At 40.6% G+C, this 72,089-nt stretch overlaps 1 protein-coding gene across 1 annotated transcript; it reads left to right on the top strand.

The window, feature by feature from the left end:
- The first annotated feature begins 29,485 nt into the window (after positions 1 to 29,485).
- Positions 29,486 to 71,097, top strand: LOC128356296 (A disintegrin and metalloproteinase with thrombospondin motifs 9-like). Its single transcript, XM_053316791.1, has 40 exons — positions 29,486 to 29,582; positions 29,906 to 30,306; positions 32,002 to 32,164; positions 34,147 to 34,484; positions 35,153 to 35,236; positions 35,366 to 35,490; positions 35,731 to 35,771; positions 35,887 to 35,992; positions 37,136 to 37,282; positions 38,002 to 38,143; positions 38,805 to 38,909; positions 39,859 to 40,004; positions 40,400 to 40,581; positions 40,712 to 40,848; positions 42,402 to 42,519; positions 42,712 to 42,807; positions 43,960 to 44,126; positions 44,326 to 44,455; positions 45,436 to 45,562; positions 45,671 to 45,881; positions 45,989 to 46,153; positions 46,948 to 47,109; positions 48,426 to 48,545; positions 50,217 to 50,324; positions 50,406 to 50,573; positions 52,909 to 53,157; positions 54,211 to 54,372; positions 54,665 to 54,841; positions 60,032 to 60,202; positions 62,235 to 62,411; positions 65,586 to 65,756; positions 65,988 to 66,182; positions 66,531 to 66,660; positions 67,081 to 67,175; positions 67,707 to 67,801; positions 67,954 to 68,087; positions 68,581 to 68,672; positions 69,550 to 69,654; positions 70,767 to 70,875; positions 70,999 to 71,097. The coding sequence occupies exons 1-39, from the start codon at positions 29,486 to 29,488 to the stop codon at positions 70,854 to 70,856; spliced, it is 5,829 nt and encodes a 1,942-aa protein (XP_053172766.1). The 3' UTR covers positions 70,857 to 70,875; positions 70,999 to 71,097.
- The last annotated feature ends 992 nt before the right edge of the window (positions 71,098 to 72,089 follow it).

Here is a 72,089-nt window from a genome sequence, read left to right as displayed (position 1 = left end):
TGATTCCACCAAATTGCCCCTTCAACCACTCTGAATGGAATTAGTGAGTCTGTTTTGTAATTTCTGGTTTTCTGTAATTTCATGTCCATGTCAGAATGTACCCTCAAATATGTATTTTAATGAATTGTTACCAGAGCTGTAGAATATGAAATGTGTGATATTACCAAGAAACATCCATGCATGGGGGAGTTGTGGGATGATAAATGGGGGCAGATGCAGTGGTGAATATTGGGATGTGGTCTGATCATCCACCTGGCCATGAGGTCAATGACCAGACATATCAAATGGAAGGGAAACAGGAAAAGAACAAACAGTGTATATCAAACAGAACTAGACTATTTAGTCTATTCCATAACTTCCCAAGGACTTATTGATAACATTGAGCACTGCTGCAGAAACCACAGGATTACTGGCAACGCAGGCTAGGAGTTTGGCTGTGTGTGTATGTTTATGTGCAGTACATGCAGACATGTTAATATTCTATCTCTGCATATGTCTGTATTACAAATACTATTTACTACTAGTTTACTATTTTGACAAATAGAATAACTTTTCTGTAATGGCTCAATTCAAAGGAGGTACTACTGCAGGTCTCATCAGCATAATAAACTAAAATTCAGTGTTGTGATAGAGCCAAAGCAGATTATAAGAGGAAAGCCTATGGTTTAGATAAAAGCAAAATTGCTTAATGAAGAAGCAATGAAGAAAAACCAATAAGGAACTTTGCCTTCCAAGACATTTTCAGATCTCGTGCCCACATACAGAGGTTGAAATAGTTTGCCAGTATGAACCAAAATGCATTTATTGCTACAAAACAATGTATTTAGACAACTAAAAATACTTGGCCGAGGTTAGGGAAAGATCAAGGTCATGGTTAAAAGAATGATGGTGAGACATAGGATGTGAGCCTTGTTTATGACTGTGAAAGTATTGCAAAGTACAATTTTGTGCTACACATAAGCCACATTTTGAAAATTGGTCTTAACCTTTATTGCTGTAAAATCGTGCTGATTTTAGACCTCAAAATCTGTTTTCTAATTGTGTGGAAAACACAAAAGTTTTATAACGCATTCATCCAAGGCCATCAATAACAACAGAGTGTTTTGGTAACCTCAAGCTTTTTTTATATGGCTTGAAAGCCATATTTTCTTGCACTTATAGTGTGTAATTATCGGTTTTAGTGGAAAAGTAACACAACACATAATTTGACATGAATCTGACACAAATCAGAGTGTTCCTGACACAACTCAAGACTATCCACAGCTTGATGTTAAGCCACAAAATGCTTTACAAAAAACATGTCCTTGTTGACAAGTATGTGAATACTCCCAAACCCACCACTGGCTGTGTGAGTTAACGTGTGTGGCGTCGTGGTGTAGAGGCTTCAGATCTTTATATATCTTTTTATTGAACACTGGGTATGGCTCTATGTACAGAATGATAAACTGCAAACAGAAAAATGGCATTTCTCAACCAATATCGGATCTTTGCTTCTTAATACAATGGACATTCAATGTTGACATATCACACAACAACTAAAACGAGTGAGTGTTTTTTTTTAGGTACAGAGGCCAAGTTGCCTTGAAATAGATGGATTTAAACAAAATTGAAATAGGCCAAGCTTCTAAATATCAATTTATGACCTGTTCTTTCACCAACATTTTGTAGAAATGTGACTGAATCGACTAAGGAAATAAAATGTTATTCTCTCCATCAACTTAAGGTTTGTTGTCGTCCTAAAAATAATAGTTTGCACTCCTGTGCTTCACAGCTTACAACAGGAATCTGACATAGCTCTATGCAGCAAATGTCACCAATCTATCAACATTTAAGATACCAATTGCTCAAAGTCCATTCTTTTTTTTCTTTTTACTATAACACAAATGAAACCTCATTTGCTTTGTTGGTAGAACATAAGCCAATAACTCAACTGTAATATCCCATATATTAATATCCAGCACTATAGCCTCTACAGGCAGAGGTAGGATACAAATAACTGCAAAGAGTCAAGTATTGTACTCAAGTACAAACTCAGAGCAAAATATATTGAAAATAATATTTTCTTTAGCACATTTCTGCTATATCTGGTGGCTGCAGTTACTTGTAGATTCAGATTTTACACTCAACATGACACACAACACAATACACTCATCAGATATTGCTATTATCATCTGTATTTCCTTCTCATTCCCATCCTACTTACTATCCCTACTGTCTTTCCTTCCTACCTTACTCCATCACTCCATTATATATTATTATTCATTATATACGTAACCCTAACTAAGGGGCACATTAATTATACTGATATCCAAAACAGTAGGAGACAAGACAGCTGCATGTAAACAGTTTCAGATAAATAAGTGGTATTCCATCCTAATTCATCATTCTCAAAATACATATAGAGTAGGAGCGCCCTGGTGGTCAAGTGGTTAGAGCACATGCCTAACCCTAACCCTTACTCAGTGACCCTGGTCCAATCCGGGCAGGGACCTATGCTGCAGGTCATTCCCCTCTCTCTCCCTGTTTCCTGACGGCCAGAATTGCACAAACTTTCATCTTTTTTGCAAATTCTCTTTCTAATAGATCTTCCCCAGAATGTCATAAGAGTCAAAGCAGAATAATGTGAGGAAAACACTGTTTACAAAGAGATGATGGGTCCCATGTAAGTATCCCATTGTTATACCTAGAAGACTTTGAAAAAGTAAAGCACAGATAGAGCTGTTAAATACCATAATGTCACAGGTGTGTGTATGGAGCAAATGTGAGGAGGACCAAAATGCAGACACCAAAGACAAAAGGAGAGGTTGGGAAAAAGGGACTTAAGTAATCAGAAGCTCATAAAACAGCCACAGGTCACAAACCAACAGAATGTCTAAACCACAGGAATGACGGGGACAGCATAAATAGAATATAGAATGACTGGAACACAAGAATACATTGAAGCAACATAGCTGAACTGGCAGGGAATGGATGGCAGAGGACTGGTAATTATAGTACCTGGACTGATGGGGTAATGAGCAGCAAGCGAAGGTGTGTGACCCAGGCAGGAAAGTCCAGGGGCATCTGATGGACATGTGGAAAATGGTAAAGCCAAGAGAAGAGCGTGTGGGGCTATTCTGTGACAAATAGATTATACAGTAAATATGGATGTAGCAAGGTGTGGCATCACCTGTTGGTTTGCTTTGGAGCCAGTTAAAAGCCCTGAGTTTGCTGCTCATAATCGGTTCCACCAGGACCTTCCAAATGAGGAATGTAGGTTTGCTAGAAGCCAAAGCTAGTTTACCAACAAAACCAAGCGGTATCATTTCTGCTAACATTTCCTTTTTTAGCTTAGTTATGCTTACAGGACTAGTATTCACCTAATATTAATCTAACCAAAATACATATAATATTCTTCTAAGGGTCTTCTTAGTGTAATTCTTTAACTGTAACTACAAAAAAAAAATCAGTACTCAGTCTTTCAACAAAAGCTCTGAAAGACCAAGACAGTGCAAAAGAATTTAGTTCAGTTCAGTTTAAAATTAAAAACTTTCTAGAGAAAAGCTGACATTTTTCGAATGTGCAGGGATTTTTTGGAGCCAGCATCTAGCATCCGTGGTAATGCACATTAAGGCACTGGCTTCAACCTCAAGTCGTAGTATAGTAGTAATGTGTCTCTAGACTGGTTTACCACCCGCCAATAAACACTGGTCAACCGCCAATATGCTGGTGTTTTGGCTAATCACCGAGTGAAACCAAGTGGAAAGAAAAAACATCTGGCAGGCTAACATTACCTTTCAAGAAAACTGCTGTACTAAAGGAATATAACCGTGAACGCTCAACTAAACATACAGAGAAAGAGAAAGGACTATCAATGCTACAAAATCTCTTCCAGTGAGCAAGCAAAGAAGTCAATGCAGCATTTGAAGCAAGTTATGTGGTGAATGAGATGATAGCCAAAGTGTGAAAACCATTTACTGAAGGCCAGTTTCTAAAAGACTGCAGGCTGCAGGTTGGTATAAATAATAATGCTTACCTTGCCATTTTTGTCTGTGGTATTAATCACCATTTCAAAGTGACAGAAGAGTTACATAGTGTGAACCCGATGCAAGGTCATACAACAGCCAAGGATATATTTCAGCAACAGTGTGATGCAGTTGAGCATGCTGGTCTGTCATGGAAGTCGCTCAAATGACAAGGAGAAGAAATGGACTTGTAGTGCTTGTTCAAAGAAAACTGGAGGAGGAAGGTGCAGATTCGACGATTGCTCTGCACTGCATTATTCATCACGGGCCCTTTTTGACAAGTGCTTGAAGCATAGGTATCACCTGACCTAGGAATTTGGGACTCTAAGGATTTTTTTCTTTTTCTTTTTTTTCTCATCTTTAGCACTAAATACATCTCTACATTGAATGGTCTGTCACTAAAGAAGACAGCAGAGTTGTGATTTTGTATCTTCAATGAGTGGAAAGACAAATAGGAACAGGACAATACATGGAAGAAGTTGTGTGTTATTGGCTATCCATTTTTCTATTGATTTAATCTACTATGCTATACTAGTTCACACAATCAGTTAGTGTATTGAAAAAATGGATATACAGAGAATGTTCTTTAACTAGTAAAGGGGGTTTCCACTAAAGCAGTGGCACAAACATCATTTCATACTAAGTCAGGAAAACAAGGTGTGTAAATGTCTATAAGTTCCAAGTTACCTGAATGTGATATGAGCAGAGCGTAAGTTCAATCAGGAGAGACAAGTGAATGAGAACAGAATCATGTTTATTATATGAATAGGAATGATAATTATAAAGTCTTTAGAGATATGACTTCACAAAGACGTCACCCCCCCCCCCCCCCCCCTCCGGCTGGCAAGACAACAGTTGTCCTCGTTTCCTTCATTCTTCACAACACAATACAGAGAGAGATCTTTAGCCAGTGTCAGGACAGACCGGACCGGACACAGAAAAAATAATTATACACTGATATTATTAGAGCTGTGTTTAAAAAGAAAATGTGGATATTAATTGATCGATTATATTGGGCTGTAATAATGTTCCTATTTTCTGTGACTTGAGTTCAGATTTGAGTGGGTGTGGGTGTGGGTGTGGGTGGTTGGTGGGAGTGGTGCTCTATAGATATGTGCTTGTGAAGGATCTGGGCTCAGCCCTTGATTGTCCAGCCAATGCCCCTGGCTTTAAGTTTGACAATGGGATTGGGATAGGTTGCCGTTGTAAAATACATCAATTACATAAGATCCAGGGGCTTACAGCACTGCCATGACTTTATAGAGGAAATTGACTCAGCATATGCTGATACAGAGGGACTCTGGCTCAGCCGGTCCTGAAAAGTTTTTTTGAGTTGAGAAAAGAAGTAAATACCTTCATGAAGGAGGACAGGGTGGCCCTTTATGATCTTCCCAAATCCCAAATGGCTGATGGACCTAGCTTTTTCTCTGAGAAAGACTGCCATTTCCCAGCATGCAGGTCTCTTGTAGAGGGGGGCATAGCATTCAGCGGTGACAAATATGTTGATGTCATTGAGAAGCTAGAGTAGGAATTTAACCAGTGGTTTGCAGACTTAAAGACACACAGTCCCCCTTTCCAAATTTTTGTAGACCCCTTCTCCTTCAATGTGCACAAATTCCTCCAGTGTGCTACAAATGGAGCTCATTGACCTGCAGTGCAATTCTGAGCTCAAAGCCAAGTTCAGAGAGGCAAATAGAAAAGCATGCTTGGACAATTTCTGAGAGAATTACCCCCATCCTTCCCAAAGCGTTCCAGAATGTTCAAGAGGACCATGTGCCCTTTGGAAGCAGATATCTTCGTGAAAAACTATTCTCCACTATGAACTTCAATAATGTGGCTCAGGTGTCTGAGAAGAAGCACTGCCAAGTGTCTAGCAGTACGCATTAGGCAAGAAAAGCCAAGAATGACTGAAAATGGTTAATATTGAGATGGATTTTTTTTTGAGTACTTGAAGTGGCCCCTTGTGGCAAGACTGGCCCTTAGGTTATTTAAGTTTGAGGCCCCTGGTTTAAACCAATGCAGCCAGTGATTGTAAGAAGTGTCCATAACAGCTCGCAGTGCAGAGCTATACTATACTATATTTCTAATCAAAAAAGCAATAAAAAGGTTTTTGTAGCTGTGAGAGTAGTATATATATATTTGTAAAATGTCTTATCAGAAAGTGTGTGTGTGTGTGTGTGTGTGTGTGTGTGTGTGTGTGTGTGTGTGTGTGTGTGTGTGTGTGTATGTGTGTGTGTGCGTGCGTGCGCATATTCTCTATGAGGGCTGTGTGCAGTGCTATTGCCTGTTGTATTCTCTTGGGTTCTCTCACTGCTGATTCCATAATATCTTATTTTAGTGACACACCATATGGCTCAGCTGTTCTCCACTTATGAGTTAATCTTAGGTGCATTCACAGTTTTCCTAACACTTCAAGGGAAGGGAACGCTTATATTTTGGTGTCTCTGTCACACACGCACACACACACACACACACACACACACACACACACACACACACACACACACACACACACACACACACACACACACACACACACACACTCCAGCCAAAAACACGAAGACACCCTATTGCCATGAGAATGAAAACATAGTGAACCTTATTATTTATGGAGATTAGCATTCTAGCTCTTTGACTTAAGTTAAACTTTATAATTATGAGCCATGTTAGGAGACAGACAACTGGTTTATTTTTGACAAAATGACTTTTGTTTTTCTATTGAGCTTCTTGGAAAAGTTCCACAGTACTTGAAATAGGCATGTAAGTTTATTTAAGGGTATCACTCGTTAACTCAATAAAGTTCAGTGATAAAACAGTGCGTCGCCCTCTGGTAAAACTGCTATGTCACATGTTTGCACATTTTGTGTTTTGTTCAGTTGTACATGTTTCATTGGGGTTAGTTCTTTTCTGTGTTATTATACATTATAGGTGTTCATAATCAACAAATCAGCCAATAAAATTTCTATTGGTTTTGATATTTTGCATACTCCCTTACTTCTCAAACATAAAAAGACATTGCATCTGTAAGATTCTCCCAAGAAAATCATGATACTCATAAACAAAAGAGGCGGCGTCGGCTTGTGAGTTTGTTTTTTTTAGGGTTTTTTTTGCGGAGCACATCTGGACTTCTCTCAGATTAAACATCCCGAATGTGACCTGAGCTGGAAACGATTTGTTCACCGGCAGTGCCGTCACTCCTGCCAAAAGGCATGGGGGTGGGGTGGGGATGGTGGTGCTGGGGCGGGGGACAGTGGGTGATGATTCCTGTGAAAGGATATGGTGAGTATACAGAGTTCCTGGCTTAAAGATTTAGTTGTGTAGTAGTATGATACTTGGTTGTGTTTGAAGATGTAATCTCCCATTTGATTTCCATTCAGCGGGCAGGATGGGAGGTTGCCAGTCTCTATTCCCCTGGGCTACCACATCCAACCCATATCAGGGTCATGCAGACTCTCCTATAAACACTGATTAAAACTCTGGGAATGGCTTTCTGAAATGTCTTTCCACACTGTGGAGAACATGACTAAAAAGTTCAATCAAACTCCATAATTTAAATGAGTTTATGAATCTCTTTGCAGCTTTATTTGATCTGAAATATTTGTTCATTTCTTAATTTTCCATTTTGGTTAAACAGTTTCGTCTGTAAACGGAAATAAAGCAGTTATTTTATAGTTAATTCTATCCGTCTTTAGCCAAGCTCCTGTTTATTTAATGGTGCTTTAACGGCAAAAGAGAAATACGTGTCAGGTATTGTAAACGTCATCAGAGCATGCAGTGCATGACTGTGCTTATCTCAGCATCTAAAACAGATGCCACAAGTTCAGAGGGCACTGCTGAGTTGATTTCAGCAGTTATTATTACAACCAGATAGACAAAGAAAGAGAGCTTGACGAAAGCCCCACATGGAGCCTGTATGGAAAATAGTTGGTCTGCTTCACTGATTGCATTACAGCGCACAATAACACAAGTATTAGATTTGTGGTTTCATCTGGCATCATTCGTAATTTCCTGTTTAAACATCATGATTGACTTTCATACTTGCAATCTTAGATCTCTAAAAAAAATCACAATTATTATGCTGTTACAGGCTGTGATGTTGTTAATAGAATGATTGCAGGATTTAAAAATATGAAAATACACTTTAGTTATTGTTTCTGTACGATAACCACAGTCAAATCATTCTAACAGAGACAGACTTAAAAACACATGGCCATTCGATGAATTCATGGTTTTGTTTAAAGCACACACAGAGAACCTTTTTCCCAGAGAACCTCCATTAAAAAAGAGCCCATAAATTAAGATTTGAAAACTGTAATTAGACCATTATTTGGTACAACACCATGCGTCCGGTTGTTTGCCACGTTTTCCTCTTGACAAACTTGACATGAAAACATTAGAATAAATCCATTAAACTGACTCTTAGTTTTGGATTAGCATTGCCAGATGGGAGATACTTACGTATTGTACTAGAAGAGGAAAATTATAGTATATGAGTCATAACCAAGAGAACAAATAGGTATAAACATGTAATTTTCAGGAAACATGTATTTATTAAAACAAACAGCTTTGTGACACCGCCTATAAATCTAGCCACATTGTTTAAAATAAAAACATATTTTTAAAAAATGGTGATGGAGTTATATGATGCATGGAAGGGAGTAGTCTGATTGGCTGGAAAGACATCACATGAGAAGAGATGCATAAACACAGATGTAGGATATATATATATTAATATATATTATGTGTTCCGAAATTAATCAAAATGAGAATAGCCTAGACTGATTACATCTTACTCATAAAATTACATTACACTATGGGACTTTTGGCATTATTGATCATACATAGTACAGAGGGCAAAATTATCGTACAAATACAATAATTATTGTACATCTGGCAACGCTGTTTTGGATGCCTTAACGTCTGAGGGAAGCCTGCCAAGATGGGTTGATCTTTGGGGGGACTGTGGACTTGCTCATGACTGCCCTTTACCCTGCAGGGCACTTAGTGGCTGCTTTATCAGATAAAAACAAAACTAAAGGAATCATCAGGTTAAAAGGTTTAAAGTAATGAGATGGAAATGATTTAAATAGGTTCATCTGTTATTCATTTAATGGCCCAGTCCTCGTGTAGCCACTTGGGCTCTGTGGGGTATACTTAGTAGAGTTTGCAAACAGTGGTGAAGGAAAATGTTGCAACAAACTGTGCTAAAGCGCTGGATGTGACCTTAAGTTCTGAACCACTCTGATACTGATGCAGAACAGCGGCGTCTCCCTGTGCAGCAGAAGCCTCTTTCAGACCCCCCTGACTTGGCAAGCAAAACAGAAATAATAAAAGAATATAGGACTTTTTTTATGAAAGTGGCCTTTTGTAAAGCCAGCTGTGGAGCAAGGGATGACATTATGGGCTTCTGCCCTTTTAATATGATACAATCGAAAGCTGGTTTGAACAGACTTGAAACTACCCCAGACTTCTTCAAACCTGACCCACAACTTGGACCTAAATACGTCAAAATGTCTGAACCTCTCAAAACCTGTCAGCCAAGGAATGTGACATTTTTACTAAAGCACACAAGACAAGCTCACCAAGTGAAAAGACAATGTCATTGGAGGAGAACATCGCGGCTAACAACATGGCTAATAGAGCAGAAGTGGTAACTGAGCTAAAAGTGTTCTGCTCTGAGTTTGGATTGCAGCTGGATGGAATAGATAGTCATCCAGGGGAAATGGCAAACTCTACTTAAACACTAAAGAGCAACCTGGTTGATATCAAATGTGAAGTCACAGCCAACAAAAAATGCTTTGATGCAGCTGAGGCCCATATAGCTGCAACAGAGGAGAAGCGCTACACAACTGAGTTGGCATTAGCCTTGGCTACAAAACATATAGCATATGTGGAAATGCAGAAGGATGATCCATACAACTGCGGGGAGGAATATTCTGACATTTGGTCTCAGGGGTAGAGATCCCCTCCTGGACTTTGTGCATGACATGGTGCCCCACAGACTGGGCTTAAGACCCAACAAATCCTTAACACTGGAAAGAATCCATCATAGGCTGGCACAAGCCGTGTCATTTTTTCCTGCCTCTGTGACAATAAAACCAGTATATGCCTGCCAGCCTGCATATGCTAGACTAGTGCTCATTCTGCCCATCAGGCTTGGTTGAGCCGCCCCCACCAATCATGACTTCTGTTTTTCTTCCTCTTCTCATTTCTTTTACTTGCATATTTCTTTTACCTCAGGCCCATCTCTCCCCTGTAATTTCTTGTAGTATAGGACCTATTCTTATACAGACCATTAACCAGTTTAACTTCAACTATCCCTTTCTGAATATACACACTAAATCAAGTACTGGAGATTTAACTCCTCACTTCTTACAAACACAATGGCTGGAATATAGACAGATCAATGCAGCTTCCTCCATTCCTCCTGCAGTAATATAGGACGCAGCTGAAGCTGTGATTAGAGGACAGCTGGTCTCATACACATCTGCAAGGAAAAAGGCTGTTACCACACAAACTGAGCAACTTGAAAAGAAGCTTATCAATCTGGAGCAATCTCACAAACATTTGCCCACAGAGGAAAATAAGGGGAAGTTAAATGCTCTTGGAACTAGTCTTAATCTCATTCAAATACAACATGTCAAAAACGTTTGCTTTTCACCAGACAACATTATCCTGAATAGGGCAATACGCCCTGCAGGCTCTTAGTCTATCAACTAATAAAAGAGCAGGTTGCAGATCGTAGGATAAAATGTAAATGTAACATGACAGACCAACTACAATATGACATCCAGTTAATACAGTCTTCATTCCTTGGGTTTAACCCACATCTGTACACATCAGAAAACCCCTCTGAATCAGCTATCTGCATATTCTCAGAAAAGTTATTTTTGCCTTCAATCTCTGAAGATGATAAGGAACAGTTGAACTATGCATACAATTCAGATGAGGTGCTGTAAGCAATTAAGTTACTGACTTCCGGGAAAAACTCCAGGTTTGGGTGGATACTCTGTAGAACTTTATAAGGCCTTCTGGCCTCAAATTGAGCCCCCTTTTTATGACCATGCTTACAGATTTTTTAGAGAATGAATCCTTCCTGAATTAGTGAAGACAGCATTAATACACTGAAACATAAGAAGGATAAAGCTACAGTGTAATGTACCTCATTCTATCCAATTTCAGTACTCCTAGTTTTTTAAATGAATTGCACATAGATTAGATGATTTATTGCACCAGTTTATTCATCCTTGTCTGTCTAGTATGTTTCTAGTCACATTCAGAGGCAACTAAATGTAATTGATCACTCAACCCTATATAATAGACCTGCATTAATAGTATCACTTCATGCAGAAAAACTATTTGATAGGATAGAGTGGTCATATTTACTTTCTGTCTTGGAGAAAGTTAACTTTAGTGACAGAGGTATTGGGTGTATCAGGTACCACAATCCACAAACTCAAGTATGTGTGAATGACACTCTTTCTGAAAAGTTTGGGCTTTTGGTAGGGGTGCCCATTATTCCTGTTCTTATATAATTTGGTGATTGAACCCCTTGCAGAGGCCATACAGGATAATAGAGAGATTTCTAGAACTGACATTGGAAAAATAGTGAATAGAATTTAATTGTATGCTGATGATCTTATTTTGTACCTAACAGACCCAGACAGATCGATCTCAGCAGCGCTAGATCTCATCAGCACATTTGGAAGGATATCAGGCTTCTTATTGAACTCCATCAATTTCCAGTAAACTCAAGATCATTTCAACCTTCACCTGGGCACAGAGTGGATTTTAGTATCTGGCAGTGAATGTGTCTCTCAGAATCATTTCACATAAACTATGCCCCACTGCTCAAAAAGATCAAGGAAGAATTGGAACTCAGGAATCTGCTCCCCATCTCATTGCTAAGACAAATTAATGTACAACTATCCCTGGGGTTGTCAAGTATAGAAAAGACTCTGGAGAGCTCTACATCACTGAAAAGGAAAATCTCTTTGATTAGTGCTCTGTTAGACCATCATAGTTCTTTCCTGACCCCAGGGTACCAAGAATGGTATTGTGATTTCAGCAATGACCAGTGGGACATTATGTGTCAGAATGTCTTTACTTCATTGTCCTGTAACAAAATAATTTGACAGAATCATACATTTAGGCACACAATGTACCTTACCCCACTCCATCTAAGTAAGATGTATCCTAACTTGTCTTCTAGATGTCATTATTGTAAAACATGTACAGGGTCATTTTTCCATAAGTTCTGTGAATGTAGGAAATGAAAACACTTGTATGGCAGTATACAACCTGACTTTCAAGGTTTTGGAAATCTTGTTGGACATTACACCAATATGGTACCTCTTTTGTTACAGAACTGGACCCCGTATCTGCAAGAGGACTGGCATCTGGTCAACTGGAACAAACAAATTTTGAATGAAACATTACACTGGGAACAGCACACGTTAAAAAAAAAATAAGGGGGGATATCTCTCTTATGGACCTCTGGCCATCTGCCCAGCTCAGAGATTAGATTTGCTGTGACTCTATGTTGGAATGACCATAGTTTATTTTTTTTATTAACTCTTTTTTTAAAAATCAAAATAGTTTGTAAATGTAAGAAGCATAGTAAAAAAAAAAGCATGGAGCTTCTATTAAAGTTAATCAAACACCTGGATGTTAGGTACAGCTTGCCTTGACTTTTATCTGCTCTCCACCAATACAGCTGATTGCTTTTAATATGGAATTTACACACACAAATTCTATTACTTTTGAAATCATCAGAGAGAAATGGCTCCCCCCCCCTCCCTTTACTCTCCCACTCTCTCTTCTTCCCCCTTTCAATCTGTCTTTTGTGATCTCCAACCGAAAATTACCAGAGCACACTCAGTATCTGTAGTGAAGATTAGGAACACCCTCATTGGTTATTGTTCTGCAGTTCCTCAGAAACATTTGATAGTACTTAATAGCTTGGGGCTTTTTCCTTTGGCTTTTATCAACTTCCTTGAGGTTACGCACTAATCAACTCCACCTAACACCATCCACAAGTACTATGACTTCTCAACATGTAGATACTAAAGCTGACTCATTAGGTCAAGTTGACAAAAATCATGAAAGCAAAGGGGAAGAAAAGAAAAATGAAAACTGAGAGTTGACCTTGATCACCCATGCGTCTCAGATTTTAACAAAGAAGACTGTGATTTTGAGCGAAAGGACTTTTTTAAACATCAAAAAGAGATGTTAATTGTCATGAGTGGAACTCATAAAAAGGTTTTATGGGTAATTCTGTACACAGCAGGATGAAAAAATGAATGAATTCTTTGTTGAGGTCCATACAGTATATGAATCCACTTTATTTGTGCCTCTTTCCTCAGGCCATGTAGAGAGTGGAGCAGTTGCAGATGGCTTGTTTCAGGAAACCACGGGCCCAAAAGGGATCCCTCTCTGCTGTGCATTTAGTACACAAACTACAAAGGCAGGCTGTGGTCAGCACACCCTTGTGAAAGGGGCTAAAATAGTGTCAGCAGGATGTCCAACAGACTGCAAGCAAGCAGAGGAGAGAGACATGACAGACATGACAAGGAGAGGGGAACACACACCACTGGGTCACGCTATTTTATGATAAATGAGAACAACAGGAAATAGAATATGTATTTATATTTATTCTTATTGACAAACACCTTTGCAGAAACTGAACAATGTTTAATTTCTCATCACGCTGAGCTGGTCAGTGTTCATGGGGCTAAGTAAGAGAGAGATATTGGGTGTACATAGTAGATATGATTTTTCAGTCTTTCCAAAACCAAAAACACAAGAGCAAAAGCTTACTACAACAGTTATACTGTACATTACTTTCGAGACAAAGAGTTAGCATATTGGTTTTACAGGTTATGTTAACAGTTAGAACTGGAACAAACACTGTGCGGGAGCCTGTCCCGAACTAAACTATACCAAACTTTAGGCTAATGTCAGGGGCTCCGTAATGCTCTTTATTGGATTTGATTAGTGCTACAGCAACCTCAGCCAAACTCATCAATCGTAATTGTATTATGTCTTAAATGATTTCTTGTAAAAGTGAAAAATGTTGCTAAATAATAACGTATAAATCTAATGTCTGTGTTGCCTGTTCACGTATGTTTTTCTATTTTAAGCATAAAAACAATGTTAGACATTTATATTTATAATACTGTACTACAGTAGTAGGACTTATAGGGTTTGTTCTGCAATACAGCAACAATGCTACTCTTTTTATTTCAGTTAGTTCTATTTTGAAACTCATAAGCTGGAAACATTCAACAAATTCACAAATTAAGCATCAAGCTTAAGTTGATAAAAAAATTGTCACAGCTGTCAGTTCAGCCAACAAAACTTGACAGCTAAGAATGAGCTAACAACTGAAAAGGAGAATTTGTCTTCATCCACTTCTGTCTAGGGTAGGCTTCCTAATAAGAGCTGGCCAGAGGACAGATACCAGGAGACACAAAGAGAGTAGAGGAAGATGAGAGCAGAGTTGAATGCTGCTGTTTTAATAAGATCATGACAAAAAAATTAAGTATTTTGTTTAATGTCTGTGTTTTGTCTATTTTCTAAAGGGGCTATAATCAATATTTTCTATAAGTGAGAAGCGTTGCTCATTGTGATGAACCTGACTCAACTGCAGCTTCCCTCCACTTTATGCAACTCAAAGTTTGATTGCACACCATTGTTTACTCTCACTGATAGTAACTAGCTGGTGAACATAGTGGAACACTTAGCGGCTTAAGAGCTACTAAAATACATAGCTAAAAGAGAATAAATATTGGACTTTTGCCAGGTGGCCAGAAAGTACGACTTCAAATTATTGCAAATGTTGCTTCTTAACTTCTAGATGTGAAAATAAGCATCTGTTTGTTATATCAACTTAAAAGGTGACAATATATCAGTGTTGTGTTCACAACTTGTTTCCGCTGCCCCCAAGTGGCTAAAAAAATCTGTTATAGCAGCTTTGACTAAATGAATTGGCCCTAAATGAACTGAAATCAACACTGGGCTCAGTGCAAGGCTGGCAACTTGATGAGGGCCAAAGACGTCAAGGCATCAACCATGCAGTGAATATGAGTGAGTATAGGGGATAAGTTGAGCAACTGTTGATGTAGCCCATTAGTGCCTGCTTTAGTTTAGTACTAATGAAATCTCCTAGACATAACAACATATCATTTTATCAGTGCTACCGATGCCATACCTGTATCTGCCACCATTATCACTGTAAATTATATATTTGAAGTGTTGCAATGGACAATATGCTGCTCAGTGTTGCTGGTGAACAGCCTCAGTGGGATAAGTGGAGTATAGGGCCACAAGAGTATTTTGACAGAGGCTTTTGAAGGACAGTAGGGCAATAATTTTTCACTTGCCAAATGTGAAATTACACAATAGCTTCTGTCAACACCTTCATTCTTCCAATTCATGGCTTTATGGAAGTCTTATGGTTTGAAATGCCTTCATTTTCAGGGGTTTTCACATTCAACATATAGTCTAAATTGGCTCATAGTTCATGAAATCCATTTTACAAATTCACCGTTCATGTATTGCCAACAACCAAATCCAGTTGTTTCTCTCTCTGAGCTAGACATTGCGAGCCCAGCCCAGCTGTGCAGAGACCTAATTTGTTATTCCACACTGATTAGAGGTCAGCCTATGTTTGACCAGTATTTAGCTGATTGTAGTTTGTCTTTCTAGCCTGGTCTAAACTTTGCTCATCATACCGTAGTGACATTTTAAGATGAGGTTTGAATAGGGTTACTCTAAATGTCAAAAACAGAGCCCTTCTCCTCCTACACAGGCAATAACAGTGCACTTTTCCGCCTCTCCGAACTTGGTAGAATCACATGCTGCTTCTCACTTTTAGCATTGTGTTTTGTGTCAAAGTTTGCATTCCTGTAATATTAAAACATTCTTGTAACGCTATTTTGCAGCCTGGACCTGAGAGGATATGATTAACAATGAGGTGCCACAAGAGAGGGATGTGAAGAATTTTCCTAGTCACTCCATGCCTCCAAAACACCAGGTGTTACGCTCTACTTGTTTGTCAGACTTTTTTAATGTATATTTCAACTTTTTTTAAACTTTACATTTTTGTTTGAAGCTAGATAAGGATGTTTTACTTATGTCAAAGGCCAACTGTTCTTATCACAGGTGTATCACATATGATACACCTGTGATATAGCTATAAGAGTGAACAAATAAATCACCCTATTTCAGAGCGTCTGGATTTGATTATACCCTTAGAGGATCACCGACCCCTCTCACTCAGCTCCAACTATAAAAACAAGAGATATTTTATAACAATACTTTAACTCAGGTTAAATTACCATCTTAACATTTGACCAGAGGTGTGACTAAGAATTCAAGTCCCATGGGAAAATCAAATGAGGTGAGAAAAAAACCCTAAGTTAATATGTGATGATGTGACTTCAGCTATGGGACGCCGACGCTTAGACTGGATTGAAACTGAACCTCAGGGTGTCCCATGTGGGAGTAAATGTGAAAAACATGGCAGCAAAACAGAGTAGAGCAAGTGTGAGCAAAGAAAATCTCTTTTGCTTTGGTTTACCTCCTGTATATGCAGGCGTGTGTAATAAGCTTGAAATTGCAGTGCTATTGTTTAGAGAGTCTGGACATTTTTCTCAAAGTGCATGAGCAGCTGAGCTACACAGATCATCATGGAATATCAGAAATGATCCAAACGTCTCTGTGATGGCATTAGATGGACATTATTCTTAATTCTAGTCTAATAACATCTGTCTGTTGGCATGGAAATACATTGTGAAAATGTTCAACGCAAAGGCTTCACAATATTAGTCTGCAATATATACATATGACTGTTATTTTAGATTATCAATAACTTCTTATATTTCTCCCCTACAAACTTTCAATTGAGCAATCCTGTCTACCTTACCCAATTTCCTCTATAGACTGTTGCCCTCACTTTTGTATCTGACGGAGGAATAACTATTTCCTGGGGATGTAATCTAAAGGAATCCTAGCCATCTGACATGGGATATTTCCTGTACCTCTGAAACCAACCATTCCTAAACAGAAATGTATACACAAGAATAGCCACAGTATGGTTTCAATGGCCAAAGCCCCACAAATACATTCCTCTTATGACAGTATTTTCATCACAAATCTTCATCAATTAGAATAGTATGAAGAGGAAAGACGAAGGGACCTTGGTTAGAACATAAAGGTAGAAAATGATGAGGGGATTTAGCTCCTACTTATAGGTTTTCAGTGTCGAACTTTTCAATGAGCACATGAATGCAGCATAAAAAGCTATAAATCCAGGTAACCATGAATCAAATCAACCCATCCAATTCTTCACCAGCTACGTTCAACATTACCACACAGTGAGGAATTACTCTTCAAATGTAACAGTTTAGTTTTTATAGTTTTTACTGACAATGTTACAAAATGACATCCCTGCTGGAGCTTGTCTTTGAAAAATAAGTAGCAAAATAGATTAAAAAGCATATGAAACCCCAAACAGGCTTTTCTAATAATGTTATTGCTAATAGATAATTAAAAAAAAATTCAAACAGCTGACTTTGTTGATACCTTTAGTTTCTTTTGCACTGTAACCACTATAACACAGACAGAATAGAAAACCATATACAAACCATACAAGCCATACATTTGCTGCAATATACACTAGTTCATATAAGAAATAAACCCTTGGAATGATGACACAGTTTGTTACTTGAAAGTCTGCCACTAATGACCAGTTTAAAGGCCAAAAAATAGTAGTGACATGATGAACATGAATGCAAGCCTAATCAAGCATGGATATACTGGTTGTTCAAAGAATATGCTGTGCTTTACCATCTGGAACAGCATCAAGAAAACCTGAAATGATTATAGAAGTGACTCACCAGCATCTGCTTATGGAGTCAATAAGATGAGGCCAGACAAAGCGATCATCAAATTGCTTATGTCTTATTTTCCTTTATATCTAAACACAAGTCTACATTTGAAAGGCTGCATTGCTGGATTGTTGTATACACATGCTTTCTGCATTTTGTTATGTTCAGTTTCATAATTATAGCATAGTGTACTATAGACCATATTGTATAGTCGAGCTTCAAATAAGGTTCCTATGTTTCCTCCATATCATGAGAAACAGCCCATCTGTTCCTAAGGTTTGGGGATTGAGACTTTCTCATTTTCAATCAAAATAATTTGAACAACAAATTAAACTACCTTTTAAATTGTCTTTTAGCTGTGTAATTCCTCACTTTGTTTTGTGATTAGAATAGGGGACAATTTCAAAGACTCTAGATCATTTTTAAATTTGAATTCATTTCATTCACTTCATTCTATAATGCAACCCTGAGAGTGTGTAATCATATTTTGGGCACTCGACAACACATACTGTACGCTGTCAGCCAAAGCCGTCACAGTCATTACTTGGTGCTATTCACCCTGCTGTGTTAAAACCATAATACGATTATTGATTCATAAAATCAGATTTGGTGAAAAATAATTTCTTAATTAAGTAATAATCCTAAGTGGCTCCTAAAAGATTAGATTAAAACAGATAATGAACTCTAACCAGTGAAACAGACCCTCTGTTTGGCTTCTCTGACAACTGATGGAAATAATTCAGGAGGCATGTACTGTATGATGTGATTTTTAAGTTGTTGGATTTTTAAAGCATGTGTAACCTCAATACTAGTTTAAGTATAGTATATGTCTCAATTATATGACAGATCACCTGATCATAACAGATTTCTGTCTGGAACTGAAGACAGTCAGTATTATTAAAGTATAAAGAGAATTGTGATTGTGATTTAAACCGTCTTTGAGTAATTGCAGGCCTTCACTATGGTAAAGATTTCCCCCTCACATCCAGCTGGGGTCCTGGTGCACACTGCTGTGCGCCTGTCAGCTATAGTGAGTTTACTGGCTCCTCTTGGTCCCAGATGACCCATTTACACAGTGGCCCTGCCAGCAGGACCTGGGTCAGCCTATTCTACAAGCCCTGACAGCCAAAAAATAGAGTCCTTGACCCAGAACACCAAATCATATATCCAATATGACAAAGGGGCAGATGAAGCAGGAGAAACAGATCTTACAGTGCAGTGACGTGTGAGTTGAAGATGTAAAGATATCAGCTCTGCTAGTAAAACTGTGATGTAGTGCTTAGAGTTTTAAGCTCATGTGGGGAAAAGAATGTCATCAATACCGCCACTTTTTTTCATACGTGAGGACTTAAACTGATGTGCAAAGAGACGATGTCACTTCCACATGCATAGGAAATTTCACATGTTCACACTCAAAAAACCAACACGTGGTGAAAAAAGCACATGTGCTTTGGATTAACATGTGAGTTCTCATATATGAGTAAGCCTATACTGTCCTTACTCTTTTCAAACATGTCAGCTTAGTACGGCATGAAACAGATGGGGAAGGAGAACCAGAGGATCATGCCTCTCGTATTCAATGAGGAATTTTAAATAAATGTGTTTTCAATGGACGAAAACTGATAATCACTCCAGCTGTTCTGTGTCTGTACAGAACGTCAGGTGGTTAAAGAGTGTCACGATATCTTTTTTTTCCCCCTCCTCTCCTGCAGCTGAGAGTGATTAGGTCATCATGCCGTCCTTTTGTTAAGTGCGGGATACCAAGTGAGCTAAAGAGGTAACATGGGGCCTTGATAAGACTTCAAACTGTTGACATCAGGACTTGGAGAAACACGATCACTCCTACACAATGTCATTATCACAGAGGCAGACTTGGAGAGTTGAGCTATACACCGTTATGCTACATCTAGCACTGCCGCCAACAGTGTCAGTGACACCCTCTAACTCCACCAGACCCTGCCCTTCACTCAACATAATCATGTTATGAAGAAATACATGCAAGGAATACTATAAGGCTCTAGTGAACGGAGAATGACTCACTGAGATTTATTCTACTATAAACAAAGGAGTTCGTGGAAGGACTGAGGACTTTTTGGAACTCAGAGAGCCACAGAGTTAGTGTGTGGCATACATTTCGACACATTGGTGTAAAGGCTCCACCACATTACATCGTTGATAACCTTTTCATCATCTGTTCAATCTGGAGTCTGATTAGTTGGTCTCTGGCATTAAGTCTATTGTTGCCATTCCGCATAGAGCCTGAGAATCTGGGAAGCATTCTGATTTTGGAGGGACCTGCAGACAGCTGCTCTACTACTTGGGCAGAGTCCAGACCCCTATCTTGTGGTCTGTGAAAGCTCCTCCAAAGCCCTAATTGCACTTCAGATGTTGAGCGTTGTTTTTGCTCAGCTCTTAACCAACATAAACTTGCCCAGGACAATCCTAAAAGCCCATTTACAGAATCACCTCCCTCCCTGGAAAAGTTCTCAGTGCCTGCTGTCTGCTTTGCCAATTAAAAGAGTGAAGGCATGTGACATAGCTTGATGTTCGAACACGTGTGTCTATCTGTATGCACTGTTTAAATGTATGTGTATGCCTGCAGTTCTAGATGAGCCATGTGTCTCTGGATGTTTATCCAATTACTGCTGGAAGTCCAATGGGTCCCATGCTGAAAGATGTAGTGTGCGACCACAGAAATCATACTTTGTCTCCAAGGGAAACATTTGCTTCAGGACTCATTTGTTACAATGACAAGTATTATGCATGGTGCACACACACACAGTCCTGTTTCCATCACTTATGACAACATTGCACTGACTTACATTCATTTCCAAGAGACTTACTTTACCTTAACTTACCTTAACTTCAAACCAAGTTTTCACCCTAATATTAATGATTTACATTAAGCTATATTTACATTCAACTTTTTGTGCCCATAATGGCTGAAAGTCCCCACAACATGACTGTGTGAACAGAGTTACGTCCCCACAATGTGAGCCATACCTGGTCACACACACAAACACACACTAGCTAAAATGGCTTGCAGCAAATAAGAAAACTTCCTATCAGCACTCTGACTGAGAATTTTGTTACAAAAATAATCTTGAACCAGTGTATTATTAAAATGTGAACAGCTCAACTGCTCAGCTAATAGAAAAATGAGAAAGACCTTTAGATGATATGGAATTTGGGCTGCTTTCCCACAAAACTGTAAAACATAGTGTGCCTTTTTTTTAGTGTAATATTGCCACCAGGGAGGATATGCCCATTGTCCATTGTTAGTATGAAATCAAATAAGGGTTATTAATATTCTTTTCTTGTGAAATGGTTTGTGAATGTTTGGCACGGGTTCTCCCATGACACTGGTAGGTTTATTTGTACATGAGGATGCTGTTAGCAAATATGGTAAACATATAACGTGTTGTGTATTTAGCTTGCACTTAGTTCACTGTTACTGTAAGGCAACACAATTGTCCAAATGCATATTTTCAAGTTCAGGAAGGCTACTGTATGTGCCCAGAATAGAGCAGTAATGTGGCTTGTTAGCACATGTCTGCCAGTGTTAGCAAAGTAGCAGCATCAACACTGACATGGAACTTTTCAAGCTGAAGGCAAACCAACTATTTGGCTGTATTACATACTGTTGCTCTGCTTTAGCATTATATTTAATTATGTAAGCATTGCTAGGCTAACCGTTAAAACATGCTTCTAAGGAAAAAAAAGCCCTGAGTAAGCTATTGTATCCCCAGATGAATCAGCAGTTGACGTTATTGTATGACTATAATGCTTTATTTCTAAGGTCTTTCTATAAAGAGTAATATCCCGTCTTCCCTTGTGTCAATAAGTAAATAATTCACTTTGTGTGTAGTTGTTAAATACATCTGTGAGAAGCAGTGGTGGATAAGTGGACATACTGTATGTGCAGCTTTGTGTGACCTGATAATAACATCCATTTGTTAGCAGAGATTTAATTCTCATATTTCAGATACTGACGGAGGCCAAAGACTACAGCTACATCCCAAAAATTCACTGGGCCATGGTAATGACATGAGTGTTATCAGGGCCTAGGATGCCACAACTTTGATTCAGACACTTACAGTAAGTCATACGTGCAAAATCTGAATATTGTTCATCTAGTTAATCTATTTGGCATGAGTATCAGTTCAGGTCAAACTGTCAATGCTGCTTTCTGAAAACAGAAAAGTAATAAAGTATTTGAAAACTGTACAGGCCACATCTGTGTATTATTAATGTTTCCAAGCACTAACTTGTTTTCCTCTTGGCATGTAGAGATTCAATATGTGGATTGTTTGAGATTCTTAATTGTATTTTTTCCAGATGGCACAGAGGCAGAGGCTTGCCCCTACATCAGATGAAGACCTCCTGTGAAGTATCCACAGTCACTCGCCACATCAAACTACATATTTGCTATATTAAATTGCCCTCTACATAGCGGTTCATTTATATGTGTGATTTGTAATCCAACCCTCTTAAGCCAAATAAATTCTTACACTTCTAAAAAGACCTAATTCATTTTAACTTCTTAAAGACTGTATGTGAATATAGTTAACTTTTAGTGGATGTGTCCTTGCATTTCTCTAAATGAAGGTCTAGATGAGTGTATAGAAAAACAAAGTTAATGGTACAATGGTGTAACACACATATAGTTGTTCAGGAACATTTCACTGTAGTCATTTTATTACAAATGAAACAACAAGAAATATTACATATAAAATAAAATGTACATAAGTAACTCATTTACAGTACAAACCATTTCAGACTATTGAAATGTGACACTCTGGATATCAGATTCTCCAATAAACAGCCATTTGGGATGACAACTGTGTGACTTGGACCAAGAGTTCAACACTGCCATGCAAATACTGTCTGTTATCCTCCGCTGTGTCTGGCAGGTCAGTTCTTACCTTGGTGTCAACCCTGATCCTCTGTGCAACACTCCCTTCTGGAATATGTGTGCCTCCCTATGCAGTAGCATTGGAAATGTCGTTGGTTGTAGCATTTACTCTGCACAGCTGTCGGTATGTCCCTGCATCTCTGACCACTCACACACTAAGCAGGATAACTCAGTGGCAGGGACACCCTCTGCTCCATTTTCCACAGCCTGTGCTATCCTCTTCTCCTTTGCTCACACTTACACTGGACTGTCGGCTCATGGAGGCGCCTACAGGGATAAATTTAACATCAACTCTACCTCTGCCAAGAAAAAGAATAAGATTAAAATGAAACCCAATCACAGCAAAGATAATATAATCAACTCTCTCCTAATTTACTGGCTTACCCCTACCATCAACCTTACCTAATCTAATAGCTTACTCTAACTTTAGTTTAGAAAGCAAGTCAATATGAACCTGATAGCTGGACCGCTGTGCCAAAGAGATGCTGAATGAGGTTACTCTGAGTGAAAAGCATGTTTTACAATACACAAGGTTTGTGTATACTTCTCACTTTCTCTCTCTGCTGCTGAGATTTTGTGCCCTGTCTTGTCTGTTTGTGTGCTTCCAAGTGTCCACTTTTCGTGCTGCAACATTATGAGTTATGAATTTGTTTTTCACAGCATGAGAAAATAGAAATGTGGCGTGAGAGCATGTGAAAAGTGTCAAATGCATGAGTCTCACGGTCAATGCATTTGAGATGGCAGCTCTGACCTGATACTATCTTCAAATTTACAGTGATTTACAGTCTAGCTGCTGTGATCAGCAGCTAGACTGTCCTAAATCCACAAAATTGTAAATACAAAGAACTGGGCTAATGTTCATGTCTAACTATGTGTAATTACTGTACTTACAGTTTCTTGCCAATTTTGATGTTTCTAGTTTGGTAACACCAGTGGACATTTGCATCCTAAAGCTACTTTACCATTCTGTTCTGGGTAGGTAAAGCAGCCTTCCTGAACTTGAAAATATACATTTGGACAACTGCATTGTCTCACAATAACAGCAAACTAACTGCAAGCGAAATACACAACCCATTAAATGTTTACTGACTTTCAGGGACATGTACACAACAGAACCAGCTGCCCTCTTATTCAACAGATTGACTCTACATTTGACTAATTGGATTCAGATGTAAAAACAGGGTCAAAATTCATACTTGTAACATGTAATTTGTAGTCAAGCCCCCAGGAAGTCCACTGTGCTTTGAAGCCAATTTGACATGGTGGCGAAACTATGGAATTACAACTTCTGGGTCTGACAGGGGCCCAAAACAACACACAAATGCCCCACACCTCAGGGTATGTACGCCGTTCGGCCCTGAAAAGTTCCAGGGTGGGGCTTGAAGTTTACTCTGTGCTGATTGGGTATACTCAAAGCTTGATGTGGCGTCAACAGAAAGCGCCAAAACAAGCAGCATTTTTAAAAACCCAGCAGAAGAAGAACAGTAGTAGAAAGCGTCTACACTGCCGGGAAAAAGTGTATAACGTCCACCGTCATGAACACGATCACACAAACCAGAAACGCGGCAACCAGCTCATCTCCTTCCATGTCTACCTCCTCATTGTCGTTTTTTTTGTTATGTTATCGGCGAGTCACCTCTGTGACGTCACGGTCAGAGTCCGGTGGGTCCTATCCGGGTCTTGCTCTGCTATGGAAACACAATAGCTGAGAGGACCGAGTGATAGCACGTTCCAGTTCCTGCAGTGGAAACGGGGCTAATCATGGGAAAAGGAGCAGCTGTGAATTGGTAGATATATTTTTTGACCATCACTATGCCCACTATCGGAATTTGATCCATTCAGTCCAATACCATTTGGAAAGTCTAGAAGAGCAGCATGATTGAACTTTCATGTTGGAATGGGTCTTCAGCCCTTCAACCCTGTATCCAGTTCTTTGTCTCAGTCTCTTTGTGAAACCTCACTGTTGGAAATACTCCTGCACACATTTATATTACACACAAGTATTTCTACAGCGTAAAAACTTTATTACACATTCCAAATGATTTCACAAGCGCCAAATAGTATTGACTCTTATTTGATTCCATATGTCAGTGCTCAGTTTTCTACTCGTTGTGTTGTCATTTGTATAACACTGAAACACAACTGGTTTCATATGGCTGAATAGTCTATGCATTATAAAATACTTGCTCGCTTTCCAAGTCAGTGCACATGGAGATTGCCTTGTAATGAAGACAAGTTCACTGGGCCAAGAAAGTCTGCTGGGGTGGGGGGGGGCTGAGGGAAAGACGAGAGTAAAATGAGATTTTGAAAGTTCCACAATTAAAGTGCATCTCTTTGAAATCCCAGGCCAGGCTTGGCTACTTCATTCAAGCTTTCCGCTCCCTAACGGCCTATTATCTGATCTGGAGGGGAAGTGAAGTTTACACTGCTCTGAATGATGCTGCCTGCGCACAACTGAGGGTGGGTGACTCTGATGACCTCAGTGACCATTGAGAACACACACACATGCACACGCCCACAGCTGTAGTGACTGCTCCATTGAGAAACATGGAGAAAAGGTTAGTTCACTAGAAATGGTGGCACACGCAACAGTTTAAGGTGGAAGAGTCGCTTTGTCATGCATGCCCGTTTCCACGTGTTGCCCCTGACTTGAAGTCAAATGGCCATTCACCATTCAGAAACGGTTGAAATGGTCATTTTTAGTTAGAAATGAACGGTGTCTGTACAAACTATTCAGTGACTGTGACAGCACATTAAAAAGTTAACGGCTCACTTAAAGTTATAGTCCATGCACATCAAAACACAGCCTATAGGGCGATTTCTGCCAACTGTTTTTACTTACCTGTGACCCCTGCACTATAAAAATGTTTTACAAGGAGTTCTGGGAAAAGGGACTAATTGTAAGAGAAAGGTTGTATTTAAAGGGGTTTGTGACCTACAGCTGCCCATGTTGATGTTTTAGGCTGTACCCTAAGGAAGAATTTCCAAATAACAAGAGGAGCATAGGAAGAAAACCAGCTCCCGTGCAAATGTAAGCAGATTTGGGAGTTCATAAAGGTGATGGTAAATAATCTCTGGTGTGTGTAGTAATTCATTATAACCAGTGATCTCAAATGCTGACATTTCAGTGACCCCTGAGATCATACCTAATTAGTTCCATTATACTGGAAAATAAGTGCTACATGGTGCAAAACGCTGGGTGGCCCATGGTTGTTTAGAAGTTTTGTTACTTTAGATCATACATAGCATAAATCATGATTATATAAGTTTGTTGTGACATTTATTGAAATGTTCCCACTAAAAAATTATCATAACTCTTAGTATCACCGCAGGCCTGTGCATGTAATGACCATAATGACAGAGGCGAGATAGCTTTTTGGCACAGACTGCTCAGTAAGCATCCTGCAGACAAATATCATCATCTTTTTATTTGTTCAGATACTAGACATTTCATGTGAGTCTTTAGTTTGAGGTATACACCTGCAAATGCAAGTTAGCCTCCTTAATGATGGTGCTCAACAAATGAGCTGTAAAAGTCTTGTGCCAGCTGCTAGCATTTATCACCACATAATGTCTTGTTGGGCGGGAAACATCCACAAATGCCTGCAGTGATGTGGCTCTGAGTGGCGTGATGACATGGCAGCCAGTTGAGTACAACTCAGGTCAGAGTCCCTGGTGATGTTTATGCATTTGTAATAAAATATCTAAAATATGTTCCAATTTTTGCACCCAGTTTTACTATTTCAGGAATCTCTCTTTTTTAAGGGTCACTGACAAAGATTTAGACATAATTTTAATAATCTGATGTATAATAATGATAATGTATTAAGATTGATGTTCTTACGTTATTGTCTCTCTGTACTCAGTGTTCTTTATGTAGTATAAAATCTGTTTTGGCTTTGTGTTATCTTTAAGAACAAGACTACCCAAAGTGAGCAACGTTTTCTTCATTTTTCAGATTGTGAGTTTGGGAACAGCCCCAACCTTATCTTCAAGATAATACTTGTAATGCGTTTTCACCGTGATATGCTCTTGTGTTTACTGATATGAATTCATATTTTGACACCCACTTATTGCAAGCTATCCCAGCACAGTTGGTCAGATGTTGGGCAAGCAGATTGAAACCCATTAGTGTGTGGTTGCCATTAACCACTTAGCCACCTGCTGCCCTGTACCATTTTAGTGTTACACAATAGATTTGGCTGTGTAGGTCCATCTCAGTAATTGGTCCAGTAATTGGTGATAAGTACCTTATTCAAGTGATGGAAACTAAATAACAGGGCTGAAAAACTGCCCCTGTCTATGTAGTTGCAGATGTAGGAATAAAATCTGGCCACTAATATGCTGCCATCATTTTATCTTCCCTTCTTTTTTAATGCTTTATTAGTATAGGGACATTACAATAGCAAAAAGACTGCCTACTGTTGCCTTGCTAGCAACTCTGTTTGTTTTTTATTTCAGTTACAGTGTGTTTGACTACAATGTAAGATGTTCCTAAAAATGTCCAGTGAGCCCAGTTTAATCTAATTACAGGAGTTTTCTGTTGGCTTACACTCAGTCATATTGTTTTCTAAGTTTAAAGCTTGTGGTGTGGAAAGCTTTCCTGCTGTCTTTTGTAGAATGGCAGAAATGAACCTGGCAGAGTCAAGTGTGAAATGTTATGGTAGAAGATGCCAAGCCACCTCAAATGTCGGAAAAACGATGACAGTCAGAGGAATTCGTTAAACATAAGAAGCGCCAAATGAAAGATACAAAAAAGGAATGTCTGTCACTAGCATGTATACCCAGAAAGGTGTTCAAAAGGAGAGCTTTTACACAATCATTTTTAAACACTATCTTAACTTTAACAAGAGAAAGGGTCTCAATGAGACCATGCTTTACTTGTGTGTTCCTACTGCTGTGGGTGGAAGCGTTTCCAGCTAGCTTAAAGTTTTGTGTCAGCATCTAGCTCTGTTAGCTGTTACTTAGCTGAAGTCTTGCTATCGACAATATACTATAAGATATAAAATGTATATTAGCATACATTGTTGTCATTTAATGGCTCTCAGTTGATCATGAAACAGGTGTTGTAAGAGTCAGGCTAACACAACAAGGTTTATGTCTAGACTAACATGTAATGGCAACACAGGTGTAATTAATGATGATTAATTCATAGCTGCATTCCATTTAGGTTTATTCCAATCAGGGTTCACATGATCACTCACTGGTCTGACCTATTAAGCCATCGTTACCAGTATTAGTTTCACCTGTGCTCTTCCAGTTATGACAACTCAGAATATCTGCTGACAAAAGCCACTTATTCTATATGGGCATAACTCCATTCGGTAAGTTATAATGGATTTTGTAGTCATACCAATACTTTAATTTTGATATTGATATTTGAGAGTTAAAAAAAATAGAGCTGAGAATCATTTTTTGAACATGAATACATAGGCCTACAATTTTTGAAGAACTTTTACCTCGACGTGTAAGCGGGACGTTTTTCAATTGAAAGATAAACTTCTCAGTGGTCTCTTGTGGACAAAACATGTCACTGCGACGCTTTTTCTAAACTACCCCATATACTACACTGATTGTTCTTTGACACTGGCCTGTTCAGATGATTGAATGGATCTGGATCTAGTGGTCTACCTTTTTTGGAAACATATTAGAAAAAGTTAACAGAATAAGTTGTGTATTCTGTCTGTAGCTCTGTGTGTGCATGGGTGTGCGTGTAGGGGAGGGGGTGGGGGGTGCATGAATGGGGCAGGAGGCAGACTGGATAGCCCACTCTTTGATCCTCCACATAACAAAGGCACCTATAAAGGCGTCCATACAGGCTGTAGCATTGTTCTGCTAAGGAGACTATAGCTCATAAAACCATTACTATTATCCCTACACAATACCTTTTCCAGCACCTACTTAAGACCTCAAATCACTACTGTATATGGCTACGCTGCTTGCCAGTTTGCATTTTGTCACTCTCTGTGATCCCATGAACTTCTAAGTATACAGCCATGCCCATGGCCCCAGGGCAGGCATTTCCTATATGGGCCCCACCTCACTGTCATGGTCGCCGTTCTGCTCTGCATACAGCAGTTGCCCACCCATCTAAAACTTTCCCAAAATTATTGAAAGTAGGCTAGTATGCCAATTTGTGTGACAGTGCAAAATGACCATTTAATCACACATATAGGCTATTCATTTTCCCCATTACGCGATTTTTTAGGCCCCTTTATGATTATGGGGATCCTTGCGTAATTCATTGTGAACAAACAGTCCCAAATACTTATGAGCAACGCATCCATTGATCATATAATCATAAAAAAGTGGACGTGAGTAATCACTACAGTATATAACGGGAGTGGCTTCACTGTAGCACCAGTGTACCTTGCCTGACTGAGCCCGCCCCTAGCTGGGGAGAGAGCTGGTGCACAGGCTTGCAGCGGAGCCCATCGCAGTAGACTGTCTGAGCAGCCCACCCCTCTCTGCAGTATGCATGTTCGCCAGGGAATCCGCGAAGCGCTCACGTCCCAGCAGTGTACTTTACCGGCCAGAGACCATCTACTGAAGAGTCGAGGATAATAAAATTGGATGTGGCAGGCGGACCGGAGGCGGAAAGCCCGGAGTGACCGGAGGAATACAGTATTACTACAGGAATACAGGCTGCCGCTCTCCTCTGAACGTGGACAATCATGCATGTGCTCTTCTGGGGCTTGGGGTTCCTACTATTCCCTGATTTCTTGAATGTAGTCGCATCTACGGGGAGATTGCTTTTGAATTCAAGCACAGGTAAAGAATCTCGCTCTGACATCCTCCCCCCTCCCCGCTTCTCTCCCCTTACCGAGTTCTTTTCTAGCACGGAGGTCAGAGAATGAATGAGTTTTGAATTCAGCCAAGCACATGACTTGCAGCGCTTTCTACTTACCTAAAGTTCACTGATTGTCATTTCCTTGCAACGCTGTAAAACAAGTGATTTTTCAAGAGAGTACACACTGATATCTAAATGAAAAAAATCTATAGATGAACACATCTGGGCTCGTTGATTTGTACTGATGCTGTTGGACTACCACTTAATCCTTAATCATTGTTGTTCTTCTGCTCTTATTCCCCAGGAAAAGAGGAGATCGGCGCGTATGAGATTGTAACACCGGTGCGAGTGAATGAAGCCGGTGACAAGTTTCCAACCAGTGTGCACTTCAAGAGGAAAAGACGAAGTTTGGATGAGAGCACCGGCAACATTACGGATCACTGGGCCTCGCCAAATATCCACTACAGGATATCTGCTTTCGGACAGAACTATCACCTCAACCTCACGCTGGAATCGGGATTTATCGCACCTCTCTACACTGTGACAATACTTGGAGTACCCAGAGGAGATAACATAACGGGTTTTGCAACAGATGGGGTCGTGGAGGAGGAGGAGGAGGATACGGAGTTAAGGCACTGCTTTTATAAAGGACATGTAAATGCACAAGCAGAACATGCCGCAGTCATCAGTTTGTGCTCCGGACTGGTGAGTTTTTACGCACGGAGACTCGCCATGCATGTGATGAATTTACGACAGGGTGTTTTACTTTTCCACCATGTCTTTTTAGGCACCATTACTGCTTACACAAGGCTTGAAAAGCTGCCTCAACCATTGCCCGAGAAAAAAAAAAATCTATTTTGAAATTTTGCGCACACGTCCCATCTTTGCGCGCTATCAAATAAAGTCATGCATACAGTCTATTATGGCGTTTTAAAACATCTTTGTCTTATAAGTCAAAAGCATAACAGTAAACTCGTGTTGACTGTGTAAAATCAAATAAGTGAAATTAGAAACAATTTCAATAACCTAGATTTTACTTGAAAGGAAAATCAAAGTTTAGACTGCATGGCTTGTTAAAACTGGGGTTTGTTTCTGTTGATTCTGTTATAGGCTGTTTACAGGATTGTCAAGTGATTGTCCTGATTCGTGGTGTCCATTGGCTACAATGAAGTTTAATGAACACTCTGCTCTATATTTTACTTCCATGCCTCTCTCTCTCGTCTCCCGGTAGTCGGTGACGTGTTTACGCACGCTAGTACGGGTGGTACTGACGTCATCATGAAATGGTCCCACTCCCGGGCTTGCTGAAGCATGACTTTTGGAGTGGAGCAAAAGTGCACTCTGAGTTTATACATAGAAACCACAGAGAGGTGACAGACATAAGCAAAGGGTCAATTTCTTCCCAAACGACAAATCAAATAAAAAATGCTTTGAATGCTCTGCTCTGCAAAGCTTCAGGGAGTTGAGCTGACATTTATGGAGCATGTCTTATTATTTATTCAAGACCTTTTGAGGGCATTTTATTTTAGAACAGGCAATACTGCTGGTGGCCACAATTGTGTTTCTTTCTGTACATCCTAAAACATTGTGACAGTTGTCTTGCAGGGATATTCTCTTTGCCTTGCCAACTCCACTGTTCAATCAGAGTGCAGGTTCTAATACAGTAAGAGGAATAGTGTTTTGCTCAAAGGGAACATAAGCAAGAAGCGTCCTCCTTTTGCCCCCTGGCTGAAGAACTGTCCACACTCCTGCAAACGCGGGAAAACGGAATGTTTTTATAATGATAATTTAGTCATGATCAGCGATTATAAATATGTCTTGTGCCAAACATAATCATGTCAAATGTATTTCAGCCTGCAGGCCTGCTTTGACTATTATCCAGCCAATGAGCAACAAGTGAAATGTGCTTACGTTGGCATGTACCTAATCTGGTACATCATGGACCTCTAAGTTATCGAGTTGCACTAAATGTGCCACGTGAAATACATGTAACAGGGCTTTTGGCATGCTTGGCAAGAAAGCAACAACATGCATTCTCTCTGTTGCCCTGATAGGCATCATAGGTCTCAATAATCTTTTCCTCCTGTTTAGAGACCATTCTTACATGCATGCAAATTCACTTATTTCACCTTTTTATGAGAGCCCTTGGGCCTTGGTATTGCTTTTTTTTGGCTAATGGATGGTAAATGAGCCACATTCCACTGATGCTTTCTATAAATATTGTTAGAGTAAATATACATAGCATTAAGCTGGCCTAGCAGCTCACTGAGTAGGAAGATCGTTAAACTTTACAATATTCCCCTTGGCTTTGTCATTCTTTTCAGATTCCTGAAAAGCAATACTCATTTATAGAAAATGGATGGATGGAGACTAATTGCTATGTGTTTCTTCTGCTTCCAGCTTGGGACTTTCAGGTCTCCAGAAGGGGAGTATTTTGTGGAGCCCCTTCACAGCTATCAAGGAGAACACTATGAAGAGGAACACACAAAACCTCATATTGTATACAGAAAGAGTGCCCCCAAGAAAGAGACATCCGGGGAGAACTCAGCTTGTGACACTTCAGGTATGATGTATTACATGACAGGTTTGCATGCATGCAATTCACACAACAAGCTCTGCACAAATATGCACACACATACATTACACAAATGTACATTGATGCAACTTCAATGCTGCTACATATTCGCTTGCAAATATAAACACAAGCATGCACAGCGACTGTGCATGTACACAGACCTCGCCATTGGGCTGGCCAAGCCAATCAGCAGACTCCTATACCTGCTACAGAACCTAGCTGATGTGCACACTGCAGCATCTGAGTATGGACTTTATAGGAGCTATGTGTATGTTTGTGCTCGTGTGTATTCATGCAGTACATGTGCTTGTGAGTAAAGCCTTGGTCATTTCTTTGTGTGTATATACATGTGTTATCAGACCTTTAAATTAGTTCCCACAGATGTAAACATGCGTAATCATTGCGTCACTCCCAAAAAAACAGGAACTGATTATGTAATAGTAACTCAGCTTATGAAACTATTACAGTGATTGTAGTGTGGTATTCACATATGTAACTTAGCTGGACCAAACAAGTAAAGCTGCTAAGTGTGGCTAGATATTATGTAGATTTTGAAAGAAAAAGAATGGCAAAGAACTTGTAGAACACTTTACAACACTGGATTCTTAACTGTAAAAAAACATAAAAACAGGTTATAAATGTAAACATAGTATAAATGTGTTAACTATTCAGTTGTTCTGTGCTATTTATTGTTACGTAGTCATGAAATATCACTACATAGTTTGCACGGTATCCCCACTGACAGGCTAAAATAGAAATGACAGAATTAAACTGAAAGTATGGTGTGAAAATATCTCAGCTCACACATCATGTCATAGCTTGCACAGTTAGCGCCTACAGCTGCCACACAGCAGGGCCGGACGCTTTCCAACTCTCACTGCATACTCACAGGAAAAATCATTTGGAAGTTCACCCTTGTATCATCCCATCTCAGTTTACTGGTTGAACTTCCTGTTGACTCTTGTACTTCCTCTGCCTCTTTGATAAGAAAGTTGGGTAGACCCACTGCCATGAACATGCAGTGTAAATTGTATAAAAGCAAAGTGACGCTAACGTGAAACTGTCAAATAATCCAACCTAAGAAAATAAATCAGGATATATTGCTTCTTTGTGTACTGCACATCTTTCTGCAGACTGTTTTGACCCGTTCTGTATAAAACACACACAAACACAGACACACACACACACACACACACACACACACACACACACTCACTCATTTGTGTGTGTGTGTTTGATATCATAGCCTGAGGGAACACAGATTTGACTAAGAGCCATTTTGGCGAGGAGTGATTCATCCTTGTATAAAGTCCCATTGTAATCTTGTAAGTTTTGAAGTAGAGCAAATTGTTCTTTTTGATCAGGCTCATAAATCATGGACACTCTAATTGTACTGCAATATGTTGTAGTCTAGCTTCCTGTTACATACGAGGTGGTGCATTGCTGGTGGTCCAGAAGGATGATTTGCATGTGCTGAGAGAAAAAAACCAAAAAGACTAACATTCAGCAGTTTTGTTGCCACTTCATGATACAATCTGACTTAATTTCTCCTAAACGTTGAAGTTCTGCTCCTGCCCAGTAGTTGGACTGTCTTCTTTTGGTGTGTGCCCAGCAGTTTGTGCTCCATTTTTTTTTATGGCTGGGTGCCAGGTTTACCTAGCCTGAACTCTTTGCCCTCCTCTCTCCCCTCTTCGGAGAGAGAAAAAAGGCACTCCAGGCAGTGTGCATTTGTCAACCCACTCTGAGCAACAATAAACAAAAGGATAAGAGGACTCAACATATCTTAACAATATCAACCTACAAATAGCCAGCTCATGCATCTCCAGCTTTAAAGGCATAAACCACAGCTATAGCCCATCTGTTAACACATTCATATCTTGTCTTGTTTTTCCTGACCCAGTGTATTTCCGACCATTGCTGCATCTTTGTGTATTTACATATACTCCATTCCTTCTGGCTTCTCTCTTCAGGACACAAACACAGACATAAGAGGCACAAGCCGAAGAGACGGCCGGCAGCAGGGGTGACCACTGTGTCTAATGCAGCCCCGGTGGTCAGCACCGGTATATTCAATGACATGGAGTCACTGAGTGCCAGTCTGACCAGTGATGCCTTGCTCAGATCAGAGAGCAGCAGTGCTAGCGCTAGACCATCAAATGATAGCAGTGGTGACTCAGGACCTCACAGGAGATCAAAGCGTTTCCTCTCCTACCCGCGCTTCGTTGAAGTCATGCTGGTGGCCGACAGCAAAATGGTGGAACATCACGGCAGCAACCTACAGCACTACATACTCACATTAATGTCCATAGTAAGTTCTACTCTGTCTAATGGCTTCAAGAAAGATGTTTTGGTTGTGGTCAGCTGTGTGACTGAAGTGTGTTTATGTGTCTATATATATGCACGTATGAACAGAAAGTAGCTGCACATGTACATCTGCATCTGTATAGTAAATGTATGTACCTGCACTGCTTTGCTGTTTGTGCTGCAAGTCCGTCAGCTAGCATTTGGAGGAGGGCTGTGGGAGGGAAAAGGGCAGCCCAGGGCAGGGGTAAACACCACTTTCAAACGGCCAGGGGGAAGAGAGGGCAGCCTGAGGCAAAGCCTGTCTGACAGCTTTGATGAATGTTAAAAAATAAGCTCAGGTATGTCACATAGACCGCATACTCTTAGCCACTTCAAATACAAGCTTCCGCAGGCGTCTGAGGCCGGCAGTCCTCAGGGGGAGGCTGAGATGACCTATATTCTGGTCTTGGCAAAGGCTGCTTTCTCCACAGGGGCTCAGGCCATTATCAACTTGATCCTCCAATCAACCAAATTCTCTGGTACCTACTTGAAACTGCATGGCAGTCCATGATCAAGTTACCACTGTAAATATACTGTGTCACATTTAAGCTGGTTTACGTTAATGAAAGTACTCATAATAAAACTAATCATAACTTGTTCATAGTGTTCATAGTTTTTTCTTCTTTTTTTCAGGTATCTTCCATCTACAAAGATCCCAGCATTGGCAATCTCATTAACATTGTGATTGTGAAGTTAGTCATAATAAACAACGAACTGGTAAGACTACAAAATCTGCTTTAATCTCCATACTTGCATACATAAGTATGTTTTGCCTATACATACAAATCAAATGACATACTTTACTCACTGTTTTCTTTCATTCTCTTACTTTCTACATATTTTCAGGATGGTCCTGTCATTTCGTTTAATGCACAGACCACTTTAAAGAACTTCTGCATTTGGCAACAGAGTCAAAATATCTTGGATGACAACCACCACTCCCATCATGACACTGCCATCCTCATCACAAGGTATAAGAAAAATATTTTTTAGTGGCGTATAGTGTATTGTGTGCTTATACTGTGTTTTACTAACACTGTAAACGCTATATAAATTCTGAGAATCAGTTGCATCAAAGACTTGGATTAAACTGAATCCAGAGGCCAGATGAATGGAAGGATCTTTAGATATTATATGAAGGATCCCTGAAAGTGTTTTTCCTCTTGTACAGTACCATTGACCGTGACCATTTGTCTATTTCTTCACCACAGGCAAGACATCTGCAGAGCAAGGGATAAATGTGACACCTTGGGTAAGTGGGTTTGTTTTCTAAATGGGCTGAATTATAAACAAACGTATATGCTTTACATGTAGAAAATGATAAAGGTGTGAATCAGGAAGAATGAAGTGAGCCTCTTGTCTTTCAGGACTGGCAGAATTGGGGACCGTGTGTGATCCATACAGGAGCTGCAGCATCAGCGAGGACAATGGACTGAGCACTGCGTTCACTATTGCCCATGAACTTGGTCATGTGTAAGTACAGCATGTTTCCAATGATTGTTTTATCTCAAGTGTTGTCATCACTCCCAGTTAGTGAAACTTTTGGCTACAGTGAGGCATTGGTACAGCTTCAAAGGTCTTTCCAGGAATCCACAAATGCCTTACCAGCAGATGGGGATCAAGGAATCTTGAAAATGTAGACAACACAAAAGCCGTACAGTTTCCCAGTTTTATCTTCTGACTGTTTCTAATCACACATCCTAATTTTTTTCTGCCTTTAATTTTGAAGGGGGGAAAAGACAAAAGCATCTGTAGATTTATCTCTCAAAATTGAAAAGTAAAAACCACTGGTTGTTGACCAATGCCCCTCAGCAAACTCTGTATTGTCCAAAGTCCTGAGTCAGCCAAAGCTGGGAGGGGGGGTTAGCCTACTACACTGGAGACTGTTACAGACCTCAACAGCCCTCATCATCTCTAACAAATGGTCTTTCTAACCACTAAACAAATGCTGGGATTGTTGAATTCCATTTTTATCCGCATCAAGCTGTGACAACATGACTGCTTAGCCACAGAGCTTAGTGTTATATGGTACCTGGCAGGTGGGGTGAGGGTCAGTGTGGGGCTGGGGGCAGTGTGGTGCTGTACCTGTTCAGCACCGACCAGGCCCATATGTTTTCACCCAGCAGGAGCTTTAATGCTTCCCTTATACTCACGGCACTCTGGTTTTTACATCTAAATCCTTCTGCTATGTCTATCGCCTGGCGTCCATATATTTTAATATTGTGCTGGTTTCTTTCCAAAATCCCCACAGGCAGGCAATACAGTACTCTGCATTAGTTTCAACAGCAACCTTGAATGGCTTTCCCAAAGACAACAATACAGTGACAGAAGAAATATAGAATCACCACAAAACTACAATTTTCTTGTCTGTTGGAGAAACACTAAGATATTAAAACTTTACAGTCCCAGCCAGAGAGAGCACAAAAGCATTTATCAGTGTGGTGCTAGCTTTGTTATAGTTATATCATCCAGGCAGTGGTCTTACAGAGCTGCTTCTGCTCTACATAAACTACAACGAGTAGAATTAATACTAACAAAAAGGAAAGAAACCTTCCAAACTTTTCAGTAACAGCATTGTTTAGTTTAACACCAGTCTGTTTGTTTTCTCTCTGCCAGGTTCAACATGCCCCATGATGATAGTAACAAGTGTAAGGAGGATGGAGTTAAGATTCAGCAACATGTGATGGCTCCCACGCTCAACTACAACACAAACCCTTGGATGTGGTCCAAGTGTAGCAGGAAGTACATCACAGAGTTCCTCGAGTATGTTGCACTCTTTTTCTTCAACATTGTTCCAAACATACATAGGGATTAGGTCATGTGGTTCATGTTTATGTACTGTTTTAGAGAAATGACTGAACAACTCAAACAACCTGAAGTGAAACAGGATATGCTAAGTTGTAAGGTCATGTAAAAATAAGTTTGTTATTGGAGTTTTTGAATTTATGTTTGTTAAGCTCTTTGACAGATTCTGCATTTATCAAACTGTATCACAGAGATTTCACAAATAGTCTCCAGAAACCAAAGCAGCAGCAGGGAGAGTTCAGCCTATGGCATACAGTCGTCTTTTTTCACTTTTGGCAACAATGCCCAACTTTCTAAGTTATGAACACTGACACTCCAAAAACTGCCATCATTTCTCAGGAGCCTCTAGTTGTTTCTAGCCTCAAGTCTCTTTAGTCAAATGAAAAAGATGGGAGGGTTTCTGGCAACTTTCCGTCATCCCTTTCTCACCCCCCGACTATCCAAAGTTCTGTTTTAAAGCCCCCAAATAACTCTTAAACTCACCCCAACTACTACCTATGGCTGATTGAATATAATCAGCTATCTGCCAACATTAAGTACAAGCTGTCTGTACTGTATGGGTTCTGTATATGTACAGAAACATAACCTCTCTGGCTGTACTGAGTGTGTCTTCTGTCTGTTTGTGTCTTGTTTTTCCCTTTTTTCTTTTAAGTCATTTTATTTTTATTTCTTAATAGCACAGGATATGGTGAGTGCTTGCTCGACGAACCCATTTCTAGGCCTTACACTCTCTCGCAGCAGCTGCCTGGACGGATATACAATGTCAATAAACAGTGTGAATTGATATTTGGGCCGGGAACACAGGTGTGCCCTTATATGGTAAGTGGAGTCGGTGTGCAAATCTAAACTGTCATGTTGTACACGTGGGTCTCTGAGAGAAGCCTCTTGTTTTATGATCATGTGCTGCAGTGTGTTTCAGCTAACTAAGAAGCCTTTAAAGTCACTCGCTATATTTAGTAACAAAATACTGATCTTCATCCTCTCCTTCTGAGAAAGAAAACATACATTTAATAAACTTTAAAAACATTGTGTCTCGTTAGGTTTTAAATTCTGCTAATAACTCCTTTTAAAACATGAATGAGAGGAAAGGTGGAATTTGAATCATTACAGTGAGCCATCCAGCTACTGTATATGTATTTTCATAATTTAAATGTAGAGTCCAGAAATGTCTCCAATAACGCAGCATGTCTTCTATCATTATGCACTGTGGAATATTTTTCTCAGCACACGTCTTCCACCCTGACAGAAAGACGTGAGACATCAGAAACACCTTGCTAATGTAGTGGCTGTTACAGCAACCGTACTGTACAGAGTCACGTTCTGGCATGATGTTCCATAATGTGCTTTCTGCCAATTGGAGTTTATATGAGATTATTCAACATGACAATTTAAAGTCACATAATGTTATAAAAGTTGTTTTTTTCTGGAACCTCAGAAACACACTTAACACTACTGTATGTGCGGGATTGTGTGTTGTTAGACTCAGTGTCGGAGGCTGTGGTGCACCAGTCCAGAGGGCGCACAGCGGGGTTGCAGGACCCAGCACATGCCATGGGCAGACGGCACCGACTGCTCCCCTGGAAAGGTAAACGTCACGTGAAAATGGAGACAGATGTTTAGAGAGAGCACTGTGTGTGGGAGCAGCGTGAAGTAAAAAAAAAAAAAAAAAGACAAGGGAAAGGCACATTTTTGATAACACAAAAAAGCATCAGGAGCAAGATGAAGTGATTTTTACTAGAGAAAAACTTTGGGATGGACATGTAAAGGGAAGAAGCGCACTCCATCTGATTGCCACATTTTGATCCAGTACATTACAGTTTAATACTCATATGGTTCTGTGTTATGAATAGACAATCCTCACCACATTTCCTACTTTTGATCCTACAACTTTTCCGGTGACTCATGACCATAAAGTTGTTCGCAGGCGATTAAATTCTGAGTGACAAAACTGATGTGTAGATAGCATGAAGCTGTGAATGATGGAGAGTGTAGCTTTTAATTAGGACTTTCTCACTTCCTGCTACTTTGACCGAGAGTATATGAAAGAGGCATGAGCCTTCCAGTCTAAAGTCACACAGATACACACATGTTGAAACCTTTTCATGTTTACAACAGCCTCCCATCCCATGCCATGCCAGAGTCCACCGCATTAAACACTTAAGCTGGAGTCTGTTTGTTGAATAGTGTAAGATTATCCTCCTGTTATGAGCTGACATATATTTATTGACAATGTGTGTGATGTTTTCTTGTCTCATGTCCAGCCAGACACAGCCATGAAATGTCTTTTTCGGTTCCTCTTTTTTTTTTTCCATTTGCTTCACTGTATAATTTCTCCCAGATTAGCATCAAAGCACAGGAGAACAGATAGATGTGTTGCCAGTTCCAAGGATAAGATTTCATGTGCTCACTCAGTCTGTTCCTCTCCCTTTCTTGACTGTTCTGTCTCGCGCTTTCATTTTTCTTTTTCACTGGCTTCCCTCAATCTCTCTGTTCCTATTCTGTCTTCTCTCATTTCCCATTCTCTCTCGCTGCAGCACTGCAAACACGGCCTGTGTATAGTCAAAGAGCATGATGCCACACCTGTGGAGGGGGCATGGGGAGTTTGGAGTCCCTTCGGTACCTGTTCCAGGACATGCGGCGGGGGCATCAAGATTGCCGTGCGCGAATGCAACCGACCCGTGTAAGCAGTCCTTCTCTTTGTTGTCATGCATGCCTGGTGGACCTTGTCTCCATCTTAGCTGCCAAAGTCAGTGTTCCATAGATCAATCCACCTTGAGGGAATTCTTTCCATAGCTAGTGTTCATCAAGACAGGCTCACTGATGGCAGATGTTAAAGGATTGTTTCCTTGTACTGTATAAACAGAATTCACTGAATCCTTTTGAATGTTGCCTTTAATCCTTGTTAATGGACCGATGTAGGAGAAGCAGGTAGGTGTGTGATGCTGGGCAGTAACATTAAAAGACAAAATGGGCAAAAAGAGTAGAGAAAAGATGCTCACCATAGCATATACTAAGAGCTTTTACGAAATTAGACAAATGATCAGTCCACTTACTTCTCCAACCTCACCCCACCAGGCCCAGGAACGGAGGAATGTATTGTGTGGGTCGTCGAATGAAGTTTCGTTCCTGTAACTCTGAGCCCTGCTCCAAGCAGAAAAAGGACTTCAGGGAGGAGCAATGTGCTGCTTTCGATGGCAGGCACTTCAACATCAACGGTCTACCTCCTAATGTTCGCTGGGTGCCCAAATACAGTGGAAGTGAGTCACAGGCATCATGCTTGCTCCTTTTGTTAGAACTTTTCTGCTAATATGTTATGGACATAATATTAGCTTGGCATTAATATCTATGGGTATTAATGACTTGTCTTACTCTTGCCTCCTCTGTCAGTCCTGATGAAGGACAGGTGTAAGCTGTTCTGCAGGGTGGCAGGCAGCACAGCCTACTATCAGCTCAGGGACAGGGTCATTGACGGCACGCCGTGCGGACCCGACACCAATGACATCTGTGTCCAGGGCCTGTGCAGGGTAAGTTTCCTACATGGCACATGGTTGCACGTCTAAACATTAACAGGCACATGATATGTAAATCTTACATGGATATCATAATTTCTATATCCATACAGAAAATATTTTCAAAATGCATTTTCATCCTTTGCCAAACCAGAATGTGTATATGCTTAGCTCCTGTGACAAATAGATTTTACTTTGAAAGCTTGATTACTGACAAACACGAATCAGTGTACTTCTTGAAAGAAGCAGTGGGCTGCTCTGTTTACACTCTGAACCACACAGTGTTTTGGTTAGATTGTGGTTTAGTATGCTGGCCATGGCAAATTAATTTTGATTGATGCATTGGCACAAAAGCTAAGCTCTTGATCCTTTTTAGAAAATCAAATATGTCTTTTGCTACAATCAGTTACATACAGGGAAGTTCATATGGCATTTCTGGCATGGTTTCATGAAGGAAATTTATTTCAGATGTGTGTCAGTGATATAGTCGCAATTCAGTAAGCTTGTATGTAACTATTTGAAGGGTGACTGAGTTCTTTCATGATCACCACTTCACTAAGAAATAAAATTGTAATGGCAGAGGGGGATAGTTGCTCAGCAGCTCAAATAAAAACCTGCATTTATATTGTTTTGAAAAAAAACCCGACTTCCCTATTCTGTCAGGCTACCATTGCATTCATTGTCATCTAATGCAGTGGTTCCCAAACTTTTTAAAACCACAACACCCATCTGATTCTCTTCAGTTAAAATGAGTTTGTTTTTAAGTTGTACACAGAAAAAGTGTGCAGGCATTTCAATGTGACATGTGAGCTGCTGTTCATGTAGAGAGAGAACAACCTGCACATCTAACTCCACTGTTTTATTTCCATGTATACCAGCGATCAGAGAGCCTTAAAACACAAATATGAATTAGCATGGACAGTGATGGATATCTGTCTTCCGCAAGCAGCCAGTCTATCCGTGAAGCTGTTAGCCACGTCGTAGTTTTGTCAGTCGTCACTGTGTTGAGAGCTGAGATGTTTCAGCGTGCCTTTGAGCTGTTTACCATCTCAAATCTTTCCATCACTGATCTGACGCTCACATTTTTCTGACTGCTGAGCTCTTGCAAAACTCCAGAGCCAGAAAGTGTCTTGTTTTAGTACAACTGGCAACAGTGAGTCATCATACAGAGTCTATAGAATTTTATATATATATTTATTTATTCCTTATTCCTTATTTCTTCATATTTTTATTTTTGACAATGTAACATAACACATTGTTAATGTAAATGTTGCAGGTGTTTTTTGTGGTGAAACTGTACAATACATGAACAATGATATGATTCATTTCATGACACCCCTGGCCGGTCCTCATGGCACAACAGGGTGCCTCAAAGTTTGGGAACCATTGATAGAATGTCATCTGCCTGTTTTATCTCCTCCTTATCTTTATCCTTCAGGCAATTTTTGCTCCTCTTTTTTAAAGTTCTCTTCCACTTAATTTCTTTTGACCTTTACAATTACAATGTATATAACTCCTGGTATTTTCTCTTTTTATTTTTCATACCTTCCTCCCTTTTTACTGAGCAGCAAGCAGGCTGTGACCATGTATTGAACTCGAAAGCCAGGAGGGACAAATGTGGCGTGTGCGGAGGTGACAACTCTTCCTGCAAAACTGTAGCAGGCACCTTCAACATTGTACGCTACGGTAAGTGACAGCCTCTTTTTATTATCACATCATTGTTCATTCAGCAGGTATAAATAATAACGGCCCTTTAGATCCTCTTGATCAATTGCTTGAACACATTTGTACCTGTATTCATACTAGCGTAGGTTCTTAACGTAGACACAGAGCTCAGTGTAGTAATGATCCAGATGTACTGTTCATGATATTTTACAGGCTATAATGAAGTAGTGCGAATACCCAGTGGTGCTACAAACATAGATGTGCGTCAACACAGCTACTCAGGGAAACCGGAGGATGACAACTACCTCGGTAAGACACAACATACAACATTCTCTGTAACTCACAACAGTGTTTGAAAGAAACTACTGCCAGTAATCATACATCCATATGGTTTCCATCCGTTTTTGAAGCAATATGCAAAATGCATCTTCTTTAAGCAGTGCGTTAAGTCTCTGCTTGTCTGCCTGTGAATGACAGTGTTCACCTTCTAGTGTAAAGTCATGAAGTGCAAACCTATTGAGTTGGCATATGTCATGCATGATAACACATTAATGAACCAGAACTAGGCCTGTGGGTACCATTCCTGCAAGGTCAGGTAGTTTCTAAGCTTTTGTGTCTTTTGTCTGTGCAGGTGTGTTATTTTCTGTGCTAAATGTCTCATTCTGTACCACATGCCTGTCTGTCAGTCTGGATGTGGCAGCTTAGTCAGCAGTTAGTGCACGTCTTGTTGGCACGAGCATGCTAATACTTGAGCTCAGACAGCCCTCTGGGTACCATTCCATTATTAGTATGTGTAGTTTATATATAATTGCATGTTGTTATTATTATGTCTTTGATTCTGTGTGTGTGTTGGACTGAAAGCTTGAGTATTGGATACACCCTAACACTACATGCAAGCTTCTGTACATTGTTTTCCACATGTGACCCTTTGTGTGTAGCTTTTTGTGAGTATTTGTATGTATTTGTGTATGAGCACAGTCATTAGGGGCCCAAAATGGGGAAGATTGCCAGAATGAGTGCCGCTGTCCACAGTCATATGTGTGAAATGGCGAGGAAAGTAAAGGCAGGAAATTAGCTCCATAATCGCATTAGGGTGAATGAGTGCAGCAGACTGGCTGTTGAGCAGAACAGGACGCCCCTGGATGGGACTTCTCCAGGAATAGGGGATTATTTTACCCCAATAAGGTTTTCTGCTGCCTGCTTCATGTTCCTTACTGTAAACGAAAAACGTCCGCCACTGTGTTGCCGACCTGCTCTGCAAAAATGGGCTGTTGCATTGTTAAAGTTAGCTCAGGCTCTTACGTAATTTCCACCAAACATTTCACATTTTTAACATTTTTTGCAATTGCGTGCCAATTAAGGAACGATAATTTGATTTTACAGGGAATACTACTCATTCTGGCCCTCTGTTCCAGTGGGATCAAACACCGTATGTGACTGTTGTTTTCTGTCTCCCTGCAGCCATATCAAATAGCCGTGGAGAGTTCCTGCTTAATGGAGAGTTTGTGGTCAGCATGTTCAAAAGGGAAATCAAAGTAGGAAATGCTGTCATCGAGTACAGTGGCTCTGACCATGTCATTGAGAGGATCAACTGTACTGACCGCATCGAGGAGGAGATCATCGTTCAGGTAAACTGTTTTCTCTAATTGACCATTTATGAGATGCAAAGCTTGACTGATTTAGAAGAAGTGGCATTAGTGAGACCCAGGATGGATTGAATTTAGGAATTTAAATGCTTTTACAGGCTTGGTCTCGACATGTTTTCGCTGAAGGATAATCTGTTATGTTCAAATCATTCTAACTGCTTTGTAATGCATTTTCATTCAGGTGCTGTCTGTCGGGAACCTTTACAACCCAGACGTCAGGTACTCCTTCAACATCCCCATAGAAGATAAACCTCAGCAATTCTTCTGGGATGCCTATGGCCCTTGGCAGGAGTGCAGCCGCCTGTGCCAAGGTGAGGGAGAGGCTCAAGGGTTTAGCAGAATGATGCGATGGGTGTAATGAATGATAAATGGTGTGGTGAGATGAGATGGAACAAAGAGGGGAGATGTTTGGACCTGTGAGAAGAGGCTCACACGTTCATGCCAGACTTAAAGGTTTTGAACAAGCGATTAAATCTGAACTTCATAGTGTGTTTAGGCAAATTATCTTCTTTGGCTTGGCTGTGAACATGTGGGCGTGCAGAGGCAGATTGCAAGTAGACTCGAAAACCTAATATGTGTTATGAGTCTACCATTTTGTCTGAGAACCTCTTCATCCACTTTTGCCACTGTCCTGCTTGAATGACCAAGAGTAGATTAAAAAAAGAGAAACCAATGAGTTCAGTCTTAGCATATTTTGACTCTCCAATTTATACAGCCTTTCTGACAGTCTGGACCAAAGGAAGCTCTCATAGCACTGGGTTGCAAAACTTGGCAACATGAGGTACTGATAGAGAGTGTATTTCCTGGACTCACATGAGGTTTAAATCTCTCTCCCTCACTGTACAGTAGGTGCACTGTGATTCAGTAGAAGGATGTCAACACAGGAGCCAAGGTGAAGCAGATACACATTGCTGCTGGTATTCATTGAGATTCCTGTGGTGACTTAGGTTGAACTTGAGCAAGCTGTTGCATTGACTCAGATAACATCTTGCAGGATCACACAGAAGCTGAGGTCAGGGGGTGAAAGGTAGTGTGCACTTTCATTTAAGGATGAAGTTATTATATAAATATTTGCATTCTGATTTCTCATCAAACAACATACACAGGAGGCAAAATCAGTATTATTCGTATTCATTTTTAATATCCTTGCACATGAAGTGTGGAGGTAGCAAAAAATACTGTTGTGGATGCAATTTTTCAACTTTTCCTTGTTGTAGGGTGCTCTAGAATAAGAGACTGTTGACTTTTTCATTTGCCTGGTATCCAAACCTATTTCATTGTGTCTTCATAGGAGAGCGCAAGCGGAAGATTCTCTGTAGCAGAGAGTCAGACAGGGTGGTGGTGTCAGACCAGAGATGTCATGGTACAGCCAGACCTGCCGTCATCACTGAGCCCTGCAACACAGAATGTGAACTCAGGTTTGTATTAGCAAATTCACCCACCTTTAGTACCTATGTCAACCAATCAACACATCTTTCTTCACTTGGTCCTTTACAAAATACTGACATCCATCACTCCTGATGTAGGTGGCATATTGCCCGTAAAAGTGAGTGCACAGCCCAATGCGGCCTTGGATATCGTACCCTGGAAATATTCTGTGCCAAAATCAGCCGTACAGATGGCAAAACCCAGAAGGTAGATGACCGCTACTGTAGTGGTCAGCGCAAACCTGATGACAAGGAAGGTTGCCATGGAGATTGTGACCCAGGAGGCTGGGAGTACTCTCCCTGGTCAGAGGTAAGACTGTTGTAGGAAATGTGAGGTTTGTGTCCAAATTTTTGTTCTTTGTGTCAGTTTACCAAAGGATGATACCACTTGTTGATGTTCAAATGTTTGTACTTCAGTGTTCCAAGAGCTGTGGTGGGGGCACCCGCCGACGAGGGGCAGTGTGTCGAAAGGCAGCAGAGGCTGGCGGTGATGAGAGCAAGTGCAGTCAAAGGGACAAGCTGACTGTCCAACCCTGCAATGAATTCCTCTGTCCACAATGGAAAACTGGCGATTGGTCTGAGGTCAGTTCAGTTAGTACTGTGTTCCCTTTGCCTTTAGAGGATGACTGGTCAAATATAGAGCTTCTAATGAAGGAAGTACATAGGCTGAGTAGATGATGGCACACCACATTAATGATATTTGAACCTTTATATACACTAAATATTTTTATAGTTAAAATGTTGGATTTCACTTCATTTCCATCACATAGATGGAGAGGAATGATGATATTTATGAGTTTATGAGTCATAAAAATACAGAAAGCATGTACATATACAGTACATTACATTTACTCTATGTCTGAGGAAGACTTCCTGGTGTTTATATGGGTGGGTTTACTCAGTACAATGGGGAATGGTCCATACTGTAAATAAAACAGCTGTAATCTGGGTCAAATGTAAAATCCCAGTGTTGAATGTGCATGTCTCAACTTTGGGAGAGTTACTCCCCTATTTCCACTTCAGTGAGTCTTGGGAAATCGGTGATTGCAGGGTAAGATTGTACTTAACTGCTGTACAATTTACACATTGTAGACCAAGGAGCTTGCACAGCTTTGGGCTGCATTCCAGAAATATTTTACATCTCCCATGTGGTGCTGCTAAATACAAACAGCCACACTGTACTGTATACATATACACTATACTCACACATAAATAAACACTTTTGCCCCGATTTTTGGCCATTTCTTTTGAAATCTGCATATCCTGCTTTACACAACACCAAGTGATCATCCTCTGTAATGAACTAGCAGGGTTAGGGTTCATGTAATAAACTGTATACATATCTATTTCTAAAACCTGAAACTTTTACTTTTTAGTGCCTTGTGACGTGTGGGAAAGGCTACAAGCACCGCCAGACATGGTGTCAGTTTGATGAGGACCGTCTAGACGACCGCTTCTGTGGTTCTGCTAAACCTGAGTCGGTGCAGACATGCCAGCAGCAGGAGTGTGCCTCCTGGCAGGTCGGACCCTGGGGACAGGTGAGTAACCTCTGTGTTAACAGTAATGTATAGAACATAGTATACACTGTACTCTATCCTTTGTTCTAGGTTGTGAGAATTGTTCAATCCGGGTCATGTGTGGGTAAAGTGGATAGGTACTGATTGAGTGGTACAGCTGAAGGGCTGATGCCAATTCCTGTGATATAGCTACCTAATGTGTGGTAGTAAGTAAAGTATTAATATTCCACAACAGGTGAAACAGCAGATAACAGTTTGGTCTATGATCTAAAATGACACTGTTTTCCTTATAGAGACATTCTGTATTATTTTCTAGAATTGACTGTTAAAGATAAAGTAATCATGGCAGGTACTCTTGTATGCTTAAACTAGACTGTAATGACTGCATAAATTGAGGCTGTATTGTATATCCATGCTTGATGTGAGTCATATATAAGAAAACCAAGTGGTGTTTTTTCTAAAACATCTAAGACGCCACTCTTGACATCATGATCCACAACCACTGGCTTCAGATTTATCATAGAAGTCTGCCCAATTGATAGGAAGCAGCCTGAGAATGACGTATACAAACGCTGTTACTCCTCTGATGGAATCTCCTAAGATATAAGCCAAGGGGAGGACACAGATAAGCTAAGCTCATCATTTAGCTTTCTTCCATATTCTCTTTCCTGTTTAGACACAGAACACATCCTTCCAAAATAAATATAAAAAATCTGTGGATGATCTGGGTTAAGATGTTCTACAACAGCTTTATATAGGGTTATGCATACAGTATATAGTGTCTGTGTGTGCAAGTTCAGTCTCATTTGTGTGTGTACACAGAGAACCGAACACCCAAAAATGTGAGATATTTTCGTGCCTCCCCATAACATCAGAGGATGTGTGCATGTTAAGGTATATTTGAAGCTGTTTAATGAAGCGTGGTCAAATGGTGGCTGAAGTTGCCGCCACACAAGTTTGACCCTGTTTCATTGGAGGCAGTGAGGCAGAAGAGAGTGCGGGGTAGTACCCTCTGACTCAACTACAGAGGGAAAAACGACAAGTGCAATGTATATGAGTTAGGGTTCCTCATGTATTTGATATTTGAGACTCTTATCTGCTTGCAACTGAGCTTAGTGTGTTTGTCAGTGGAGTGGAGGGGTAAAAGAAGCCCCCTTTCTTTGCCAAGGCTGACTTACTGTTTTTTATTTGTTTGTGTGAGGGGGTTGTTTTGTTGGCTCAGATGAACAGTCTGTTTTCTGTTTGACTTCCTTGCCTTTTTCTCAGTATTCTCGTTGGCTCACTGTTACTAATGTTCCCCCAACACTCCTCCTTTTTTTCCCCCTCTTTGAACCCAGTGCACTACCTCGTGTGGGCCAGGCTACCAGATGCGCGCGGTGAAGTGTGTGGTTGGGTCTTATGGCGCTGTCATGGAAGACACTGAATGTAATGCTGCCACCCGACCCACCGACACCCAGGTAAGATGGACATCACTCCTGCTTCTCTATAACCTCGGTCTCTATAACTCTTCCTGGCTGCGAGGGGAACAGTTTTGCTATGGTCGAATCTGTAACTGATTTATAGTGATAGGAGAGAATGAAGCACCCACTTTCATGCACACTTTACACTCAAAACAGACACAGAAAAACGCACGCATTTCACTTCCACCTGGTCTCAATAAAACTGTGTTGTCTGATCTGGTTTAGTCTAGAGGGAAAGTCAGAGGCGCAGGTTATACTGGCCTCACTATCCTCACATAAAGACACACAGCTCTTAATCAGAATCCCTCAGAGTTGAAAACCTGCAGGATGACCCTCCTGCAGTGTTATTCTTCTAAACTCTAAGATACACCACAACACTACAAGGCTGGCAGATCACTTTATGTATTATATGTATTTACTCTTAGTTGTAATGGGTATTCTTGGACTCTTTATTACAGACCCGTGTAAGTAATGTTGTTCTTCAAATCACAAGTTACTATTTTTTAAAGCAGGCTAGTTGAAAAGTGATGCAACAGTGATGGTAAAGTAATGCTACCCCATGTCTCCTCCACACACTAGTAATGAAGACAGTGCGATGTTAGCGGTTTCACTCTTCATGCTGTCTACATCTGTGTGTGCATCTGTTCTTTAAGTGCTCCACACACATAAAGACCAGTAGAACCTATTTTGAGCTGAATGAGAGTTTTGTCTGGTCAGCGTGGGGCGTAAACCTATTTCAGAGGGCTGAGCATGCAGACTCAGGATGAGGCCCCCTCTAGTCGCAGCAGCTCTTAATTCCAATGCCTGGGCCGGCAGAGCCAGTGACCCTGAAGCAGTCGCCCCACCTCGTTGTGATTCTAACCAGCCAGCCATGAAGTGGGACACGAGGCCGCCAGTCCCACCACCACCAGCCACCAAGCAAGGCTTATAAAAAGAGGGACAGATAGATGGATGAAGGTCTGAGTACATGGACAAGAGTGGTGGTGGCGAGACATGTTTTCCATAATTTCCTCATACACATAAAGATAAAAGCTGGTCATCACAAAATCTGAACGTATATTTGATTAGTGTATACATGTAAAATGTGACAGTCAGACAGGAAGTGTGCATACAACTGCATCTACTTTAAGTGGTGCCATGATGCCTGTTTGCTTCCGTTAGGAGGTAGAGTGTGGAATGTGGAGCCTGCTCTGAGCCTGTGCGACCTGATTAAGGCCCTCATTCTTAGAGACTGGGGGTCAGAGGGCACCAGAGGGCATGGGGGGAGAAAGAGGAAAGGGCGGAAGGTGAGGGACAAGGGGGTGGATGAGGGGTGGAGTTTTGAACCACGCCAGCATGGGCATTGGAGCCCTGAATACCACTCCACTATGACCTGTTATGACAGGGATCAGGGCTTTATGCTGAGTGGCTTACTGCCACAATCCATAGTTTGAACTGACAGGGCAGACCCTGTTCATGTTGTTTTGGTAAGGGGGTGCGGGGGGTTGATGGGAAACACAGCTACTCTAAAATGTAGAGCTGTAGGAATATACTTTAAGTTGTTAATGACTGTCCCATGTCAGAGGATCTGTGTTATTCACAGTATTGTGTGGTCGTTGGCAGATGTTGTTAGTATATTCATTTTGTTAATCACTGCATGAATGGATATATGTGTCCTCCCTTCCACAGGACTGTGAACTGGCCCAGTGTCCCAGCAGCCACCCTGTTCCACCAGGGACCAAAGTACCCTCCCACCAGAGTCACAAAACCCAGTGGCGGTTTGGTTCCTGGACCCAGGTTGGTTGTCCTGCTGCATCTTCAGTCTCTTTGTCTTTGTGTTGGTTCCCAGGTTCTTAACATTTCTCCTCTGCATAACAGTGCAGTGCCAGCTGTGGCAAAGGGACACGGATGCGCTACGTGAGTTGCCGTGACAACCAGGGTGGTGTGGCAGAGGAGTCGGCATGCGCCCACCTACCAAAACCCCCTGCCAGAGAAGTGTGCTCGGTAGTGGCCTGCGGACAGTGGAAAGTGCTGGAGTGGACAGTGGTAAAAAACGCACCCGTCGTCATCACTTATTCAGTTGTAGCTGACCCAGTTGTTGCACATGATCTCAACATTATTATCTATTGCTCTTCCAATTTTGTAGAGAACAGTTTCAAATAAGTGGAAATTTGGACAAAAAACATATCCTGTTGAATCAGTAAGCATTTCCCCCCAGATCTGCATCCCATTATACTGGCGGACAGCACTGTTGATTAACCTAAATTGTTCGTCATCAGTATTGCCATCCAGATGTTTTTGTTCCTGCAAGATTATTTATTTCAGTAGACTCAATGTTATTTTTCACCTACACTAACAATCAGTGTCCACACATGCTATATAGATGTTTGTGTGAACAAGGTTGTGGAGACAGTGCGGCAGCTGGGAGGCAAGTGTGTTTCGAGGCCTGGAGGAGGGCTGGAATGAGGCTAGAGAGGGAGCGTGTGTGTGTGTATGTGTGTGTGTGTGTGTTTGTGTGTGTGTGTGTGAGAGAGAGAAAGAGTGGAGCCTGAGTGAGGCACAAGTTTCTTGAGCTAGGAGATGCAAGGGGCTGCAGTGAGGGGCTCCAGCCTTGTTTACAGATGGTTCTCATCAGCGCTCTGATGATACAGTACAGCCAGACTGCAGGTCTGGTCATCATGCAGACACACAAACACATAGAAACGTATGCACACGCGCACTTGTTACCACCAAGCCAAAGACACTCATTGAACCCCCAAAAGGAAATAGTTTCATCCCATGGCCAAAAGAGATTCAGAAGTCTATCATAAACACACACACACACACGCACACACACACACACACCACACAGTTTACTAACCCAAAGCTAAATGGGCGTCTTTATCTGACAGTGACAGAACCCTCTAATATAACAGATTTTTGTTATTGTTCTGAGGCCCCTACAGCCTACAGTGTGTTATCCAACAGCTTCATTTTGTGTCACGTCATATATATCGACTTAATGTATGTAAAACCTTCTTACACTATCTATAATCACATCAAATCCATAACACTGTGACAGAGCAGTGTAAACCTCTGGACATTGTACTCCCAGGCGAGGTTTTAGAGTAGACAGCTGTTGCATAAGTATAATAGATCACCAAGACAGAGAGAGGACTCTGCTAGGGAGTAGCTGAGTGAGACACCATTACTGCTTGGCAGAAGATCTGGCATGTGTTATTTTCCTAGAAAGAGAGATATATGCTTTAAGCAGATACTGCATCAGCAGCCAGTAAAAGAGCAGCGGGCATTTACTGCATGCCATTCAGCCCCTTTATAATCAGAGTGAGAGCTGTGTCTGCATCTTCTCCACCAAGTCAAGCTTGTTTTCAGTGGGTATTGAACTCTGGGAAAGTTGTGTTGTCTAGTTATGAAGTCACATTTTCTAGGCACGTTTTCGTAGCCCAGGTGAGGCATGGATCTTATCTGTCTTTAGTGTCTTTAAGATGAGATGCCATCTGTATGTACTTGACATAGTTCTGCTGGTCTCATCTGTTTTTGGCATCCAGCATGCCTCTAGGTGTGTCTCAAGCAACTGGAAATGGGGTCAACACCCTTGTATCTGAGGCAATGAGAAACAGGTCACCAGACTGGGATTTAGTTGCTGTTCCTCAGTGAAAAGGTTTAATTATCTTGGGGTCATGAGGTATACAGGTGGATGTATGCAGCAGCTGCAATCATTCGGACACTGTGTCTGAGCATCATGGAGAATGTTTTTTTTCCCCCAGTCAATGTCATCTGTGTTCAGACTTTAGGTAATGACTTAAAAACATAAGATGATATACATGTGGCTTAGATTAGTTTAAGATAAATTCACTCACAAACTAGCTTACACAGCTTTCAATGGTGCACATACACATAGCAGTGTATTCTGCCTATGCATGATAGTGGCATTTTGAAGATAATTATTAGTATTATTAATAACTTCAATCAATCCTTGAAAGCCTCTATTAGAAATGTATGCACGTTAAGTCCCAAGTCTTGATACATTAGTCTCTTTATACATAAGGTTGTCTCCAGTAAATAAAACAAGGGCTTTGGCCATATAGATAGTTCACCTCTTCACCTGTGTTCAAGAGTCTGTGTGAGTGAGAACAGAATTTATGGATGACCAGAAATTATAGTTATTATAGCAATCCACGGTCACCCTTTTATATGGTGCGCAAAACCCAGCTCATGAGCAAGGTTAAAGAGCCATGGTACTCAATTTGTAACGATCACAGGTTTTTCTCAGGTCCATGCCTCACACAATGTAATAATGCCCACTTTTATGTATGCTGGTTTGTATGTGGATCTGGGTATCTGTTATATAATGTGTGCGTGTGTGTGTGTGTGTTTTCAGTGCTCAGTGACCTGTGGCCAGGGGAAGACCACACGGCAGGTACTGTGTGTCAACTTCAGTGACCAAGAAGTGAATGCTAGTGAGTGTGACCCAGACGATCGTCCAACCACAGAGCAGGATTGTGCCATGTCTCAATGCCCGTCCCGCTCCAGTGATGCCCGACCTCTCCCGTCCTCACCAAACAGCAGCAACAGGAACAACATTCCCCGTAGCCAATCCCATCAATGGCGGACTGGACCCTGGGGCGCGGTGAGGCATCTTACAGACAGCAGCATCATATCACAGGGGTCAACAAACCATTCCTCTTGAGCCAGACATTTGAAATATTGTGCTTGATCTTGTGCAACCAAACTGTTACATCAACAGTCCAGAGAAACTTTAAGCAAGTGGAGTAATGAGACAGCTGCTGAGCTGAGGCAGCCCTGTGTGTGTGTGTGTGTGTGTGTGTGTGTGTGTGTGTGTGTGTGTGTGTTTTTTTTTTAAGATACTACCATAACACACTACTTGTTCACACCAGGAACTATTGAAGACACTCCATATACAGAAGCATAGACAACAGAGCAATGCTTTGGCCTGACTGCAGTAATTTAATAATGTGACTGATTTAAGACAACTATTGTGTTGAACTGTTGAGACTTGTGTCAGTTGGACCAAAGATGAGTGTATGCAGGCTTAACTTGCTTTGGATGGTTTAAGCACTAAAGTAATCCTGGGAAATTCTTTAATAGCACTTCATGAATCTGCAACACGTCCTTGTAACCTGATGCAGACTTTGACAAACAGTGCACTCTTTTAGGACGAGGCCATAGCCATTGTGATGTAACACCACAGGATAGCGTGACCTAAGAATCACAGGCTGTCCCCCCCACGGATCTCTTTGTCTGTATTATTCAAATGTTGTTTTTTTGTTAGTCATGATGTTTGTCCAAAAATAACTTTGACCCTTAAATAATGCTGGGAAGTGATTGAAGCTATTTCTGGTGACTCTTCCTTCCTCTGTCCTGAGGATATGATATTTTAATATAGCAGCAGACTTGGTCAGTCATTTGACATGAGGCGTATCTTAGTATTGTTCAGTATGTCTCTACGTGATCTTCAATGTACACAAAGTTACATTATTAGCTTTCAGCTGTCACTTTAAGTTGGTGTGTGTTTGGACATGATGATGTCCAAACACCATCATGTCTAAGTGTAAATAATATACAATATATCCCTCTGGATGTCATTTATACCTACACATTGTGTATCTGTTTGTGAGAACCATCTACTTGACAGTGTGCTTTCTCTTCTCTCTGCCAACAGTGCTCCAGCACATGTGCAGGAGGCTTTCAGCGACGTGTTGTAGTGTGCCAGGATGAGAATGGCTACCCTGCCAACAGCTGTGAGGATCGCAGCCGGCCCAGTGAGCAACGATCCTGTGAGTCAGGGCCATGTCCACAGTGGATCTATGGCAGTTGGGGAGAGGTAAGACAGACACCATTTAACTGCTGTTTTAGAGGGTTAGCTCAGAGAGAAATATATAAACTTTGGGATGCTCATTTGTGTTTGAATAATTACTTTGACTGATGCAGAATTTGCTCAGTGTGAAGGTTGGAAAGTACATCGCAAATTAGCTGAAGCTCAGACTCACATTCTCAGAGCTTCACACAACGCAGATATATTTCCACAATAAAAGCAGCCCTAGTTTTGTCCTCACATTCAAATCTTTTTCCCATGCCCATCTGTAAAACACAACCTCTCCTCCTGCTGTCTTCAGTGCACCAAGCCATGTGGAGGTGGGATAAAGACGAGGCTGGTGGTATGTCAGCGTCCAAATGGTGAGCGTTTCAATGATCTGAGCTGCGAGATCCATGACAAGCCACCAGATCGTGAGCAGTGCAATACTCAGCCGTGCCCGTCTAGCCCCCACTGGAGCACAGACCCATGGAGCTCGGTACGCTCATAAAAAATACTCTATACCTTGTTTTTTCAACCTCACATTTTTCGAAATACCTGTAGTCGTACTCTTTCACAAACAGTCTTAAAGGGGCAGGCATGTCTATGGTGCTATTGCACTGGAGAAATACACTGTGCTCCTACTTCTCCATTTTTACTTTAACCCCCTCCACTTCATCTTCCCTCTCTGGTGCCTGCGATTGATCAACGTTTCCTCAAGACATTTGGAAAGTTAATTTCTGTTGCACTTAAATGGCAAAGATGCGCTCACTTGCAATATATGCCAAAAAAGTACAACATCACACAATGCTTCAGTGACAGCTGTGACCATAAGAACTTTTTTTGTCAGTCCTAGTTACCATAAAACTGTTGTTGAGCCTTGTATTAGTATTGAAAAATTCAGGATCACTTTGTATCACAATCAAAGTTAGTTTTGTAAAATATTGTTTTTAAAGATAATTTATTAAGATATTTTTTTCCTTTTTATCTTTTGTATATAGCATTAACTTTAAAAGGTGATTTATTTTGTGTCTTAGCTCTTTGTATTCGCACATTTAGCCAATCGTTGTTCATATGCAAATACTGATGAATGTTTTTGTATATCAGGAATATACAGTACGATGCCTTGTTCATTTATTATCCAAAGAATGGCCCATAATCTCCAAATATGTGGTGCTACACAATACACTTGTTACACATGTTCTGATAAGAACATTTAAAGCACCAACCTACATGGGACTATATTTGGGCTATGTACTATATATACATCTTTGTACTATATACATCTTTGAAATGGCTATTGTATCAAGAATTCAATTTGTCTTAAGGCACATGTGGTTTGTTAGAGAAGTTATTAATCTTATTCAGACACTTTATTTTACAGTATTATTTTACTGTATTTGCCCTCTGCTATGAAACCAACAATGGTGCGATCCCAAAACAACATTAACATTGGAGCATTCATATGTTGACTCAAAAGTTCCTGAAACGTCCAGTAACATAGTTCCATAGGAAACAGCAGCTGTACCAGCACTGTAAAATAAAGTGTCTCACTGAGTTTGTGGTAATTAGAACTAATAGCCATTGTATTCCAGTTTGGCAGAGGGTTTTGACCCAGATTTCTTTAGTGTGGCCAAAACAATAGGTTTAAAGCTCTCTGCTCCAAAGGTGCTTGATATGAGTGTATTTATATTGTGTTAGTTAATATTTGCTTTGTACAGTAAGTACTTGGAGTTGCTAAATATGCTATGCTCAACAATACCTCACTTGGAACAAAACACAACTCAACTAGCCATTAAACTATGATAACCTACACTACAGTGGTGCTTTGGCCAAACAAGGGAGATATAAGATATAAATATCAAAACTGAACCATCACATTTTTGGAGCGGGTAGGTGTGTGTTTTGGCACATTATGTTTTGATGCTGCCTCTTCCGTATGTTTTCTTTCATTCCATGAGCACTTTGTGGATTGATCATATAGTGAAATGCAGTGTGTCAAATTTGATTACATACGCTGATGTGTCTTTGAATGTCCACCAATCAACTTTCTTAACCTTTTAAGACAATGGCCTATTAAAATGTTGTATTTTGAACACGTGATACCTGTGACCACAGGGGAAGTTAATAGTGTTTTGTATCCAGAGCTCTTACTCTGAGCCAACCTAATGTGTCTACCTCAGTCTCTGTTATGATTGCCCCCCTGCCGTATCTTTCTCTCCCTTGCACTGGAGGGATTTTGGCTGGCTAAGATTAAGCATGAGTTGTTGAGGCTATCCAGTGCAGCTGATGGCCCTAAACACAGATCCAGGGTGTGTGTCATCTCCCACTTTGTAATGCTTACCATCCTATTGTGGCAAGTGAAAACTGATCCAGAATCTGTGGTTAGGGGCAACCTTTGCCTGCAGCCCACCCAGTTGACTCCTCCTGGTCATAAATGTCTGTACTGACATCACACCTTATTTTAAGGGCCTGTTAACACAGCAGTGAGTACATTTTTTTTTACCACACATCATTTACTAATGAGAACTATTGCATGTAATGATTCCCACATGCGTGATTGTAAGGCAGCATTAAATCAAATCTACAGTAGGTTGAATCAGTGAAAGTAGAACACAATATTAGCACTCCACAGTGAATTCTCCTAGTATTCCCGCTTCATTTCATTTTTCAGTCTCAGCAGTTTGATTTCTTGTGCTCAGCTTCTTGGTGCAAACAGCAGTACAACACTAACACCATATCAACAGGCTCTTGAAATAAGTATATTGTATGTCTATTATTCAAAAATGGCAGTATTAGTCTGTGTTTCAAGATTTCTGTATATTTATGTAATTACTTGTATTTATTGTTACTTCATTATAATGTTATGTCAATATTTAATTTTTTTTATGGATTTGTTGGATTTCTGTTCACTTCCAGAAAAGGTTACGATTAAAGTGAAGTAGAGGTACTATTAAAGTCTTTTTTTCATTATTTGAGCAAAACATTTTTGTCACGCACAGTGACCTGGCCAACACATAAAAAACAACAACAACAAAAAAAAAGAACTTGCTGCCAACTTACACAAAATAGTTAAGTTAGAAATAAATAAGTGATAAGTACCAACCACTAACATCATTCATTAAGCTAGCCTCTGCACAGCTACTTATTCTGCTTAGACTATATTGAAATGTAGAGTTGTTAAAGATTACTTCAACTCCAATTTTAAGGTAATTATAGTGTGTTTGTGGATGAGGAAGTGTCCTATGTTATTTAGTGCTTTACTTATGGCTTTGGCTAAAAGGTTTCAAATGAAAAGCCTGCCAAATAGCTTATAAGGCAGTCCTCCCCGCCAGTCTATTCAACAGGGTGTTTTTCCTGAATGAAAATGCACAAATCACTGAGCAATATCCTTGTTATTTTATGTGGTCAGGGCCTCTGCTGACCTCTTTGAGCGATCATGCTTTTACCGTCTGTGGCAGGAGTTCAAAGCTCTTTTCATCAAGGTAAATCTTTGTCCTGTGTGACAATGCCTCAGTATACCTCCCATCTCATTTACTGTGTTCATTCACTATTAATGCCTACCCCGGCCTTTCTGGGACGCCTGGTGACGCGTGCTATGCTATGAAGTTGCCAGCGCCCTTTGCCCCTTTCTGTCAGGCCCCTCTACTCTGGTCTAATGCGGGTTGATGACAGTGTACCAATACGGGGGCCGGTGACATTGACTCGAATGAGGAGGGCCGTCAGCAAGACAATGCAGTGGTGTATCGGTGGGGTCAAGGGTCACGTTTGATCTGGGGAGGGGCCCCCTTCCCAGTTCATCCCATCAGCACAGACATACTTCTGGGAAATTGCTGTGATTCCGGGGTGGGGGAGGGACATGGGTTGGGGGGGTGGGGGGGGGGGCACAGGCATTCAATAGGATTCCCAAACACTATGCTGACATTGGAAAGCAGTGTATTTAGAGGTGTTTCATCTGACATGGTGCGGACAGAAGCTTTGCCTCTCTGGATTTTTATAAATAAAGTTGTATGATTTGAATTGAGCACTTTGTGTCTGAAATTCCATGGATCGTAGTCAACCCCTGAGCCGCCAATATAAGTCAATTCAAACTAATTATATTAGTGACTAGCACAAATAAAACCATGCTTACATTTCATTACATGATCAAATAGAAAACGTTAAGGTCAAGTATGTGTGAGCAGTTATGTTTGTATTGGTGCACTGCTCTGGATAATTACAAAACCCCAGAGACCCTGTGGGCAAAGTTAATGAACCCTGCATGGGGGAGTGGTTCATTTACTGATAAAACACATGGTGTTTTAATTTGACCCTTTTGTACTGATTCCCAAGGTATTCTGAGGGCATTTCAGCAGTGTAACAGCAGGAGCAACATTGTTAAAAGTATATAAAACTTGAGGACACAACACAACGACAGTCCAGAAGACCTCCTTGGATTGTAAATGCCTACCTTTTTAATGATTTAACCTCTACTGGAATGCCCACCTTCCCCTCTAATGACCCCTTTTAGTCAACAATGTGCATCTAAAGGAAATGTGTTTTGTGTTCACATTGGCCACCAACATTAAACATATTACCTCTTTTGGTGACAGTCAATTGTGTTATTTGGTCATTTTGACATCAGGAGAAGTGTCAGTGACTTATTACATCAATCATGGAGTCCTTCTACAACTCATATGTGCTACGTTTTCATATAAAGACACAAATGAGCAACATCAGCGCTTCAATTTTTATTACAATTTCATCACAACAATATCCTCAAAAACAGAAATGTACTTTCTTTATTTCTTGGCACGAATAAAAACAGAATCATTCTTTTTCTTTTTTCATTTATTGATTGAATAAACTGACAATCCACTGGCATCACTAACAACATAAACAATTCCAGTACATGTAACACATCAACTAATCGAACTGGGATGTGAAGGGTGCCCCAGCCAAAATGGGGGAATAAGCATTTTTATTAGCCCCTCCTTTCATGAGCCCTCCCTAAATGAGGTGAGAGGTCACAGCATGTTCCTGTCCAGTACAGTCTCTTGCTGGTCAGGACAGCACCGCACGCTGGGCCACGTACTCGTTCAACTCTGAGCCTGTCGCTTCCCATCCATCCCCAAATGCAACGCCCCCTTTGATTATCCGAGCACAATCCAGCCCTTCTCCACTCCCTCATGTAACTCCACTGTGTGTGTGGTGTGTGTGTGTGTGTATGTGTGTGTGTGTGTGTGAGAGTCTGCCTGTCACACTGAGTTAGACTTTCAGTAACTCGGTGAACCCGGAGGTAAAACCAACTGCTGCCGGGGTGATCAGACACGTATTGTCATTGGATGAAGCTACCCACGTGGAACTGGGTCGCATGTTATCCCCATAATGATTAACATGTACCTGTTTTTTAGTTCTACCTGTGCTGTCATTTATATTTTAATCTTTTAACCACGCAGATGTGTTTGAGAATCATTTTTTTCATTTTTTTAAACTTCAAAGCCAGATATTCAACAAATGATGTGCATTATTAATCCCAATCATGCTGTTTGAACTGAATAATGCTGACCCAAACCGCCCCCCCCCCCCCAAAAAAAAAAAATCTGAATTCAACTGGCTTGGAGTGTGTACATTTTTACAGTCACACTTAACACAAAACATACCTTTTTGATTTCTATACAACTCCTTCTTTCCTTTTGATATCTTGCAGTGCTCGTCCGCCTGTGGAAGAGGTGTCAAGTCCCGTAAGGTGAGCTGCGTGACCGGTTCAGGCCGCCCCGTCCCCGAGGAAAACTGCCAGCACCTGTCCCCTAAACCCGGCAAGCAGAGGCGCTGCAGAGGTGGCCGGTGTCCCAAGTGGAATACTAGCAATTGGGGAGAGGTAGGACTCTCTGACCCTGCTATAAAACACTCCTTTACCACTCATGTTCTCACGCTGCCAGACTTGCACTCTTTTTTTTTTTTTCCTCCCCTTTCCACTTTGATGCTTACCAGCTTGCTGGCAAGTGTGTGCTTATGAGTAAAAACATGTGCAGCAGAACCTGACTGTATTTATACACCATGCCAAGCCACTAACTAAGGCAGGGTGCTTTTATACATGGCATGGTGGTTTGCCAGGTTGCAGCACAGGCCTGGGGCGGCTGCAGACTTGGGTTTTGAGGTGCACAGTGCAGTAAAGTAGAGCAGCAGGAGAGATTTGCACCCTTCTCCTTGATCTGAGGTCAACTGATATTAAGTCCAGCTAGTGTAAATCTACTCCTCTCATCTCTATATTTTTCTCTTCCGTTGGCCCTCACTTTCCTCTCTACTCTGTCCCTTTTATCCTCCCTCTGACTGTTGCTCTTTCCCCCCACAGATCACTTTTTCTTTCAAGTTCCGGCCCTCTTGCTTTCTTTCAGTTACTTACTTTTTTCTCTCTATCTCCTGCCTTCCAAATGGGAACCACATGTTGGTCTTTTCTTTGAATGCCCTACTAAAGAGGCTACCCACCTATGTCAGCATGCCAGACGCAAACTCGCATTTACGCACCTGGGTAGCTTTAGAGCCCGTCTCCCTGTCTGTCTTTCTCCCTCTGTCCTCTCGTGTCCTCTTTCTCTCAATTCACCCTTCTTTCTAAGAGCAAGCAACAGAGACACATCTGTACTCCATACGTCAGAGAGGATGTGCGTCTGTTGTGAACAGCTGTGGGTCTGGACACAGGCCAGCAGAAAAGCGATACTCCACACCAGTCTCATAGTCATGTACAGCATTATTTCCCATGGTGCAACAGGCTGCCTAACCGTTGAAGCATACATTTGAATGAACATGCTGTGAATATGAACGTTTTTTGTATAGATTCATGTAGAAAACTGGAATGGTTCCCATCTACTCATCTCATCTCACCTCAGCTCCATCATCAGATTATGTGCATCTCATTGTGTTCCCTTAATCTGAAGAAGAAGGGGAACAAAACATTGTCATCATCTCATGCACACACACACAAACAGAGACACAAACATTTCATCAGTCTTAATCTTTGATGATAAATCCATGCTTAACACCAGTGCAGTGCTGGTTGTTTGGAATGATCAACAGTATCTGTTTGAGAAGAAGAAAAGACAAAAAAGATTGTTACTTTAAAAACTGTCCAAAACAGTGAGTCAAATTTAAGCTATAAAACTAAAACAATGTTTGCATTGCTTATATCATGTGATTTTTCTGGGTCATCTGGTTTAAGAGTTGCCAGACGACAAAACAGAACCACCATGCTCTCATTCTTTTATGTTCTGTTTGGAAATGTGTTCTCTATTAAAGCCACTTTCATTAAAAACATTGCAGTTGCATCACAGACACAAGATGACAAAAAACATCCGCTTTTTACAGGATCCAACTCTAAGCCCTTAGCATTTCTGCAAATACAAATGTCAATATCTGTCTTAATATAAAACATATAACTTCAATAAGACAGAGACTTGATTGCAGTTATTTAAGCGTTTTATATTTTCTTAAGAGTACCCTTTAATACACAACATGTGTGATATTTGTGTTATTCATTAAAAGCCACAGCTGACAGGCTAATGAAAGTGTAATTAGTGTCTAATTCAGTGTTGGCCTCATTTAGATATTATAATATGAGCAAAGCACAAACTCAAATGTAAAGGGACACAAAGAAATGCAGAATCAGTAGAAAATGATAGATCTAAAATATAATGGTTTTAGTTGAGTACATTCCCTTAAATAAATATAATATTCATACCTCATAAAAATGCCATATTAAAGAAATACAATTACATACCAGGACATTGTAAACACACATGGTATGTTGTGTATTAGTTCATTTCATAACAGCCACTATTTGCAGTAATAACAATACAATGAAATGTGAGTAAGAATAGAATAAACTTTTTAAAATGTCTTACCCGTCCTGCTTTCAGTGCTCAGCATCATGCGGCGACGGCATTCAGAGACGAGAGGTGTTCTGCCAAGTTGGAGACCAACGCAGCCCACTGGAGTCCGACTGTCCCCTGCGCTCCAGACCAACGTCCAGCCAGAGCTGCCGGGTTGCAGAATGTCCCTCCCGGTACCGTTGGAGGGAAGGAGACTGGCAGACGGTAAGCTGAGAAAGCGTGTGGAGGCATGTGCAGAAGGAAAGTGTTTGGTTTTTTTTAATTCCTCCCCTGCCTGTCCTGGGAGAGGGTGAATCTGCTCTGTCATATCTGGTGAAGGTATGAGTCGCTGCTGCAGTCAGAGGCGCTGAGGCCAGGGAGAGCAGAGGGGAGGAGAGGAGGCGAGCTGATGAAAATCAGATGATCAAGCTTTTTTTTTCTTTTTTTTTTTCAAACAAAGCTGAAGCCTCATTCCTATCATTATGAAAAGGATAATTGGCTAGGTTGCTTTGAACAGTTGTACATTTTAAGTAAATGCACACCTGAGGCATAACTGTTAATATAACATAAACTTATTAACTGTATAATATAAATTGATGTATACCCATTATAAGTTACTACTTAAAAGCTACATTAAAAAGCCTGAAAATTGATTCTCAGTTAGCTGTTGTGTACATGATACTATGTGAAAATACTTTTTTTTTAGTTTAAACAGCTTTCTTTATTTCACATGAGAAATATAATTAATTCCTAAAATCTGCTTGGTGGGCGGATCACAGTTAGAATAGGTGATGTGACTTATCTCTGAGCACCAATCAGCATTTAACAGGATTTGAAGAAGAATGTTAGGACAGTTATTGTTTGCTTTATGCTGCCAGACCACTGTCAATACAATCTGATCAAACTACACACACATAGTTCTAATGAAGCACATTTCTGCAGCTTTTCAATGTTAAACCTTCAATGATAATACAATGCTTTTCCTCTGAACATTAACATTCAGTATTGTCATATTATTACATATATTTATTTCATATGTTACTGTTTTAAAAGCATATTTCAAAAAGATGCTTTACCAGTGAAGTACATATTTCACAATGTTTAAACTAACCAAGTTGTTAACCACTGATGCTAAAGTCACATTAATTAGGGAAATTCTGAAGCTGTGAGTAATTTTCAGATGAATTCAAGACATACTGTTTAATGGCGTAAGATGAGATTTGTTATTCATACATACCTCACACTGCGGTTAACACTGATTTTACACAACTTTAACAGTTGCACAGCTCAGTGGTCTCCCCTGCTTTCTAGCTGGAAGGACACAAGTAGCCTAAACAGAGAGAGTGAGGCCAACGACTGTGTGTATGAGAACTTTTGTTTGTTTATATACTATATTTTTAATGCCAACTAAAAATACACATTGTGAAAATAGAATTTACACAACACATCTGGCTATTACTAAAATCTATTTTTCTTGCAAACTAAATGTCAGGGGGGCAGGAGGAGGGCGGAGGGAGTTCTTTAGAAAGTTCCAGGTCCATTTATGTATGAATACGTTTAAATACGTTTATCCATCTATTATCTCCTGTAATTCTGAGAAGTGTCAGTTCTTGTTCCTTAATAAAAGGTTGCAGTCATGTCTAGGCTGTATTTAACAGGTACATTCCTGCTGAGTAACATTCAGCAATTTTCTGTAGGCTGGAGGCTACAGATCCTTGTTGAGAGTTGGGATTATTAGAACAGGCAGCTGCAGCAGGAGTCTCGTCTTCAATGTGTTCAAGTGATTTTGAATCTGGGTCACTGAGCAGCATGAAATGTCTTCTTTGAAAGGAGAGTGTAATTAGTCTGGAGAAGTGTTCGGAGCTCCCCGCCTGGGCATCCCAATTAACAGCTGGAAGTAATTACAACACTTCACCTGGCAGGGGTTAACATGCTTATATCTTTTATGCATTTACACTGATTCTACACATCAGAAATGGTCTTTAACCAACACTGTCATCTCAATTCACAGGTTTAAGCATGTTTACATACATTCTATCTTTGCACTATGCTTGTTCCTACAGGCATAACATACTTGTTAAAATGAAACTTTTTTGCTTATACCCTTGGTTTATTGCTAATGTTACCAAAGCACCCTGAAGCTCAGGTCCCTATTGTGCAGGATGGGTTCATTCCTGTACAGTACAGCACCACAGCACAACTCAAAGTAACAGGCATTTCAGTTGTTTGACATTGTTCAGCGTATTAATACTGATGAAGACCAGCTGGAGTGAGCTGCATTCGTAACAGTACAGAGTGTTTCTGACGTAAGTGGAAGCTTCTCTGAGCCCTTCCTAAAATGTCCAGCGCTTGAATTACGAGACTTGCTGACTTGAGCGTCGTAACAGTTGAGTTACTATGGACATGGGTATAGTAAAAGATCGTTATGGTGGTTCTATGCCTCTAAACTTCCAGTCAAGTGATCACTTCATCCAAAGACACCATTTTCATAGCAACCCCATTTTCATAAAGTCAGCTGCAGCAGATTCAGTGACTTAAGGGCCTGGCAAAGACAGATATATGGGCCACACTGAAGTCTTATTCTAACCTATAACCTAATATAACTACTAAATAGCTTACATGAAAGTTTTAAATCCGTAGACAAACTGATATAAAAATGACAAGTTGGCGGTCTGTGTGGAGTTGTTACCCCATTTTTCCAGTCTTTATGCTAAGTTAGGCTAATTCGATGCTGGCTCGAGCTTCATTTTCATTTTTAATTTTATTTCTCATGTAGTAATGTGCACTGGCAAGACAAAGTGATATTAGATCATTTCTGTTTCTTAATGGTTTAACAGATACCCAACCTGTTGAGCGCAGGTCTGATGTGGCTTAAATCAAGCGCTGTGGTTGTATTTGAATGAACTAGAGGAGTGTCTTCTACTAAGATAACCATTCATTAATTGATGAAAAAAATGTATTTGAAGATATCACTTACTTGTGATACTCTTTTTTCATTTTTTGATGCACAGTCTAGATGCTGAGTTGCTTACTGCAAGTGAATTTCAGCTCTGACATTTTATCAGAGACATTATTGGCACTGACTGTAAAGAGTTTCAGGAGTTAGAAGTTGTGTAACATCGTTTAAGGACTTGGCCATGTGCTCAGGTTCTTCTTCTTAACAGCACAGTGCTTTCCTCTCAGTCCTATATGATGAAGCTGCCTCACAAGAACACACTTGACTGGTTTATACTTTTAAAAGAAACTCTACTTTATAACCCTTAATCTGAAGAAGACATACAAGTACCAAGTACGCTGCATCCTTAATAAAGAAAAGTGTCATCATCTTTCTGTTTATACCACTCATGCATGTTTGGGCATCTTTGTCAAAGTCCTGTCTTTGTCCTGTCTCTGCTACAGTGCAGTAAGTCATGTGGATCAGGCCACCGGAGACGAGTCTTGCAGTGCGTGGATCACAATCAGAAGGAAGTCCATGAGATGTACTGTGTGAATCAGATCAGACCTCCAGACATAGAAAGCTGCAACGCCCATGCATGTGAATTCATCTGGATCACAGGGGAATGGTCTGAGGTGAGAGCCAAAAAAAGTAGAGAAACCTGTGTGCCATGTGGTCCCAACCGAAGACTGTGATATCTTAATTGTTAAAATTCAGTTTGCTTACTTTCAACACTTTTCTCTTCAAAAGGAATATTCAGTTACATCACCTTTTTTAAATCCTGTGATGCAGGAATGACATAAATCACCCATTTGTCCTGTGTGGAATACTGTTTTTACTTCATGCCAGTGGTTTGTTCTCTACAGTGCTCAGCCAGCTGTGGTCAGGGCTACCGCCAGCGTCTGATCTCCTGCAGCGAGGTGCATGTAGAGAATGACAACTATGAGTACGGCCATCAGTCTTTGTCGAACTGTCCAGGGACTCCCCCTGAGAGCTACATGCCTTGTAATCTGGGCCCGTGTCCACCGCCACAGGAGTGGAGGGTTGGAATCTGGGGACTGGTGAGCAAGTGCATGTCCAGACTGTTGTTTTGGCTATTTTTAGCTGAAATTAATATCACAGCTTTTAGACCAATTAGACCAACTTTATATTTTAATTCAGTCATTTAAGCTCAATAACTGTTTATACATGAGGTTTCAAGGTTTTCCTTTACATAAATATAGCCACTTTTGCTTGACATTAAAATCATTACGCCTTTTGCTTCAATCTGGGAAAGCCAAATGATAAATAACCAAAGTGCATGGATATAAATTTTCTTGAAACAACACTTTGAAGAGGGAAATTGCTGACAGACTGTCGTCCACAAGTTGCATTTATCATACTGTTATGCTTCTTTTCTTCCCCACCAGTGCTCAGCGAGCTGTGGAGATGGATTGATGGAGAGGACGGTGCAGTGCATGTCCGCAGATGGTCAGGATCGCAATGGGTGTTCTCTGGATGCCATGCCAGAAGCCCGGAAAGTCTGCAGGAATCCAAGCTGTGAGTACATGAAAAAAATTGCTGCTGGTGAACAAAGGTCAAGGCTACCAGGGTTAGACACAGGCCAACTGAATGCATCTCAAATTCCAGTATTAGGTATGGCTCGACTTGATCCGGTCATCTCCAAGATTTGGCCCTAAGTGAAATATTTATGATCCGAGGCAAACATCAAAGATTTACTGTTCGGCATATTTACTTCACTACGGTAGGATGGGACATCAAAGAGCGAGTGGCTTTTCGTTTTCTTTGATTCGATGCAGCGATTTGTCACACTTGACTTAACTCCTGAAATTTGTGTGTGCATGCATGCACATGTGTGTGTATACAGCCTTAATGCCTGTTCTGTGTTGAATCCTTGCATACCCACAATACTTACTTATTTACTTTACTTATCTATTTCCCTTCTTTCGTGTCTCCAAGGCCATTTGCCCTCTAGCTGCCAAGACGTCCTCAGCTTGAGCGGCCCCCTTCCAGACAGTGAACACTTTCTCAATATTCAAGGAAAAGCACTCAAGGTAAGATTGTATGATTTCATTATTTCCTAAATGCACAAAGAAGCATCTGTGAAGCCCTTACAGTAAGGAAAGTGTTCATATTTCAGATGACTTTCTGCTGCAGTGTTTGTATGCCTGTGTGTATCTACTTGCTTAAATGTTATCTCTTCTAGCCTGTGTTTAGGCTTACTTTGGGCAATGTGACTTCATATACAATGCTGCAAATAGTTGCAGCACATTGCATAACAGTGAGAGGAAATTGAACTGAATGCCTGTCTTCAAAATGACTTTCGATTACTAGTCAGCTGATGTTTTCTAAAAGAAAATGTATGTGCTACACAAACCTCTGTATTTTTCAGATCTTGTAATTGCCATCTTAACATCTTCTGTTCTACTTCTTTCCTTCCCTTCCTCACCTCAATCTTTACCATTTATTCTCTGCTTTTCTATCACCTCAATTCTATTCCTTCACCCTTCCATCCCTACTCCTCCCTCCTCTGGCTGCCACCTCTCCTTCCCCTGTTACTCCTCCTCCGCCTTTTCCCTCCTCAGGTCTACTGTGCAGGAATGCAGACAGAGACTCCACAGGAGTACATCACCTTGACGACGGGAGAAGGGGAGAATTTTTCAGAGATCTTTGGCTTCAGGTACACAGCTAACAGGATAACAATAAGAACAGCCTGTTTCATTACAAAAAAGCCAAGTGACTCCTGGCGGCGTTGTTTTCTGTAAATGAAGAAATTCCACGCAAGTGTAAAGTTGAGCTAAGGTATCTTGTGTATGTGTGTGTGTTTCCCAGGCTCAATGACCCCACCCAGTGTCCAGCCAATGGCTCCAGAAGAGAAGACTGTGACTGTCGGAGAGACTATTCTGCCTCCGGCATCACCACCTTCTCCAAAGTGCGCCTGGACCTCAGCAAGATGAACATCATCAGTGAGTTTCTCGCACACACACGCAGCCTGCATTCGCTCGTGGCTCTTGATGAGGATACAACACACACAAACACACGCAGCAGCATCCTGTGCTAATTACAAAAATGTGTACCATCACTCTCACTATATGTCATCAAAATTTTAAAGACCCCTGCTTTTCTGCAGTTACTCTCAAATAAGAACTTCCTCCTTGATTTAATTATGCTCATGAGGGGTTAATGGGCTCAAGATGTCTTGAAGCTTCATTTAAGCAACACACAATTACAAGGCGTGAGCTGATTAGATGAAACTGCTCTAACTAGATGGAGTTACACTGATATTGCCATTAGGCTGACCATAAAAACGAGGCCAGATTTAGGTTAAAAAACATCGGCCTGGGTCATTATGGTGTATGTAAGCTATAATTATGGAAGTTCATCTGAGGTTAATTTTATGTCACAATTTTCCAAGAGCTGCTTGTCTCATCATGCTTGTTGATTTATCTTGCTGTTTAGCTACAGATTGGCAGTTTGCTTTCACCCGTGAAGGCAAGAGAGTTCCATTTGCCACAGCTGGAGACTGCTACAGCGCCGCCCACTGTCCACAGGTGAGAACCACAACAGCTGTTTAATTATATGATTATGCTGTATAATTGTCATAGCAGGAAAGCACAGGTTTAAACAACGAAATGAATAATGGATGTGTCATAGTAGGTTTTAGACTGAGTGAGAATGCACAATAGCAGAACTTGGATTAGACACGGTTGAGTATTATAAATTATGCCTGTGCTTTTCTGCTATGACATGTCAAAATATCTGTTGTGAAGAAGCTCTGTCAGCATTTATACTTAGAGAACCAGTTCATGCCTGTTGTTTTTAGAAAATGGTCCAAACTACTTTTGCCATTATACTTTGCTTGACCCTTAATTGTTATTTTTTGATTTGAAAAAACAAACCTTCAGACATCCAGCAGCCGGACAGTCTGTGTGATAGTTAGCATGGCTAAGTCTACCAAGCTAATGAAGTAAAAATAAAAGTAAAATGAAATGTATGAAATTGATGTTTGATTTGATATATAATTCATGTTAATATAAACTCACTGAGCACTTAATTAGGTCCACATGTACAACAGCTCTGCCATAAATTCTCTTTTACAAACCTTATACATTTTCAGTTTTTGTTGACATTGTCAGAAAGGTGATAATTTTACTTGTTACTGTGTTTATTATTGAGGTCGCAGTGGGTGGTGGTGGTGTAGTGGAGTGCATAATATTGAAAAGTGTTCAAAATGTTTTGTCTACCCCAATCACATACACAAGGTTGGCATGTGTGTAATTAAGTTTGTGAATTCCTGTAATTCAGAAACTGAATTACAGGAATTACTGTACACAGTACAGTACTGTTAGCCATTCCTAATGTGTCTTTAAACACATGTCCATCTGTCACTAATATCTTATTTATATTCTCTCTCGCTCTTCGCTTTAGGGTCGGTTCAGGATCAACCTCTCAGGAACAGGTTTTAAGGTGGCTGAGGACACCTCGTGGATCTCCCAGGGCAACTATGCAGTGGCTGATGTGCAAAAGTCACAGGTATGAGCGATATGACACATGCATGTTCTTATCCAATATCCAAGAGATATGACTGCATGGAATAATTACTTCATCCCTGTCTCTTATTCAGCATCACAGATCATGTATGGAGCACCCACATAGATAAATGATTCAAATTCATTACGCTTAGATTTTAACACTCTCACATTACATCTGTGTATAAATCTATTTTTGTGACTTTCTCGTCTTCTCTGCTCAGTCTTGTTACTGTAAATGTTACTCTCCGTCCATCACTCCCCACTCCCTCGTATCCTTGTGGCTTCAGAGCCCAAAGTAGGCATACTCCCAAGTGGGTTCTGCATTCCCAGCTCCACTTCTGCTCCTAAACTTGCAGAGAAAGAACCCTTACTGGGCAGCTGCTCTCTCAAGTGCCCCCCTACCCCACCCCACTCCACCCTCTGCTTTTGAAATGGAGATCAAGCTGGAGAGGGCTTTTTGGCAAGCCCAAAGCAGGAGGCAGCGAAGATGCCAAGAAGTGTTCACAGTTGATATCCATAGCCAGCCGGCTCGCTCTTGGCACTCCAGGCAGTATAAATAAAGGCAGGTTGTGACAGTGGGACAGAGAGAGCACTTCAGAGGAGATCAGACAAACCACTCACTACACGCTGTGGCTGTCATGTCGTGGGATAGTACTTTTGGCGTACTTGTCTGATGCTGTTTCCTTTGTGATTCTGGATGTTTGTATGAAACCGCCCATTGTGTTGCATGCAAATGATGCTACTGAAGTGCTAGGGTTAAATTAGCTCGTATTTCTCCGCTTTCAGGCGGTGGTGATTACCCAATTCATAACTGGTGCCCCCCGCCTGCTTGGAGAGCTTCATTCTTTGTGTGCATTTTGAAAAGAAAAAGCTCATTTTAAAAGGCACCAAAACAACCCTGCTGCAAATAACTTTCTTAGTAGTGGAAATTCTCAGAGTACTTGGAAGAAACACAAGCACTTCCCTACATTGTCAAGGTTGTTTTTCTTAACAGATCCTTGAAACTGATACATGTTTAACACTAACTTCTCACATCACTGGCAGTGCAAACTGTAAAATAAAACTGAATTCAACTCTCACATATAACTTACGTCATTCCTCTTTTGTCCACAGGATGGAAGCAGAGTGTCAGGAATGTGTGGAGGCTACTGCGGTAAATGTACTCCGTCCTCTGGCTCCACTCTGCCTGTATCAGTGGAATAGTTCCAACACTATCAAACAGGTGTGGGATGCTTTTTTTAATTTAATTATGACAACAGTATTTCAATTTCAGTTATTGAAAGGCACAATCAGTCTCCACGCATCTGTGACTAAGTGTTAATGATGTGTACATGTCTTTTTTTAGCGTCCGTTTCCACTCATCTTGGCAGTTATATTCAGGTGCTCATCAGGTATCAAGACATCCTTCCTTTTTTGGTGCTACATCCATCGTAGAGCTCAAACCCGTCCATCACGTGACCTCTTTTACGCCCATGTGTGTATAGTGTAAATGAATCAGGTGTAATTACTGTACATAGCAGGATATTTATTGTACTCGTCATTTATTTTTGTATTGTAATATAATTTAAGGGTTTCATTGTCAATAGCAAACACCGCGCAGTGTGTTTCATTTTTTGCCAGAATGTGCCTTCCATTACGGTTGTATGCAACTTTTTAGTATCTCCACACTGCATGTGTTACATCCATATATTATGTTTTTTTATTTAGACCAAATTAGTAAGTTTTTAATCCAAGAAGGTTTATTATCATGATGACCAACAGTCCTATTGTTTTTGAGCAGTGAGGTGTCTCCAAGCAATGCATCTTTTTATTTTTATTTTCATGGCTTCAGGCAAGTTTTGCAGATACATACAGCAGCTATAATCATGCTCCTGTACTTCGCTTTTTTAGTTCAGTGATATGATCAATTTCGTACTTTGAATGTATTTCCCAATCAGATGTTGCCCTAAATGACCCAGTCCGTGAGTCTAGCTACGCTCTGTGGCAAGCTATGAACACTTCTCCTCTGGGGTTAACTTCTGAGATGTTGTATTTGAAGCCAGGTGTCCCAAACCGGCTGCACTGTGTTCAGGCTGCTCCGCCAGCATCTCTCAGCTGTTAACTGCAGCTGCACGTCCTCTTCCAGCTGGACAGGAGAAAGAAGAGTCTGGGCTCACAGTACATTCTAATTAATTGGCGAGTATCAGTGGGCAGGTGCAACAATAACACAGGCAACAGCTGCAGGAAAAATCCAGATGTTTTCAACAGCCTAGAAAATGATGCTACATGTTGATACTGTTATTTGAAATAGTTTTACTAAGTGTTTAAAAGGGACTCCGGTGGATGAAGCTGTAAAAAAAAAAATTAAAAAAAAAAATAGAATACCGTTTTATATTATTTACTCTTTACTTTCAGTAAAATATAGTATAAGATTTGTATGATGAATAGATATATATA

The sequence above is a fragment of the Scomber japonicus genome, chromosome 3 (genome assembly GCF_027409825.1).
Source record: "Scomber japonicus isolate fScoJap1 chromosome 3, fScoJap1.pri, whole genome shotgun sequence".
Lineage (NCBI taxonomy): Eukaryota > Metazoa > Chordata > Actinopteri > Scombriformes > Scombridae > Scomber > Scomber japonicus.
The sequence above is the reverse complement of the archived record's forward strand: the minus strand, read 5'-3'. Positions and strand labels throughout refer to the sequence as shown.

Excerpts from the sequence above, each read along its gene's own strand:
- LOC128356296 (XM_053316791.1), top strand. The coding sequence starts at position 29,486 with ATGCATGTGCTCTTCTGGGGCTTGGGGTTCCTACTATTCCCTGATTTC. Across the intron at positions 60,203-62,234 it reads ATACTAGCAATTGGGGAGAG|TGCTCAGCATCATGCGGCGA; the intron begins GTAGGACTCTCT and ends TCCTGCTTTCAG. Across the intron at positions 68,088-68,580 it reads CAGCAAGATGAACATCATCA|CTACAGATTGGCAGTTTGCT; the intron begins GTGAGTTTCTCG and ends CTTGCTGTTTAG.